Genomic DNA, 72,089 nt, shown 5'->3' on the forward strand with positions numbered 1-72,089 from the left:
CCGTTGCTGGCTACAGAATGGTAGTGGTCAGATGGGAAGGAATGTGGAAGGTCTTGGAAAATGAAAAGTGACCCTCAGCGGACAGCAAGTAAGAAAACAGGGACCACATTGGCACAATAGCACAGGACTGATTTTTGCCAGAAACCTAAATGAGCTTCACAGCCAATCCTTTCCCAAAACTTCCAGATAAAAGCTCATCCAGGCCAATTCCTTGATTTCAGCTCTGTGATAACTTAGCATAGACCCCAGGCAAACTCCCTTGGACTTCTGACCTACAGAACTGTGTGCTAATGAATATGTGTTATTTTAAGCCATTAAGTCCATGGTAATTTGTTAAGCAGTAATTGAAAACCAGTAGAGTATGCTTTGTAAAGTTCTTTTATCATACAGAAAATGATGCAAGATTATTCAAAGATAACATTATTTGTTTTAAGTTAAATGTGCATCTTGTGAGCCCCACAACAATCACACACACATGCGCAAAATAGATATAGTTCAGAATCTAATACTTGGGATAAAATAAAATACTATCTTCTATGAATTCAAAAGAATATTTTGAGCATTCTTGGACGGGAGCAATCACTGTGTATCACTTGTTTTAGGGCAAAGGACAGCGCCTGGCATATAGTGGGCAGTCTTTAAACATCTATGGAATGAATGAATAAATGAATGCATAAATGAATATTCAAGTCCATGAGTTAAGTAACAAAGATCCACCGGTGTGGTTCTAGAACCAAAAATACCTGAATGAAGACATCTTTTTGCCTATGAGCAATATGAAGAATAATCAGAAGGGAAATCACCACTTGAACAGAGAAACCAGTGAAGGCTTAGGCTTTCATTATTTATACCCAACCTGGTTCTAAAATGGATTTAAATTCCTTGACAACAGTTAAAAGACTGCACCAATAATAAAGATAGAAAATCAAGTACATTAAATATAAATGTTGAAGGATCCATTATAAATAAATGGAAACATACAAACACTCCCTGCTTTTAGAGACAGGACATATAGGTTCTGGGCTTAACACTGTTCATACTGGTTTTTTGTCATCATGCTACACACAGTGGGAAAAACGTCTGTATACTTGCAAAAGTTGCAAATCTAATTATAATATGCAAGGTCAAATAGCAACCCAGAAATAGAAACTGAGATTTGAAGAAAGTGCTTATATCTCCAACTAGTGCATAGTGCATGAGGTGAAGCAGCTTTTTAGCAGAATCAGCTAGAGGTTTATAAACTCCACATTGCTCATGTCCTACACGTGTAAGCAAACTTTCCACACAACATAATCTCTAATAAATGGTAAAGTGAAGGGTGAAGGCAAAGGAACAGAGGTATCGTAAGTGCCTGTTTTGGATAGGAGAGGACCTCTCTAAAGACCTTATCAAAGAGTAGCACGTATATTCTGTTCCCTTTGGGAGAATTCCTGGCACAGGGATACAGTTTGCAAGAATGTAGACTAATATACTTGGGGTCTTGGCAGTGCTCTGGTTTATTCTGGATGCTACTGCCTGCGATGTTTCAATTACTCTGTAATCCAAATCCTAGACCTGCACTTTCACATAATTGTGAAAACGGTTGTGGCTGTTCATATGGCCACATATTTCAGATAAGAATCTAAACTGTCTCAAGTTAACGTTATTAAAGCATGCAGTCTTTCCCTTCCCCCCCCCCCCCCCCCCACTTCACATAAGTCTACCTTTCCACAGACCTACTGGAAAATGCAAGGTATGCGTGGCTCTCTGCATTTATGCAAGCTTGGTCTCCCTCTGAACTAATGAATCTAGATCACTAATTAACAGCCAGGTGCAGGGTGTTTTACTAAAAAACAAAGTGACTTGATTAAATGCAAGCTTTTGAACCACATACAATAGAAGTGCATCTTCTTTAAATTAGTGGTTCTAAAGCACCTTTCTCTGAGGATATCCTACTGGGGAAATGAGCACCATCTTTAACTAGACCTTACATAATTCACACTAATTAAACAAGTAGTTCATGGGTTTGAACCCATGACATCGAGTTATAAATTATGTAATTTAAAAGCTGCATTCACTTCTTCTTGTAACTAGAAACAAAGGAGAGGCTACTTAGCAGTCAGTAGACACAAACTGATATTTGTGGTCCCTTTAATATTTAACTAGTGGCTTCACTTTTTAAGAGGTTACTTACCAAATATGAAAAAAGGAAATAAATTTAGAGATACCACCAAACTTCATTTGGCTGGAAACATAAGGCTTCTATAGTACACCTGAAACTAATATAACGCTGTACGTTAACTAAACTCGAATTAAAATAAAAACTTTAAAAAAAGAATCATGGGGTGCCTGGGTGGCTCAGTCGGTTAAGCGTCGGACTTCGGCTCAGGTCACGATCTCACAGTCCGTGAGTTCGAGCCCCGCTTCGGGCTCTGTGCTGACAGCGCAGAGCCTGGAGCCTGCTTCAGATTCTGTGTCTCCCTCTCTCTCTGACCCTCCCCCATTCATGCTCTGTCTCTCTCTGTCTCAAAAATAAGTAAACGTTAAAAAAAAAAATTAAAAATAAATAAATAAATAAAGAATCATATAGTAACTAATATACACAGTAAGTTAATCCTCAGTTATGTGCTAAGTATTGTGTAATATACCAAGGATACAAAGATGAAAAAGACGTGATTCCTTCTCTCCCAAGTTAGTCTAAAGAGACAGAACAATGAACAATCAGTAAGTTCAGGAACTGCGTTAGTTGCTCCAAGACGTGGCAGTGATCAATGATTTCATAAAGTATAAAACACATGAGCTGGAGCCTGAAATATAATTTAAATTACCTACTTTACAGGCAAAGGAAACTCAGTGAGCAAAGGCAGAATGATGTGAAAATGAGTCCGGTCTGGAAAAGCAGAAAGGATTGGGTAAGTACGGAGAGAAAGAGAAAAACTGCCTGTTGAGGAGGTTGACTCAGTGAATATACAGAATATAGAAGACCTTGCTAAGGACTTGAGACATTTTCCTGAGGGCAAATGGGAAATCATGGAAGAGTTTTAGACAGTTAAACTAACATGACCAGAATTAAGTCTTAGAACACCATCACAGGAGTGTGGAGGCAGGACTGAGGAGTGAGAGACTATAGGACCAAAAAATGAAACGAAATTAAAAGGCCAATTAAAAGATTTATTACTATAGGTCGGATAAGAGCTGATAGGGGCCTAAAAATAAATGTATAGCTGTGAAGACAAAAGGGGAAACTTAAATTATGTTCCATAAATAACATTTCTAAGATTTTTATACTTACTGCGATTAAATTGCAAATTCCTAAATGCATGGTTTCTATCACATAATCATTAAAAAGACATTATTAACACAAATGGGCTTCACATTAAATAACAATTATATTTATGTATAATGCTTTGGGATGAGATTATTAAATATTTAAGAGTATTAAATTTGATAACTTCCTCACAAACATTTGTTTTTCCCTTATTAGCGAATTCCAACTCTAGTGGAACATTCAAACTCATACTACCCATCTTTGAGTCACTGAACTGATACAACATTTGCTACCACGCTAGTGAACAAAGGAAATAGTAAAGTAGTATCTACACAGTGGATAGTAAGAGGCTACTCACTACTTCCCTCTTCAGTATTCATGCTGGGGGGCTCACGCTGATATGGTTTACGCTTACCAAGGCGCTTCTCATACATCATTTAATTGAATCATCCTAACAACCCTCAGAAGTAGACAATGTTACAGGTTTGTTTGTTTTTTTTTAATTTTTTTTTAACGTTTATTTATTCTTGAGACAGAGAGCCTGATGCGGGGCTCGAACTCACGGACTGTGAGATCATGACCTGAGCCGAAGTCGGAGGCTTAACCGACCAAGCCACCCAGGCGCCCCAACAATGTTACAGGTTTTTTTTAAAATGTTTCTTTATTTTGAGAAAGACAGAGCAAGAGCACACGTGAGCAGGGGAGGGGCAGAAAGAGAGGGAGAGACAGAATCCCAAGCAGGCTTGGCTCTGTCAGCACAGAGCCTGTCACAGGGCTCCATCTCACCAACCACGAGATCACGACCTGAGTCGAAATCAAGAGTAGGATGCTTCACCAACTGAGCCACCCAGCCACTCCAATATTACGGTTTTGTTTTTTTTTAATGGACGCTCAGAAATTATGTAACTTCCTCAAAGTCACACAGCTAATAAGTACTGGGACTCAACCCCAGATCACGTTATTGCAGTAAAGACAGCCAACTCTCACTGAGTTCTCATTGGATGTTAAACATTGTATTAAGTACCTTAGTGATATTATGTTATTCCCCACGAAACCCCTCTGAGGTAAATGCTAACACACTTATTCCCACTTTATGAATAAAGGGAAAGAAAAGAAAGGAGTTTGTATAAATTGCCTCTGCTCACCAAACCAGCAATCAGCAACACCAGGTTCCAAACCCAGGCCCTTGAACTAAAGGGGCCACACCCTTCACCACTAAGCTGGCCCAACCACAACCACCTGCATTTGCTCCTATCTAAAGAAAAGCGATTACTCAGTAAACTAAACCCAGACATAATGTTGAATTATCCCCCCAGATCTGTAGCTAAACTGTAGGTTCATATATTCCTTTCTCAATACTTATAAACTAACACACTCCAAGCATTATCTGTAAGGCTTTTCTGGAAGGCTACCATAGCTTGACTTTTTTCCAGAAAAGAAAATCTGACAGTCATTAAAATGAGCCACTCTAAGCTTCTCTTGCTCCTGACTAGTTAATACATAAAATAACTTACAGTCTATACTCAGTAGTTTCCACAACAATCGTTTTACACATATCAGGTAATTGTGATCTTATGCTGACTACTTTCTGCAAAGAGGTTGAAACTAAAACATAGGTGCTTATCAGAATCAAACACTTAACACACTGAAGTGGAATGTGACAAGGTTTTCAAAACACAGATATTAATGGTTTTCTCTAAGAAATGTTCAACTTACCAGGGCATCAACACTCATAAAGAATATTACCTCCAAAGCCTAACAGTTTAGTAACTTCTCTCTCTTTAATTGTAAGATTTTGTAAAATGCCTAGAGGCAGGAGGAACACAGAGCGTGTCCTATTTCCCTGCTTTCCTGCATCCTTCTTTTCCTATGGCTAGAGCAATAAGCAAGTTTCTTCTCATTTTGTATATCTCTATTTATACATTTATCTCAAGACAGTTATACAAATGCCAGAAATGTCACAGATAGATGTAGGGACGGAACAAGGGCCTTGTGAATGTGAGAGAATTATAAATAACTCTGCCTGCTTGGACCCTATTGTGGAATGGAAGAAGGTCCTCCAGATGGAGCCCCTCTCAAGTGGGTACTGACTTTGGCTGATACTTCTGCTTTTGTGCAACCTCTGCAAATCATTAATCTTTTGCCAACAGTTCTATGGACAGAGGGAACCGTGGCCATCGCTTCCTAAAAAAAGATGAGCAATCTGGAGAATGAAAGAAAAGAGTGAGGAATAATGAATTCCTTGGAGGATGTTCTGCCACCATGTTCTAAAGGCAAACTCCAACTCTTTCCGGTTTGTTGTGTCTTCTATGAAGAACAGATATTTCTTTGGATCAGAACATCAGATAATGCACATGAAGACCTGGGCACAGGGCAAATCCTCAATACAGGGTAGGAAGAGGAGGAAGAAGAAAAATAAGATAGAATTATTGCTATACTTTTTTTAGATTCTAGTAGGAAGAGGAGAAAAGGATTTTGGATGCTCATTTCTGATTGAGCATGCTATATAAGACTAACATAATGCTTTTCCATGTGAAAACGTAAGAATTCAAGTTTGTCACTTTTCAAGATGCAAAAGATAATGGAAGAACTACACACTGACATCGAGACATCTTATTTTAAGTCAGATAAACTGCTAAGTTTTTCAAATCATAAATATTACAAAGTTAAAATAAAAATTCAAGAGTAGGGCACCTGGGTGGCTCAGTGGGTTAAGTGTCCAACTGGCTCAGACCATGATCTCACAGTTCATGAGTTTGAGCCCTGCGTTGGGCTCTGTGCTGACAGCTCAGAGCCTGGAACCTGCTTCAGATTCTATGTCTGTCTCTCTGTTCCTCCTCCACTCTCTGCCCCTTTCTCCACCAGAAAAACGCAGATTTTTAAAGAATACCAAAAGAGCATAGAAAGAGGAAAATACTTCATTTAAATCTCACTAGTGGCATGACGAAAAGAAAATATATGAAAGTGAAGATTTATTTCTTATAAAATAGGGTGAGAAACCCAAGAGTTGTATGGAAAACTTGGCTGAATTATGAAAGAAATGTTTTAAAAAGAGAAAGTAGGTAGCTCTTGGTGATTTAGTGAAACGTCCTCAAAATCCAAGGTTACAGGAAGGATGGAAGACTAATCAAAAAGGATTATTGTGAAAAACAATGGCAAGTGTGTTAAATGATGAGTTTTCAGAAGATGCTTCACCCTGGAAATTTAACATCCTTTAAAGCTTCTCTTTCTGACTCACTGGTCGTAGTTTTTAATAAAGTCTGGGAGAAAGGGTAGATGAGTAATGTTATGAGTCAGAGGTTATTTTTAAGAAAGGTGATATTAGATTTTAAAATCTTGGCGACCTTTAACATTTTATAATGCCTGCTTTTCTAAATTATTCTGAGAAAGTTACCAAGGTTTACAGAAAAGTTGGCTGCTTCATATCCAGTGTGAACTATTAAGAAGCAAAATTTGGCAAAAGGTTCGGTTGTCTTAAGAGCAGTGGCAAAGCACTAAAACGCTTAATGCTACTTGGGTATTATTTTACTAAGTTTAGTTCATAAAACTAATTTTCTCAGTGAAAGAGTTGCTTCTTAAAAGTGCTGCAGACTTTTGGCACGTGCTATCAACCATATTAAATGGTAACTTCCAGACCTTTTTCTCTAAGATTTAGGTCAGGTGCTTTGCTTTAGATAAATCAAGATTTTGTTTCATAATAGCTTTGACAATTGTGATTACATATATATATATATATATATATATATATATATATATAATATTTATATTTATATATATGCAAATGAGATACCAGTCTAAGCTTAGCAGTAAATTCTTTTTTTGTTAATAATAGATATTGATCATGTCACTTGGGAGAGAGTTCAGTTGTTACGATTTTATATTTTTAATATCTTCCTGTCAAAATCTGACAGATTTTTAAAAGTTTGTAATGATAGCTTAATACAACGGCTAAACCTGGGATGCTCGCGTATAGATTTTAGCTGTTTGAGACTTCAGGTTGCTCCCTTATGGTGGAATCTGGTCAATTAAAGCTCATTTATCTAATGGTAAATTGTTCTCCTTACTATATACCTAATGGAAGTTCTTGACCAAATTGAAATCACTTCCAATCTTCATCCTTCATTTTATATGATTCCCGACAAGATGGAACTTTAAGAAACAGATTTGCAGTTTATATCCTTATAGACATTCATACACAGAGCTGCCCACAAATATAACCACACACAGAACATATCTATTTGCAAAAGAGACACTGTTGATTTGAAAAATGACAGAGGAATGCTGCCCAAGACCAAGAAAAACTGTGTTAGAATTTCATATCAATTCAGGTCTTAAAAATGATAAAGTTAATTCCAAAATAAATTTGGTGAGTTGCAAAGCAAACTGTGTATCACTATATTTTAATTCCATGAAAACTTTAAGAAATAATTTCTTTGTTTTATAACACACCATCTGTTAACTCAATGAAAGCAAAGTTTTAGAAATATTGTAAACTTGCTTTAGAATTTATTTTTTGAAGCAAATGAGAGAAAATTAATTTTGTTACATTTTCCACTCCGAATCTAGCTTTCTTACACCCCAGTGCAAATCCTTCCAAACTTTTCTACATGGGACATATCAAAAGTAATCAGTTTCTTGATTACTGTTGTGCATGGATGCACACCATCCATGCAAAAGCAACAAAGACTGTGAACTGAGAAAGTCTCCTTGTCGTAGAAACCCTGGCACAGTTAGAATCTTGAGTCGGTAAAGAAGTGGCAATCAATGTGACATAACTTGCGGGGGGGGGGGGCACAAGGGCTTCTCAAAATACACATTCCAATGTCAGACATTCATTCATCTTAATATAATTTCTTGAGATTGGGAAGGATCTTCCATTCTCTTTGCAAGAGAATCCATTAAAATTAAAATACATTTGAAAGGAAAAGAACTGATATTTATAGTTGGCATAATATATGCACTATTAGATGTGCTTTACATAAATTGCTTTAGTTGTTATACAGTTAAGCCTATGCCTTAATTACTAGCTAACTTATGCATAAGGTTTAACAGCAAAGCTCCTGATGAACTAGCTCCAGAGAGTATTCACTGGGGCAGCGGCGGGGTGGAGGCGGGGGGGGCAGAAAAATCTAAGAAGGAAAAAAGGGTTCAAACCCCAGCACTTAGACTAAACTTAGGCCTGTAATTCTTACCACAGGCAGAGGAGAATGATGGTGACTTTATGATAAATATACCACTTCTTCATTTATGAGTTCATTCCTTTATCACAAAATACTCTGCTATGACATGTGAAAAATATACAAGCGTATCAAACAACCAGGGAGAGGAATACAGAGGATATTTGGAAGGTACAAAATCTGATACCTTTCCATAAGCAATAAACTTTTCCTCGACAGGATTACTTGGCAGGGAGGGAGAGGGTGGGCAGTGCACAAATGTTATTTTGAAATAATGAATAAGATTTCTCTAAGCTTTCAAATACACGGTATTTGTAATTAACCTAAATGTTTCCTAGTAAATGATCTCCCTTAAAAGGCCTTGAAATTAATGTTCATCAACATAGCAAAGCACTAGCTCAGATAATATGGCAACCATTCTACTTGTACGTGAAAAAGCTATTTCTCCAGTTCTTAAACTGTAGCTTCTCTTCCATCAGGGAGTGTCCTCTGAAGGCCGGTCACATTGTTCATTTGCTTGGCCATGCTTTTGTGAAAATGCTCAGATGAACTTTCATCCTGTCGAAAATATAAAGTCTCTGATTCCGAATCCCAAGTAATATGTAATGTACCAATCCGGATATGAAATTTCATTCTGCATTGTATATAATTTAGCTTTGCATTTAGAAGGTATTATCTATTACGTCATTCATTATCCTGGATATAAAGCCCCACGTGAGAAATTTACTTTAGAATCTTAAACTGAAGGGAAAGTCTCCCCAAAAGAACTGAAATATCTCCTCTTTTCCAATAATGGAGGTCATTTCTCTTTTTGCTCCATTTGCCAGGAACCTCAGAAGCAAATCTGAAGTGCAATCACAAAAAGATCACTCTAACCTGATAGTCACACTTCTCAGTTTCTAGTTTTCTATCAGCTTAATTTTCTGTATCAATCTCTACTTTGTGGGCCAAGGAAGAAGCATAAATGTATTTTATTAATTAAAATAAAGAATAATATACTATACATACCACCAAAGTCATAAAGTTTCAAAATATGTAATAATTGCCCATCACTCTTGAAATAAATGATTATATATTAACTTATTTGTCAAGCCATATTAAGCGGACTTAAACACCCCATTTTTAAATTAAAGTATAATTGACATACAATATCCTATTAGTTTTCAGGTGTATGTAATAGTGATTTAATATTTTTATACATTGTGAAATAATCCCCATGATAGGTCTAGTTACCATAAATCACCTTACAAAGTTACTACAATATTACTGACTATATTTCCTCTGATGTACATAACATTCCTATGACTGATTTATTTTGTAACTGGAACTTTGTACCTCTTAATCACCTTCACTGTGGTGCCTGCCGCCTCAACCCCTCCCTGCTCTGGTAACCAACAGTTTGTTTCTTGTACCTATGAATCTGTTTCCATTTTGTTGGTTTGCTTTGTTTTTTAGATTCCACATGTAAGTGAAATCATATGGTATTTGTCTGACTTATTATACTTAGCATAATACTCTCTGGGTCCATCCATGTTGTTGCAAATGGCAAGATTTCATTCTTTTTCGTGGTGGAGTAATATTACACTGTGTGTATGTACCACGTCTTCTTTATCCATTCATCTGCCAATAGACACGTTGCTTCCATATCTTGATTATTGTCAATAATGCTGCAATAAATATTGGGGTGCATATATCTCTTTGGAATGGTATTTTTGTTTTCTTTGGATAAATAGCCAGAAGTGGAATTGCTGTATTTTATGCTAGTTCTATTTCTAATTTTTTGATGAATGTCCATACTGTTTTCCACAGCGACTGTACCAATTTATTTTCACAGCAGCAGTGCATGAGAGGGTTCCCTTGCCTCCACATCCTTGTCACCACTTGTTATTTTTGTCTTTTTGAGAATAGCTAATCTGACAGGTCGGAGGTAATATCTCATTGTGATTTTGATTTGCATTTCCCTAATAATTATGATGTTGAACCCCTTGTCATGTGTCTATTGGCATCTGTATGCCTTCTTTGGAGAAATATCTATTCAGGTCCTCTGCCCATTTAAACACTTCATTTTATTTATATTTAAGTTTATTTAAGTAGAAACCTGAGGATGTGAAAGAGAGTCTCATTCAATCTTAATTTCACTGTTAATGTTTTACCATCATTTTAGACTTTAGAAAATATCTGATCTGCTCCACTAGTAATGTAGAAAGCCAGTATCATTATTATAAATCACTGTGCTAGGTGATTTTGTATTAGGGGGGAAAAAAGAGCTTAAACAGAGAAAAAGAATAATTCCATTAACAAACAAAAAACTGCACGAGAGTGAAAAAGCTGACCCGTGTACCTTTCTGAAAAAATTGGAAGCACTAGACACAAGTTCGTATTTCTTAGATATAAAAGTTCATTAATTATGCCCAATAAGGGCTTTTTTAAGGAATAAGCAATAAGTGTAGCAGTAAACTGAATAGTATCTCTATTAACGTAAGATATTTATATTTTTGCTTTGTCTTTCCTTCATTATGAATTACAACAATATAATAATAATGCAGGAAATAATAAATGCAAACAGATTGAATCAGCTATTCTAATGATATGATACTTGCTTTTTAGGGAAAATACGTATGGTTGCAATTTTTGCTGCTAGAATAGTGAAAAGAAAATAGATTGGCAGAAACTAAATAACTTACATGTTCACTTTAGTCACCCTGCCCCCCTCTTTAAACCAAGCTTTCTGAAAAGAAGACATAAAAGAGAAGTGAAGGAAGTGATCTGAGGAAATATAGCCTCCTTTACATTTTATCATTGACACTCAGCTGTAACAATCACTTAACAACTTGGCTTTTCCTTGCAGCTACTTACTTAGGAACACGGCCTCCTGTATATTGTTAGTCATCTTAGAGCCACTCCTAAGTGGCTCTCCTAAAAGCTCTTGCATTTATCCACTGTCTATTCAAAAATGTTGAAGATAGGGGCACCTGTGGTTTAGTCGGTTAAACGTCCAACTCCAGCTCAGGTCATGATCTCACACAGTTCGTGAGTTCAAGCCCCACGTTGGGCCCTGTGCTGACAGCTCGGAGACTAGAGCCTGCTTTGGATTCTTTGTCTCCCTCTCTCTCTGCCCCTTCCCCGCACTCAATCTCTCTCTAAAAAATAAAAATAAATAAACATTAATTTTTTTTTAAATATTGAAGACAAGCTCTCCAAGAGATCAAGACGACCCTGACCAGATTATATCTTTGTCTAGCTTCATTGTCAAGTTTAGGCCATTTTTGAGCTTTCCTGATGTCCTTTACTCTGGCCACTTAACTCTGACCTTGCTTGGGTTCATGCTTCATGGGTCTCTTCTGCCTCCTGGTGAATGGGAGTGGCTTATTACTCTATACCTCTTCTCAATAAGCATCAATAACAATAATGACTAATATTTATGGGGCATAAGTACTTTACATGCATATTCAGTCAACAAAATTAATTGTTTACTATGTCCCAAACTATACTCTCTGCTAAACACTGAAAAAAATTGATTTAATCCAGAAAAAAATCTGTTTCCAATAATTAAGGAATATGTGAATACAAACAGATAGAGACACTCTGAAAGAAAGGGTCAATTTTTAAAAAGAATCCATCAAAAGATTTCACCTAACTAGAGAAATAAGAAGATTTAGCCAAGGAAGTGATGCCCAAGCTGAAACATGAAAAATTAGGAGAATTCATTAGGTACTGAGGACAGAAGACACTGCAGATGGGCAAACAGTATAAGCAGAGAGCCTATTATGACAGATTTAGAGGAAATGGTAGAAGCAGAATGGCATGGATCATTTGAAAAACTAAAGAAAATGGGAACAGCAGGAATAGAGAAGGCTGAATCTAAAAAGACAGGTGATTTGAAGGGGCACATGCACCCCAATGTTTGTAGCAGCACTATCAATAATAGCCAAAGTATGGAAAGAGCCCAAATGTCCATCGATGGATGGCTAAAGAAGATGTGGTATATATATATACAATGGAGTATTACTCAGCAATCAAAAAAGAATGAAATCTTGCCATTTGCAACTACATGGATGGAACTACAGGGTATTATGCTAAGCGAAATTAGTCAGGGAAAGACAAATATCATATGACTTCACTCATATGAGGACTTTAAGATACAAAACAGATGAACATAAGGAAAAGGAAGCAAAAATAATATAAAAACAGGGAGGGGGACAAAACATAAGAGACTTAAATATGGAGAACAAACACAGAGGGTTTTTGGAGGGGTTGTGGGAGGGGGCATGGGCTCAGTGGGTAAGGGGCATTAGGAAATCTACTCCTGAGGGGCGCCTGGGTGGCTCAGTCGGTTGAGTGTCCAACTTCAGCTCAGGTCATGATCTCATGGTCTGTGAGTTCAAGCCCCACATTGGGTCTGTACTGACAGCTCAGAGCCTGGAGGCAGCTTTGGATTCTGTGTCACCCTCTCTCTCTGCCCCTTCCCCACTCACTGTCTGTCTCTCTCTGTCTCTCTCTCTTTAAAAATGAATAAATGTTTAAAAAGAAAGGAAATCTACTCCTGAAAATCATTGTTGCACTATATGCTAATTTGGATGTAAATTTAAAAAATTAATTAAATTAAATGGTAAAAAATATTAACTATGCAAACCTATCAATATATCACAAAATATAAATAAATAAGTAAGTAAATAAATACATAAATAAATAAAGACAGATGAGTACTTAATGAAGGAAGGCCTGGTGGGTGATGTTAAGGATTTATCCTTAGAGTAGCAAAACCACTGCAAGTTTCGGGGCACCTGGGTGGCTCAGTTGGTTAAATGTACAACTTTGGCTCAGGTCATGATCTCATAGTTTGTGAGTTCAAGCCCCACGTCAGGCTCTGGGCTGACAGCTCGGAGACTGGAGCCTGTTTCAGAGTCTGTGTCTCCGTCTCTCTCTCTCTCTCTCTCTGCCCCTACCCCGCTCATGCTCTGTCCCTTTCTCTCTCAAAAATAAATAAACATTAAAAAATAAATTAAAAAAATAAAACCACTGCAAGTTTTTAAGTAACAGTGATACAATTATATTTGGACTTTGAAATGATAACCCTCCCAGGATTACAGCTGCAGGCTTGGATTGGAGGTACACAAAGACGGATAAAGAGAGAACAATTAGTATGCTGCAATAATCCAGGCAGGAGATGGTGGTATTTTAACCTAATAATAGCTCATTTTAACAGATTTCATGTGCCAGACATATCTCATTTAATCCTAACATCAACCCTATGTATTAGAGACTATAATGATCTTTACAGACATGAAAAGTGAACTTTAGAGTTGACTTGCCAAAATCACATAGATAGTATGCAAGATGAGTAGGACTTAAGCCCAGGCGGTGAGCAATCTAGCAATAAAACTCATGCTTATATCTGGTGTTCTACATAGATGCCAAGAAATGATAGCAGTACAGTTGAAAAGAAGTGCACAGATTTAAGAGATACCTAGAAATTGAAGCCCCAAGATACCATGATGGACAGTTATGGAGAGTGAGGGGGTGACACTGGGTAAAATAAAAAGGAGATACCAAAGATGAAATCCAGAAATCTGATTTACACAGGTGGATGGATGATGGGGCCATTCACTGAAATAGAGAACACTGAAAGTGGACCAGATTAATTTGCCGGACACTAAAGTGGTAAGAACGGATTTGAATTAGTTCTATTACAATAGGGAAAAGAGTCCAACATAAACTCAGCTCCACTTCAATTTCTACAGAGGTGACTAAGAGTTTCAAGGGGAGAATAAGGGAAAAGGGAGCCAGGTAAGTGATGGCACAGTATAGTTAGGGAAGTGAATAAGTACAAAAGTGGGAGGGGGATGTGAAATAATAAGAAATATAGATATCAGTCTCTGCCCCCAGTTTCTGACAAAGGTCCCCTGAAACTCTTGTAAATTTCTAAGTGATAAGAGCATAGGAGCATCTTTTATTCTAATGAGGTGACTCTGAGTGGGCTCCTGAATGAAGGCTGGTCACCAGCAAGATCAAGCCATAATTAGAAGCTTGGAATTTTCAGCCCTAGCCCCCTCACCCCCCTCCATAGAGAGGGGAAAGGGACTAGAAATAGAATTAATAATTAATCATGTCTACATGAGGAAGCCTCCATTAAAATCCCAATTGTATGGGATTTGCAGAATTTCCAGGTTGCTAAACAGATGCGTGATCCAGGAGAATGATATAACCCAATTCTATGGAACAGAAGCTCCTGTGCTCACATCCCAGACATCTGGCTGTATCTTTTTGTATTTGTCTGTATCTTTTATCATATCGTTTAACAAAACAGTAAACATAAGTGTTTCCCTGAGCTCTGTGAGTGGCTCTAACACATAATTGAATCTGAAGGGAAGGAGGTCATGGGGAACCTCCAATTTATAGCCAAGTCAGACAGAAGCTGTGGATAACCCAGGGACCTACTACTTTTGATTGGAATCTGAAATGAGGAGCAGTCTTGTGGGACTGAGCCCTTAACCTGTGGGATCCGATGCTATCTGTAGGTAGATAGTGTCAGAATTGAGTTAAATTTTAAGATACCCAGCTGATGTTACAGACAATTGCTTGACGTAGGAAAACCCACACATATTTGGTGATCAGAAATGTCAGAAGTGTTGTGAGTGTGATAGTATAGGAGAAACATGGGAGAAAGACAGGTTTTTTCATAAAACAAAGGATCGGTCCATGTGAAACCCATCTGGGTTTGTTAGCTGGCACTAATCAGAGTTAGTCCCACCCCCCAACACTCCCCCCCCCCCCCCCCCCGCCCACCACCAACAAAGTCTGAGAAAAGGGACCCTATCTTCAGGTATTGGCTGGAACAAACAGTAAATTCCTTTCACAGCCTTGACTTTTCTCAAGAATGCACTTTAAGGGGGTATAGGGTCATTCTACGGATAAGACCTTGAACTATTAGAAACCATGTTAGTGTTTTGTTCACTTCTTTTTGGACCAAGGTTGAAGCCTAGTGGAGAAGAAGGCTCAGAGAAGCCTGGCTAGAGATTAATCAAGGAGAGAATCTTTGTCAGGAGTGTTGAGAGGACTATGAGTTGAATACTGAAAATGTTGAATATGAGGACATTGTGAGACACCCAAATAGAAATACCAAATAGGGGGTTTAATAGTCTGGAGAACAGCAGAAGATCTTGTCTGGAGATGTAAATCTGTAAACTATCAGCATATGGAAGACAATGAGTCACATTATACCTGAACTTACTAGGATGCATTATTTTTCCCATGCTTATGAAACTCACTCTATGGGCCCATTCTTTCACATTCCTATGAGAAAGACTCAGGCAGATCCCATAGCTTTTCTGTCAGAAATGAATAATAAAATGTTACATACAAGTTTTAAGAAACAAATCCAATATAATGTTCAAAACGCCAAAATCTCTAACCCAGGCCTGCCAGAGCAAAGGATATGGCTGATTTTTTTTTCCTCAGCCCATTTCCTCTCTGTCTAGTGACTGTTGTTTTGATTTCTCCTAGTGAGAACCCAGAGGATTAGTGAGAAAAGAGCACACAGTTGAAGTAGCTGACATAGTTGGAATGAGACATCTGTACCTGCAATGGAAATCCATATGTCTTATTGATTACTCAATAACTCCACTTAAAAGTCTAGTAGACATTTCACACTTAATGTCTAATATCAAAGTTGATTTACCCCCACCCACAAAACCTGATCTTCCCAGAGTCTTCCCATATAAGCAAATGGTAACTCTTTTCTGTCAGTTGTCTGGACCCAATATCTTAGAGCCCTCCTTTTCTCTCCCAATCCATTTCAAACCATTAGCATATCCTGTCACTGTCTTTAAAATACAACTAAATCTCATTATTTACAGTAGTTATGTTCCATAAAGTCGCTGCAAGCATCAAATTAGCCAACACTAAATCATTGCTCCTAGGGGAATTACAGGATTATGTTCCTGCGTGCATTTTGGTCACGTTTTCATCAACCAATCATCAACCATTTTCATCAATCAATATATAACCTTGCTTTATGTGTGTTTCTGTTTAAATATGTATTTAATATATATCATTGATTCATTAACATAGACCTTAACATTAATATAGTGCCAGCAGCACTATAAGTCATGCCTGAACAAACCTTACCTAACACATGTGTTTTCTCTATAAGGCACATCACAGCCTTCTCCTGCTTAGAAACACTAGGCAGGACTTCAGCACTATGCTTGGGATGATTTTTAAACAGCAAAATCACCAACAAAGGCACAAAATGCAAAAGATGTGGCACTAAATATACCATGAAAAGGACACTTGTTTATGAGAAGGCATAGTGTCATCTTATTGGGACTCAGCTGGTAACATGCACACCAGGCAACTCAAGTCAAATCTGTGCCTATGCATGTCTGTGAATGACCACAAAATAAAGCACTCTGAGTATTGATTTGGGGGGTTACTAATCAATCTTTGTCAGAAGGCAAAATTGCAAACTTAGAATCTGTGAAAAATGAACATTAATTATATACCCAAAATCTGACCGCTTCTCACAACCATCACCACCACCACCCCTGCCCATACCACCATTATCTCTTCATTTGCACTAAACTCCTCACCTGCCTCGCAGGACCTACCCTTTCTCCCAACAGTCTAGCATCCACATGCCTTTTAAAACTCAAATCAAGATCATGTCACCCTGTGCCCCAAACCTTCTCGTACCTTCCAATCTCTTCAGACATGAAATCCAAAGTCCTAGTCATTGCTACCCAAGGTGCTGAATAATCTTAGTCCCTTCAATTTTAGTGGCCTCATCCCTCATTACGTTCTCACCTCCCTGAACTGCATTCTGGATGAGCATGTTCCCACTTGGGAGCCTTTAAATAAAGGCTTGTTTTCTACTTGTGAGGCTTTTTCTATGACTAGCCTTCTAACTTCTTTGAGATTTCTGTTCAACTATCTCCTTATCAGAAATAGGGTTTCCTCAGCTACCCCTATAATAGTACCTCCATTACTTTCTATTTCCCATACCCGCTTTATTTTTCTTGAGTGTACTTACTGCCACCTGACATATATATATTTTTATTCTTGTTCTCTTCTCTTTTTTCGCTGCTGTCTTCCCAGCACCTGGAACATCTTGTACAATATAAGTACACAATAAATATTTATCAAAGGAATGAAGAGTCACTGACTTTCTCACATGGGACACCTTTAGAGATTCTGTTGTAATCTATCTCCTGGTTGGGACTGCCACTCTTCTTCTGTCTTCCGAACCTTGTGCTTAAGCCTCTGATTGGCAGAATCTAGCTGGCACCCTACTGGCGAGGGAGAAAGTAGTTTCCAGGCTTTGTCCTGCTATAGTACAAGCAACATTTAGAATGTCAGAAATGGAACTGAGAATCAGTAACCATACCAGGTAGATTCTACTCTTTGGATATTCAATGTTCACTCCCAGTCTTTGGCCCATTGTTACCTTCCAAACAATAATAATATCACAGATGCACTTCCAACTAACATAAATACAACTATTCCTGTACTAACAAAGGCACACTCAACTTTTCTCCCAAAAAAGGAAGATAAAAAGTCCCATGAATTATTGTATTGATGTCTGAATAATGTTCATTTATTTTTTAGCTCAGGAACAATCCCTGTTTCATAAATGATTTGTAATGTAAGTAATGAATAAAATGTGAATCACAACCACTACAAACAACATGAAACAGTAGGGAAAGGGGGAAGAGAAAAACAATATATTCAAGTATATACACAGCAAAGCAGGGATAAAGATATATGCATAGTTATTATAGCCCTTGATTCTGAAACTGGTCACAAAGGCATAATCAGTCAACTTCACTCTACTACATGCCGTTTGCCTTTGTCCTCATCCAGCACCTAAACCAGTGATTGGAAGACAGTTCTCCATGGATCTCTTAAGTTTCTGCTTATCTTGTAAGCAGAACTGTCATTTCAAGGACAGTTGCATAGCAACTAGTCTTTGAAGGACAACATAATATCTTCTTTCCAAGCGAAGAGTAAGTTTATTTATTCTCCAGGATAATAAAGAAAGTGTCTCCCACTGGGGCCAAGGTCAGGCAGGCTTACCATCCATTATAAAGGACTGAGTTTCCCAAGCTCAGAGTTCTTCTCTATGATGCCACCCATGTATGTATATAACATTTTACAAGTGATCACTAAGGGTAATAGTTGGAGGAACTAATCCTACTTGCACCACTTTGTTCCAGGACCTAGCTTAAAGAAAAATTCACATGCATTTGTTGTAGCTCAGAGTATATATAATATCATGTAGAACATGACCTCAGCTTCATAAAGTGCTTTGATCTAACCAGCACTCTGATTAAGCCTTTAATAGATACATTTCACCATTTTGTCTTCAGTAGATTATTCCACCATTTTATTAGGCCAGCTGTTTCTGGATGATGGAATACATGGAAATAATAATGAATCCATAGGCATGAGCCTCTTCATCACTTCGTTTGCTGTTCTTTAGTCAGCAGCAATATTGTATGGAAAAGCAAGGTGGTGAACAAAACATTAGATGATGATGATGATGATGATGATGGTAAAATTTGTGTATGGGAAAGACAAATCCATATCTAAAGTAAATGTCTATGGCCACCAGGGAGTAGTATCATATGGAAGGCTCAGTATTGCTCTTTGCTGTTGGCAGGCTGATCACTCAATAGTGGTGGCAGTAAGATTAGGTTTGGTGACAGAGAGTCTACATTGCTGAGTACTTGCATAGCCTACATCCCTGACCTGTGGCCATTTTTTACAGACAATTATTGAATAAGCACGGGGTTGGCCAGAGAGAAAAGCTAAATGATGTCTATAAACTGTCTCTTCTTATCCATCTGACTATTGACTGCCCTCTGTACAGTAAATCCCTATGATCACAAGACACAAAATCCATACTCTGTGGCCATTGTGAAGGGGTTCATCCTCACGTACTTCTTCCCTGGCTTCTCTAGTCAATAATTCTTCAATTGTATTCCTTTGAAGACCCTGATCATTTGGCCAAAATTTTAGTTACTAGGAATGACATAATATATATCTATACCTCAGGCCATCTTTTCCTCTGGCTGAAGTGAAAATTCAGATGAATGTTTGAACTTCTGCCTTCTAGGAGAATTTTCTTTACACATTGTCTTTTAAGGTCATCTTGAATGGGGCTAGAATATAGCATTATTCACACCAATAATGTCATAGGTTTGAAGGAAAAGTGGTGATGCCATAAGACACAGTGTCACTTGGGTCTGAGCCACATGTTCAAGCAACTTAACTTATATCTTAGCTTCTGCTGAAGTTCAGTGTCATTGATGATACAATGCAGCTGTGTAGGCCTGAACATATGACTCAATAGATTAGATAATATCCATTTCACAATTAGATAATATCCAGGTGCTCCAAACCTCTGGCAGCCTTCACTAACATTCTCTTACCTGAGGTTCCCTACCTGTACTCCTATCTATCACAGGTATTTCAAGTACTAGTGGATCTGTTATGCCATAAGGCCCAAGTGGTAGATGCATGTATTTCCTTCACTGGCTGCTGAGCCTTCTTTTGCTTTGGGCACAAATCAAAGCTGGAAGCCTTACTGGTTACGAGAAATAGACTGGAGCAGCATTTTCAAATATATTCCAATGTATTATATGTTGACCTATATCCAAAGATTCTAAGTGCTTAATTCTAAGACTTTTTCTAATCTCTTCTATGCCAGAAGTACTGTATATTCTCATCAGAGCAATCTAGATAAATCTTTGGCTGTAGGAGGCACTACTGCTTTACCTCCTGTGAAAGTAAAGAGCTTGAAATCTTATTTTCAATCTTTTGAGAAATTACAGAATACTACTAAAATTTCAAGCAGAATACACACAGGATAAAATGGTATAGTTTACTTCCTGTTTCTCTCTGAGGCATTCTAAGATTAATTTGTATTGAAGATGACAACTGAGTCATCTGTTTGCTGTCCTTAAATTAGAAATGACAAGAAATCTTGGGTACCTTAGAGCATCAGTAAGTTGAGTGTCCAACTTTTTTTTTAAATTAAAAAAAAAAAATTTAACAGTTATTTATTTTGAGAGAGAAAGACAGAGGTGAGAGGGGGAGGGGCAGAGAGAGAGGGAGACACAGAATCTGAAGCAGGCTCCAGGCTCTGAGCTGTCAGCACAGAGTCTGATGTGGGACTTGAACTCATGAACCATGAGATCATGACCTGAGCCAAAGTCGGACATGTAATCGACTGAGCCACCCAGGTTCCCCTTGAGTGTTCAACTTTTTATCTCAGCTCAGGTCTTGATCCCAGGGTTGTGAGTCCAGGATCTGCGATGGGCTCCACCCTACAAGGAGAAGAGAAGAGAAGAGAAGAGAAGAGAAGAGAAGAGAAGAGAAGAGAAGAGAAGAGAAAAAGGGAGAGGGGAGGGGAGGGGAGGGCGAGGGGAGGGGAAAAGGGAGGGGAGGGGAGGGGGGAGGGAAGTGGAAGGGACAAGGGAGAGGAGAGGGGAGGGGAGGGGAGGAGAAGGGAAGTGAAGGGGAGGGAGGGGAGGGGAGGGATGGGAAGGGAAGGGAAGGGAGAAAAGAAAGAAAGGAAAAGAAAAGAAAAGAAAAGAAAAGAAAAGAAAAGAAAAGAAGTCCTAATGCAGAAACCGTTTTGAGATAATCACAACTTGATTTTAAGTACTTAAGTTTTCATATGCCTGTAGGATTCATCAAAGGTTCCAGAGAATACTTCAATGCCTGAAGTTTATTATTCTGGAACTAACATGATTCTGGGATAACTGGTTCAAGATGATTAATGAGCCAATTAATGAGCCAATTAAGTAATACCATGGCACTATAACTTTTATTCCACCAGGAAAATTCATTTGAATTCTCCTATATAACATCCTCATCTTGGAAATTCATACTTAATGTCCTTCCTGAAGAAAGCTGAAGACTATCCATACTACATAGTCTTAGGTTGTTAAATAAATCATTGAATTCATTCCTTAGCTCTTGCCTTTGACTCAAAAAAGACAATAGGTCATCATCACTAGGTAAAATATCCAAAAACAAATCATCCTATAATTACACCAGTGATATGGAATGAGGCATTGGTGATGTCCAGTGGTTTTCAGGAAAATGTCAACAATTAGAAGAAGCTTTCTGAGAAGTGACACTGAAATACGACATCTTCCTCTGTATATCAGAAAATTGAGGTCTTTTTTTTTTTTAAGGATATCTGCAGGCAGTGGTTATTTTCATCCTAACCTATTACCTACTGATTACGTAGTAATGAATACTGATCAGCTTAGTAAGCAGAGAAAGAATTTTCTAAATTAAATCACTCTGACTAGCTGAATCATATTTTGGGTGGGACATCAATCACAATTTGACCTTCTCCAACAGTGCTGTTTATAGACTATAGCCAACTCTCAAATAAGCATGTAAAATAACTCATTCTTAAATTGTCTCATATCAGTGAAGTATGAGCAATGTGTTTCTGCAGAGAGGGTAAATTTTAAAGAACTAATGATGGATTATTGAGTTATAGTATCTATCTTTACAAATGAGAAAGATAACTCACAAATGTCTTTGCCATGAAGATAAATGCTGTGGTAGCTCATTTCATATAGATTATTGAACCTAATATTCCATTCCATTCTTCATTCTTTAAAATTCATTTCCATTGAAAAATATTCCATTTATGCACCAAGACAACAATAACCATTATACACAAGAGGAAAGCACATTAATGAAGCACATCTAAATTGGAAAGAAAAATACACTGAAGCCACTCCAAATGCTTTGCCTTCCTATATATGAAACTGGCATGACTTAAATTAACAAAGAAGTCAGTCATCACGGAGCTAATGTTCTCATCCCTACAACATTGAAAGTAATGAAATTATATTTGTAAGCACTTGTTTTCCTCATGAATTTCCATAGGTTTATTTCAAATAGATTAAGTGGTCTAAAACATAAAGCATAGTTTTTGGCTACTACATTGAAAAGAACATAAGAAAGAAGAAATTTCTGAGTAGCTTCCACAACCAACGTTGTATACAATAAGATTTTGAAGTCAGAATTATTTTGCAATGTGTTTTAAAGTAGTTACTACAAATAAACATTAATTCAAAAGAGGTACTCCTCCAAACAGTGCACTCCGTTCAGCTTTCGATAAGGGTCTCATATTCATTATTATCTGCTTTTTTGTATGAATCTAATGTCTGAGAGAAAGTCATCATCATTTTTAGTGTCTAAGTTGTTAAGATAAAACATTTTAAGATAAAAAGATATATCTTAGAACAATATCCTAAGACTTCATTCCATTATTTATAACATGAAACCACCATATCTTAAGAAAGTCTCATCAAAGTTCCTTAAGATCTTAAGAGTATTTGGTAACTCAGTCCTCCTGGGGAGAGCACCTAAGACGAGCTTCCTCATACTTAAACACATCCTCCAGTCTATAAAATATAATGTTATAGCAATGTTCCAAATGTGTCAGAAACTGAAATAGGCCCCCAAATTTATGTTTAATCAGAAATCATATTACAGTAGGTAGCCAATTGAAGCATTACATAAATGTAATAGCAAGTGAGATATGTTCCCAAAATGCCCTCACTCAAATCCAAGAAATAGTATAACTTGGTCGAATAGAAAGATTCCTGGATTACATTATCCCACTTGTAAGTGCTTTAAAATCTTTCTAAAATGTATTGGTAAACAACTGTCTCACCTCAATAAGTTCACTTTCCTAACAAAATGGATAATTAAGGTCCTGTAACATCTACAGAATATGATTATATATATATATATATATATACATATACATATCAGTTCTTGCTAAAAAATAATTGTAGATGCAGATACAGACAGAGTTAAAGACTGAACCAAATGCCTACTACACAGCAAATGTTGAAAGTCTTTTAAAAATAATTTCACCGATCTGAATGTATTTTTTCTTCTACTTGCCTACCTCCAAAAATAAATGCATTAGATTGAGGAGTTGGGGAAGGGACTCTGTGATTGAACAATTCCTCTATGAAAGCCATAGTACCTGGAGTGTTACATTATTTCACTTTATCTTCATGAGAACCCTTAGTGACAGGAATCATTGTTCCAACTTTACAAAAATGGAAAGGAAGGTTTAGAAAATTTAGTTAACTTGCCCAGGTCCACAGGCAATAAATGGGAGAAGCAGTTCTGTTTCCCAGACTTGTTATTTCTAGTACATCATGTTGCTTCAAAATCTAGCTAGCTGGATGCTAGTTATCAGAAAGTTTTCAGAAATATGAAAATATTATTTGCAACTGAACATCTGTAGGTTGTTTCAATAATTTCATTCATTTTCAAATATCATTTATTGAGTGACTCCTACTAACTAACTTTGGATCAGGTACCATGCTAGGCACAATTAACAGTGGGTAATCTCTGCTCTATGGAATTTATAATTTAGATTGAGTGAAAAATAGAAAAGTAGAAACACAAAATAATCACATACTATAAGAACGGCTGGCAAGCAAACAGAAAAGTAGACAAAATAGAAAATAACAATGGGACACCTATATTTTACAGAGTGGTCAGGAATTAGCCAGGGAGTAAGGGTTCCCCAACAATACTGGATACCAGCAACATAGGCTGATGGGAAAAGTAAGGGACAGTTGAGACTCAAATAGGCAAAATAAAAAACAGATGAGCAACCCACTTGCTATTCAAGACAGTGAGAAGGGAAATCTTTATACCTGGAGTAAGAAAAATCCAGAAAAAAATTTGTCTTAAGGGAAATTGAAAGAGATGAGGATCTAAAACCCCAAAAAGAGACATGCTCGAGATTAAGCAGAGTCATTACATGGGTTGCTGTCAAGGTATAACTTTAATCCTAAAGAGAAACTGAGTTCAAGTGCGGTAACCATGCAAAAACTATAGAGGTTGGATCCAATGTGGGCAGTCAGAAAAAGAAGGGGTACATAGCTCAATATACACAAGATTCTAGGATTGGCTGTTAGTGAAATAGCCTTAGGAGAGGGAGGGCATGTCAGAACTCTGTAATTAAGACCAAGTTGGTCTATGTCTGATTGAAAATATAAAACTTTTTAGGAGGCAGCCGAGGCCACTCATGTAACCAGGCTCCACTCTCAGAGTTAGATTTGGTTAGTCCAGAGTGGGGCCCCAGCAATAGCAGTTTTTCAATAAACTTCTTACTTTGAGATAATAGAAGATCTACAAGCCATTGTAAGAGACAGGATCCTGTGTACATTTTACTCAGGTTCCCTCAATAAGAATATGTTGCAAAACAAAAGCACAATATTATGACCAGGGCGCTAAGGTTGATGCAGTCAACCTTACAGAACATTGCCAACGCCTCAAGATACAAAATTTTCCCATCATGTCGCCCATTTATAGCCACACGCACTTCCCTTTCACTCTCACCTCATCCTTAATCCTCCACAACTCAGGTATTCGTAATTTGGAACTTTTTTCATTTCACAGTGTTACATAAAAAGAATCCTAAGTACGCCACTGGTAGGGGTTTGCAATTGTTCACTCAGCATAATTCTCCAGCAATTCTTTTAAGTTGATGCTTGTATCAGTAATTTGCTCTTTTTTATTGCTGAACCGTATTCCATGGTATAGATATACCACAGTTTATTTAACCATGCATCCATGAAAGGATACCTGGGTTGTTTCCTGATTTGGGGTATCATGAATAGAATTGCTATAACCATTTATGTGCAAGTTGTTATGTGAACTTGGGATAAATGCTCGAGGGTACAACTGCCAGGTCCAGGGCAGTGACATGTTTAATTTTTTAAGGAACTGCCAATCTATTTTCCACAGTGACTGCACCATCTCGCATTCCCTCCAGCAGTGCGTTTCTCCACAACCTGTCCAGCATTTGGGGAGTAGGGAGACAATACCCACTGATACTTACTCGTATGCTACACATACATTCCAGGGGAGGGTTTCTTAACGCTAAGAAATCTATTTTCATTTGTCATCACTGAAATCTGCACATGCAGTCACGTTAATTTTACTGCTTTAGAATAATCTAATAAAATTAGAATAATAAATAAGCCAAATGTGGTTTACAATTTACTATCAGCAATCTGTCATTCCTTAATCATCCTGCCATTTTGTAGAAATGAATAGTTTGAAAAAATACATTAAGCCTGTCACTTTTTTCTACCTTAGGACTTCTTATGAGGCCTAAAGCAACAAACAAACCTCTTAAGTACATGACATATATCAGTGTCATGTCTAAATCTGGCACAAGATTTTAAGGTCGTAAAGGGTAGAAGCCAGAAAAAAAAGATTATTGTTTAAAAGCGGCAAAGTTTCTATCTCATCAGGGAAAATACTTCTGTTTTCCTTTGAGAAACACTTTCTTCATCCTGAGAAAACCACCTAATAGGCTCCCAAGTTTCTCAGAGTAAAAAGCAAGTACCTGCCCATTTGTTCAGAGGAACAAGTAAAACAGCCAATCTGAAAGCAGATGTTTCACACAGGGAATCTGAGTGTTCTGTCTGACCATATAAATTGTATCGAGTGGAAGTTCTAACCCTTGAACCTGCAGCTTTTGTTGCTTTTAGTGGGAAGAGTGAGAACGTTTCTGAATGGATTGAGTGAACAGAAGAATATCTTTCTCTCTGCACCTTGGAATACTGAAGTATTTCCAGGATGGGAGAGGAAAAAGTGGGGGCTGGGAAATGTGGGGATTTCTGTACTGGTCGTTGAGGTCTGACAACAGCAGAAGGCGATCTGTTTAGGAAATGCTTGTAAGTGAACGTAAAGCTAACAGAAAAATTTCAAAAGTTAGCTATGGTCACAGCTTCTTAATGGAGAATTAAGGAAAGCTCCTGTTTCAAGACTGTGCACACGGTGACGTGTCTGAGTGGCTCAGCCAGTTAAGGAGCCAACTCTTGATTTCAGCTCAGGTAACCACCTCAGGCTTCAGGAGTTCCAGTCCTGCTTTGGGCTCTGTGCTGAGCGTGGGATGGAGCCTGCTTAAGATTTTCTCTCTCTCCCTCTGTCCCCCACCCCCACCCCCTCTCTCCAAAAAATGAAAATAAACAAAACAAATAAGATTGTGAGCAAGGTAAAGAAGAGGAACTGCCCCTTCGTGCTTGGTAGCAGTCGTGAGCCAGGAGGCATCACTTATGTGGTCAGGCATAGCAGCTCACTGAAGACGCCGAATTTGCCTCTCAGCACATGGAACGCAGTGTATGGGAAACCTCTCAGAGAGAACTAAGGGACAAAATGAGGAGTGCCAAATTCCCGGCTACTCCTGGAGGTCCACTCTGAGGTTACCTGCACTTGTAACGAGCTCTCAGATGATTTCAGTGCAATCTGCATTGGAGCCCCATTTCACTGGAGGTCAAAAGGCTGTGGTTCTGATGCTTCAGGCTGCTAAGAATCTCCTGCGTGCTTGCTAAAAGGTAAGTCCCAGGGTTCCAGTCCAGAGGGCGTGGAGTCCCGTTTTAATTAGCTCTCAGATAATGCTGATGCAAGCTGTCCAAGACAACACTTTAAGAAACACCACCCAGGGGCGTCTGGGTGGCTCAGTGGGTTAAGCGTCCAACTTCGGCTCAGGTCAAGATCTCATGGTTGGTGGGTTGGAGCCCCGCGTGGAGCTCTGTGCTGACAGCTCAGAGCCTGGAGCCTGCTTCAGATTCTGTGTCTCCTTCTCTCTCTCTGCCCCTCCCCTGCTCACACTGTCTCTGAAAGAAAGAAAGAAAGAAAGAAAGAAAGAAAGAAAGAAAGAAAGAAAGAAAGAAAGAAAGAAAGAAACATCGCCTAAAAAGTTAAAGCACTTTTATCAGGTATGTGACACCTCCGTAAAAAGAAAAAAGCAAAGTAGTTTTTACATAAAGTAAGACAATACATTTTAGCTCTTTAATTTACATCTTTCAAGAGCTATTAGAGCATTGAGGACCCTGGGCCTCATTTTGGAATAATTATCTTTGGTGTGGGCTCTAGAAGCAATGAGCTTAACAAATTCTTCTTAAATATCAATAAATCATATTATTGTTTTATATTTTAAAATCAACAATTTTATTTCATTCATTTAAAAATGTGTGTTGAATGTCTACTATGCATGAGAAATAAGGCATTATATAAAACACAAAGTTAATTTACATGAACGAACTTGTTTCAGGTACTTTACCATCCGTGGGCTTTTAGAATGGGTGAATTACACATATCTATTGGATATTCTAATATAGGAAGAATGTTTATCTGATTCCACAGAGTTCAGAAATAAATATTTTCTTGGAGCCCTTGTCGGGCTCTGTGCTGACAGCTCAGAGCCTGGAACCTGCTTCAGATTCTGTGTCTCTCTCTCTCTCTGCCCCTCCCCCACTCATTCTCTCTCTCTTTCTCTTTCTCTCTCTCCGTCTCTTTCAAAAACAAATAAACATTAAAAAAAATTTTAAAGAAAGATTTTCTTAAGTAATAATTATGCACATAATTTCTTCTCTTGTCTACTGCAATTGAATTTTAAGTTCTTTATACATTTCTATAAATCTTTCCTATTTGTTATTTTATTGACTGCCTAATTACTTTCAGATTTTATAATTTGTAGTTTATATTGGATTTTTTTATTCAATAACATTGCATAATGCTCAAAAGTTATGCAGTTTATTGTCATTTTTATTTACTTAGCCAAAAAATTTTTAAGGAGGAAAAAAAACACACTTGTTAGATGGGGATATTTGATTCTCTGTTATAATATATGAAAGTTCTGAGTAATAAGAGCTAGTTTTCAAAACTTAATTCCAAAATGTCAACACATAGGGAGAATTTTAGAGGCTTTCAGTCCATCTCTTATTACAGCAGTACCAGAATTTCAAGGAACAATTAGCTTTTCATCTTAGAGTTCACAATTACAATCAATATTATAAAAACATTTCTGAAATATGCTTCTTTGTTTTGACTTCAAGTAAGATATTTATTTATGAGCTTTTATAGGATTTGGTAAGTTCTCAACTGTTAATACTGGATTAACATTTAAAAGGAACATTTAAATTTTTTAAATAGTTCACAAAATTGTTTAATATATGCTCTAAGGATTTATTTCTTTTCACTTTAATTTCTCTATAAACTGCAAAATTCCGTCTACATTATGACAGTAATTACTGATCAGATTATAGGAATCATGTTGAATTGCAAGGGAAAGGGGACACAATTAAAGCTAAAATTTAATATATGAACAGTCATGGGGGCGCCTGGGTGGCTCAGTCGGTTAAGCATCCGACTTCAGCTCAGGTCACGATCTCGCCGTCCTTGAGTTCGAGCCCCGCCTCGGGCTCTGGGCTGATGGCCCAGAGCCTGGAGCCTGCTTCCGGTTCTGTGTCTCCCTCTCTCTCTGCCCCTCCCCCGTTCATGCTCTGTCTCTCTCTGTCTCAAAAATAAATAAATGTTAAAAAAAAAAATTAAAAAAAAAATATATGAACAGTCATGGCAGAGCTACAGAAAAAGATAAGGTAAGTCATTCAGTCAAACTGTTGCTGAAGGAGAGAAAAGGTAATAAAAGAGCACAGAGTTTAGGGCATGAGAAGTAACCTGTTAGCAAAATGGTTAAGAGTCATGTTGATACAAACTTCCAGGAAGCTTTTCCAAGAATCATTGATCTTTCCAAGCATCTTCACCTGTTATACCACTAAAAGTGTTATCAGAAATTCTTAGCTTTATTTTTGGAGTTCTCTAAATTTTGTGTTTGCTTTGATTTCATCAGACTCAATGAAATATAAGAAAAAATGGGTACGTGTAATTTATAAGCAACAGTTTATTATGATTTCATCTCTTTATTATATTAAAAGTCTGACAGTGATGCTCTACATTCAATGCCTGGCGCATCATTGTTTCTAAAACTTTAGTAGAAACCCAACAGTTCTACAAAATTCTAAATACAAGTCAAAACATTAACTATGTAAGAGTGTTGTGTTTCATGTTTTGTGTCATTTCTCTCAAATGTTCTTGCTGGATTTTGGTTTCACTCAGGCAGTAAAAACTACGGTGATGAGTCAAAACAGAAATAAAATCACATGGTAAATGATAGATAAAACCCATACCACATGGGTTCAAAATATAAAACTATGAAAATATGGGCTGTCTGAGTAGAGAAAAAATCATGTTCAAAAAACTTAGAAGTTCTTTTTCGAAGTGCTTGAGGTCAAGTATAATTCAATGTAACAAAGATCTTTGTATCTCAATACTCTTAGTAAAATGCATTCTCCTTCTCAAAAGATAAACTACGGGATGAATAACTAAGACACAAGTTATTGTCTTTAGGTCGTAGATCAGTCACACAGGTCTCATCTTCATTTCTGCCTAAAAACAGTAGTGTCATCAGCCCTCTTTTTTACACCTTCCACAACATTTCCCCCCTGACATTTCCATGTCCTAACTCTTCTGGACCCTCCCTCTCTATTTCACTGCCTTCAGCACGACACAGACATTGCTAGTGTTAGGGCTAGTGCCAGCAACAGATTGACCCTCTATTCTCCCCTTCTTTTCTAACATTGTTTTATATGGGAGGTACATGTGCGAGGTTCAAAGTGCCTACTTCTTGTCTCTGTGGCTGGTGGGGAATGTCTGACTCAGTTCTGGCCAATGAGCTATTAAGCTGCAGTCAGTTGAGTGGGTCTTACAAAAACTGTTGTTTAGATCAAGCGCTGAAACCACTTTTTGCCTTTCATTCTCTCCCTTATCTTCTTAACATGGAACTCGAATGTAGGGCCAGTGCCTAGAGGTAGAATGGCCATCTTTCGAACATAAGAACCAAAGCCTCACGCCAAGGATTGCAGAGAAAGAAGTAAATGGGGCCCAGAAAGTTGATGGTTGCTTTAAACAGCTATAAGAGTTCTGGACTGCCTGCCTCTGGACTTCATGCCACATCAGAAAAAACTGCTATTTGCTTTAATCACTATACACAGGTTTCTTTCATGTGGAATCAAATGTAACACTAACCAATACAACCAAATAAATGATTCCTCTTCTCACACTAACGTGTTTGTAAATATTTACACTGATTTTTTTTATCTTATATCAATAAACATTTTTAAAAAGAAGGAAAAAACAAACATACAGCCAAAAAACTTAAATATACACAAATTGTTCAAGGATTTTGTTTTGTTGATTTTGTTGTTTGTTGGTTTTTATTTTGGGTTTTTTTTTTTGTCCTTGGCCAAACAATGTTTAATATTACATGCAATAAAAACAAATCTTGGTTATGATGCTTTTTAAAAAATAGTTGCTAATTCTTTGACACTTTTCCCCCAGGTAGGATCTATGTCCCTTTCCTTTAGAATAGGAGTAGACTTGCTTATAACCAACAAAATTCAGCAAAAATGACTGTGTGTGATTTCCAAAGTTATATCAGCAAGGGCAATGCAGCCTCAACATCATGTGCCTGGACATTTATATTTAGATCCCTGAACCACTCTCTAAGATATCCAACTGCTCTAAGGACACCATAGTATCTCCAAGGATACCAATGGAGAGGTGTTCTTTTAGAGGCCTAATCTTCAAATTCTTCCAGTTTCTAAGCCAAATGTAGGAATTAGTAGGACTTCAGCCCCAACAATGATTGAGTCCTTCTTGGCCTCTGAGTCTTTTCAGTAGAAACCAGACATCATGGAACAGAGACGTGTTCATTTTCGAAACTATTCTCGTACAGACCTGTCCAAACTACTGACCTACAGAATTTGTTAGCAAAATAAAATAGTTGCTTTATGCTTTAAGTTTTGGGGTTATTTGTTCTGTGACAATAGCGGCCACAACACTGGAGAAAGCTGTTCCCCCACATTTAGGCATATGTAAAAAGAGAAGGTTTTCAAAATGGACACAATGATACATGATAATGACAGAAACGATATCCAAGAGGATTGCAGTGATCATGCAAGCAATATTTTACATTTATATTGTGCTTTTGAGACAATGGCATTCAAGACCCATTACAAACTTAACTCCCTAACAACAAGATGCATAGAAACTTGTCTTGGTGTACTGAAATTCACAAGAAAGAGAGTGAATTCAAACAATCAGAAATAAAAATCTAAAATTATCATATAACACTGAACTTTCAAAACTCATTCAAACTTTTAGTTTGGTAAACAGTACTCTTTTCCAGGGTACCTGATGCTTATATTCCTCTTATCTCCTCCCAATATAAAAACAGCAGCAGCATTATAACCATGATCACCTTTATCTCAATCCCTCAACACAAGTGCTGGTCCAGATGATGAAATGCCATAGATTTCTATATACTGTAATCCATTTCTTTCATTTTCCATATTTAATGACATTTTATTTCATTTTTTCCCTTTTCATATTGTAAACTTAGCAAAGGCAAAGCCAACGTTATGAAAACTTGATCTATCACTAATATTCTTACACTTAGCTAGACTATAGTGACCCATATTGAAAATATAATTTTATTGTTTGAACCAGTTTCATTCTTCTTATTGAAAGGTTAAGGCATCCTGTCTAAAAATCTTATTCTCTGAAAGATTTTCCTTTGCATTTTATTTTTATAACAACAGCAGCATGTCTACAAGATGCTTGCAAATGACTTTGTGTATTTTGGTCTATAATTATTTTTCTCTTCTTCATAGTCTGTCCAAAGAGGCATGCAGATATAGATGGGGTGATGAAAACAAAATGTCATGGAAACCAGACTCACTGACAGTCAGCCAAGAGTTTCCCTTTAAATACTTCTCCGGAAACAGTGTTGAAAATTATGAACTTTTTCTTAAGTCCTGACATTGTCTTCCTCAAAAGAATCCACTTAGGTCTTTCCAAGTGTTTTGTTTACTGTCATATAGACAGACAGTCTATATCCTTCCTGAGGCCTAAACTGCTCAGATTACTGTCAGAAATCACTCAATCTAGTACTTTGTTTGGATATACCTGTCCTAGTGACTCTAACCTCCACAAGCTTTGTACTAAAAAATAGAAATGGGATTCTCTGCTTTGTGCTAACCGTTAAAAGGTACGAATTTCTAAAATCTGAATACAGGATTTTAAAGTTATTAGGTAATAGTAACAAAATTAGAAGAAAATCTGGCAAACTTATTTATGTTAGCTACAAGTATGGTAGGGCTTCGTGGGCTTTGTTTTGTTTTCAGGTTTCTACCATAGCAGTTTATAGGTTTGTGAAGCCACACAAATAGGGCCAGGCTCCATGTGTTAGATCATCGTTTGAGGTTTCAGATTTCATATTAATGGTACAGGTTTAACCATATCTGTTTATTTCTTAATACACTTCAATAATTGGTTAGTCCCTACCTACACTGTACTTTCTTATGCATTTTAAAGCTTTCTAACATCTTTGAGTTTGTCTTCTCCATATACCAGGAGGGACTTCTGAAATATTTCTTCAAAGAAAATTTATTTTTCACAAACATAATTTATGTGGAACTGATTCTATTTGAGTTAAATGGGATTTTTATCCCATGGTTTATATCTAAATTGATATCCAAAATATCAAATGTCTTGTGCTTTGCAATGTTATTGTTGGCTTTCCATTAAGTTCATCTGTTGGCATGACTCTTGAATGTAGAAAACATAACAAAGTATATTGTTATATTTCATGAGTTGATATTTTCAGAAAGTAAATGCTAAGTAATTAGGGAGTGGACACACATTTGGAAGATTGTTCAATTTTCTAACAGATTTGTTTTAACAGTTGTGGTAGTCAGGACTCTTGAGATCCGAGTGCTATGTAATGGAAACATGTGTTTATTAAGTTTCTGTTGAGTGTCTTCCAGTGCTTTATAAGGAAAGGTGTGCTGCTTTAATTGAGACAGTGCCTAAAACAACACAATAACATTCTCTTACAATAAATGCCTTGACTGCCAAATATAATTAAAGAATTTACAGATTCTGCCAAGAAAATCTAATCAGAAACCTAACACTAGCAAGTGCATGCATTATTAGAAAAGTAAAATGGTGGTCACTACTAAAGCCTGGATTTGTAAACTTTTTCAGGTATTCTACTCAAGTTCTTAATTCACTCACCCCCATTTACCAGGGGTGGTAAATTCCACATTTTTATTCATGCAACTTGTTCCTATATATTGTAAAGCTAGTTGCATTGAATTATAGTCTATATGTATATAGTATGTGTTTGTTCCAATAAGATCTGAAGTTATGAAGGGCAGGGACAATTCTTTTTTCATCCCTGTATTCATCAACTAACAGAGTGTCTGAAAAGGAGAAGGCACAAATATATGGAAATGGAATGGAATGGGGTGAGGTGGATTAAAATCTGACACTGAGAGGCATGATAAGGTAGCCTGTATGGAAGTTTATTATGTCATGACCATTGGTGTCCCCAAGACACATGCTAGAAAGAGTTTCTTAATACTTCACCTCCACCAAAAATTACAAAAAATAGGTACGTTGAGGGATAATTGAAAACACTATTGTTTCTAGCACCATTTTGTATTGTTTGAACATTTAAATTTTGCAAATATAATCAGCAATGTGAAAAGGACAACATTGACTACTTTCCAGAGTAGCGCTACTTGCTTCCACACTGTTATTCAGAGATGTGTTTTTATTTTTTTTTAATTTTTTTTAATGTTTATTTATTTTTGAGACTGAGAGAGACAGAGCACGAATGGGGGAGGGGCAGAGAGAGAGAGAGACACAGAATCGGAAGCAGGCTCCAGGCTCCGAGCCATCAGCCCAGAGCCCGACGCGGGGCTCGAACTCACGGACCGTGAGATTGTGACCTGAGCTGAAGTCGGACGCTTAACCGACTGAGCCACCCAGGCGCCCCAGAGATTTGTTTTTAAAGATGTATTGTGGATAAGCTTGATTATCATAGTGAAAATAATGTATATGTGGAGTTAATCAGCTTAAAAATTTGCTTTCTGAGTAAACTAAATTAGGTATCTGCAATTGTTACAGTAAAGGCCTGCCAATGAGATTCTGTCAATGGACATTTCAGAACTTGAAAGCATACCCCAAATACAAATGCAGGCCATGACATAAAGTCAATGGGATCCTACCCACGGGTCAGCAGAATTTAGAAAATATAGGTTTCAGGTGAACTCAGACCTACGTGTCCCTCCCAGGCTGCCGAGAGAGGCACAAGTGCTCTGCTGACACATTCAAGGATGTGGCTGAAATTTTACCAGTTATTATGTTATTCAATTCATTCCATTAAAATGAAATCTAGGCAGGGGCGCCTGGGTGGCTCAGTCGGTTGGGCATCTGACTTCAGCTCAGGTCATGATCTTGTGGTCCATGGGTTTGAGCCCCACATCGGGCTCTGTGCTGACAGTTCAGAGCCTGGAGCCTGCTTCAAATTCTGTGTCTCCTTCTCTCTCTGCCCCTCCCCCACTTGTGTTCTATCTCTCTCTCTCAAAAATAAGTAAGCATTAAAAAAATTAACAAATAAAATGAAACATAGGCAATGTGACAACAGTTCATGTTACCTAATATTAATTTTTGACAAGAAAACAGTTAATGGATGAGCGTTTCCAGACTTCTTTTCTTGCTTATTCAACTAGAAGGGAAAAAAAAAAAAAGATTTCTGGACTGACCCATTTGATCACTTTTTTTCTCTACCCCTTTTCTCCTGAGATCCACTCTCTCTGGCTTCGATTGCAAAACTGGATAGAAGCAAGGAGGGGCAGAAGGAGACTAGATTTAAGAGTTCGGGGTGGGGGGGAATTTCTCAGAGAATGTGGGATGTGAGGCATGGCAGCTTTCGTACACAAGGGAAATAAGGAGAAAAGAATGGCTTTTCTTTTTTAGTGTTACTACCATCTGCTTGCTCTTTCTCACCCCGGCCCTTTCACACTTTTTGAAAATCAAGTGCAGAACTCCAAGTTTAGAGGACGGTGGAGCCCACCTTTCAAGGATTACATGGCATAACAATAAAGCCCCGAGGGTTTACATATTCAGGATTCGGCAAGATTCATCAGGATACAGCACAAACTGCCAGACTTCAGAAGAGGCAGCGTTACATAATGAAAAGAAATCCGTGATATAGGGTCAGGAAGACTTAAGTTTGATACCTGGCCCTCCTACATACCACTAAATAATACTGAGCGTGTTGCTCTCCTCCTCTGGTAATTATACTGAGCAGGCAGGCCTGTAGACATGTACCTACTCTGGTGCTTGCTGTAAATACATGTTCATTCTAACTGTGAAGCATCAACTATCAATAAAAATACCCTCCTACTATTTTCTCACTGAATCTTTTGTCAAGTACTGAAAACAACGTGTTCTTCAGGAGTATCATTAATACTACACTGCAAAGCACTTGCAGCTTATAAAGCACTTTTCACAAATCTTTTCCTATAACCCCTACCACAGCTCTGTTAGGTAGGCTACGGTACTAATAACCCTAACATATGGACAAACTGAGGCACAAAGGAGTAAAGGAGTTTGTACAAAGCCAGCCAGCCAGCAAATGATAGAATTAAGGCCTGAATCCAGATCATCTGGACCTAATTTCCATGCTATTTCAGCTGTATCTCCATTGTTGCAAGAAGGCTACATCATGCAAAATGCAATAAAGATGAAGCAAAGTTCCTCGATCTCCAGCATGGGAATCCGCATCTAAGATATTCATATCAATGAAGAACTCCACTTAATTGTTGACACAGTCACTGTCGTATTCCCTAGGCAGAAAGGTAATGTCATTCCATCTGTACAGAGAAAATAAGCAACTTCACAGGACAGGAGTTTTTACTTGAAGGAAGTAAGTATCAGTGACTTCATTACTACCTCTGTGCCTAACCCAAGCCCCTCTACCTCTTCTCTGCCTGGATCAATCATTTCATCCAGGAAGCTTTTCCTCATTCTTAGCCACACTCCAAACTGAGTTAGAGGACCCTTCTCTGTCTCCTCACAGCATTTTTTTTTGGGGACACTTCCCTCATAGGCTTTAGATGTACCAGAATGAAAGCCCAACGATGATATTTTGGGTCTTCTGCACTATTCTGTTCCTATCATTAGAATAGTACCAGGCATTTAAAAAAAAAAAAAAAAAAGGCGTTCAATGAGTATATGTACAATAAATGAATGGTGCCTTTCAGTACTTTCGAATCATTCAGTGTCTAGGTCATGAGCGTACATGTGCCTTGAGAATAGAGGTTCTCCCGTATCTGTACACTCAAGATGTACAGATGCCTGGGATTGATTCTGGCACACACAAACATTTCATATGGATTTGCTACATAATATGTACTCAGCACCAGATACTAAGTCCTTCAAGGCTATTCACTCATATTTCTGGTCATACTCTAGGAAGACGGTGCTATTATCCTGCTCATTTCACAAATGAGGAAACCCAGGCACAGAACACCTTTAAGTAATTGCGTAAAGTCGCACAGCCCGGAAGTGACAGGGCCAGAACTACGATCTCAGAGTTCTGGCTTCGGAGTCCATGATCTTAACCACCACACTCTATTAAATAAATAGAATGAACTAACCAACAAAATAAAGATACTACAATGATACATTCAGTAAGAGAGGACTGTAGTTGTGCCATAAACACAGATGAGGATATAATTAACTTGGCTTGGGGATGGTGGAAGCCTTCATGTGACAGCTAACATTTGAGTTCATCATTGAAGGATGAAGTTCACCAGGAAGCAAAAGTAAGTATTTAGTGCTATGCTACACATCATGTATTACAAACAACATATTATCTATTTGAAATCTAGAGCTTTAACCGTGTTTTTCTTCAGCATCGATACTAACTTCACTCACCATTTTTTAGTTCCTTGGGCATTTCTACCATGAAGCATACCTCACATTTTTTTCTATTTTCTTTGATCAAGACAATCTTTTGGGACATGCAGGCCTATATCTTTATGAAGTAGATGATTTTTGCTGATGCTCATGAAATGAACTGGAACAGAGCTGAAAAATATGAAGCGATTTTTCTTCTCCATTGCATAAGATTTGCTTTGGCTTTCAACTCAGAGGAGCTTGACAGCGAAAACTGATCACTCCAAGAACCACCAATCTATCTTACAAGGTTCACGTCTGGTTTTGCCAAACTTCCGTTTGAGACCGCATCCAGACCTCGACCGAGTCCGGAGAAGGGAATAACAGGGAAGGGGTGATAGGAAATGTGGCCTCACTTGTCCAGAGAGTGTGACAGGAAAATGGGAGTCATAGGGCTGATGTGGAGATGAGCTAATGCCACCATGGCAACATGAGGTATCAAGTTCCCCAAAACGATCCTACCGGAGATTAGATAGGCTAGAGCTGATTCTGCCCCGGCATCCTTTTGGCACGTTACGGCAAACAAGGCCAGCTTGCAAGTGCACAGCTGCCAAGCTTGCAAAAGAGCCAAGAAACGAATGTGAAAAACATCTGCGAGCATGTCACTCAAAAAAGACCCCGAGAGAACTTAACTCTAAATGTGCGGAAGTCGGGACTAAGTGGACAAGTACGTTTTGTGGTTTTACCCAGTTTCCGAATTGTGTGAGGAGGAAATAAAGTGCACGGCTTCAGATCTCGGAAACGCTAGTTCCTTTCCGCTCCAGAGGTCACTGTGCTGAATATTTCTGACAAAGAAATTTCAAACCAAATCTCCATGAAACAAAGCTACTACATCTCAGCTTGATCTCCTAAAAGAGACATTTTATCCCTTATTGTACGACAGAGCATCAGTCTATAATCTCTTAGAGTGGAGTAAGATCACACATTTATCCCCTAACTACCTGCAGAAACAGTAAATAAAACACAGGCGCAGGTCGGGCTGACTCACAATTCTGCAAGCACAGGTGAGGGAAAGGAATTACCCGCAGAGCTGCGGAAGACACCCGGGGCTCTGCGAGACGTCATTAGTACAGTTCATTGGGAAGGACAGGAAACAGCCTTGGAAAACTTACAATGTCCAACTAGTTAAAATGATGCAATGCATTGCTAAAACATGAAGTAAACGTCAGCACTCTGTCTTCCCGCTGTTGGATATTACTCTATTTGGTAAAATATGATAATGCTCAAAAAAAAAAAAAAAAACAGTTCAATTAAATAAGCAAAGCAGACTCTTCTCAGACTCTCAGGACTTTCAAAAGAAGCCCTGATCAGAGCAAGTTATACCTTTTGGATTCATATATATTTAGCGTCAGACATTGTAGTTTTCATTCTTCAAATGCTCCAGGCCCAAACGGAGCTCCTAAGAACTCACAATAAACTTCTTAAAAGATCAGACACATACGAACTTTGAGTTTTGATTCCACAAGAATATAAATGACGATAGACAGATAGATAGATAGACAGATGGATAGATAAACTCATACAAACAAGTGGCAAATATTACTGAGAACCCAATGGAAAATAAAACAAAACTCAATCACCCTGAAGGAGATACAACATTAAGATTTTTTAAACAGACACATGGCAGGACTCTGGATGAATTTCACACTTTTCAAGTTTTTCATTTTATTGTTCTACATAATATAATTTACTGTCTTAGGTACTGTCGTCAACAGCCTATATGGTATAGACACCTAAACAGAAAAAAACTAAACCAAGAACAAAGTATCAACTTGCTCAGTTCAGGAATTTCACTAATATTCCAGTTACTCAACATGAAATTATTATAATAGAAAATAATATCAGTGTCTTCAGTGAGGTCTATATTTGATATTTAAATGCAATTTTTTGTTCTTTAAAGCATTTTTATCAGTTTATCTTTATTTGTATTTCAATAACCCAAGAATGAAATGTGAATGTCAGGTAAAAAGTTTCCTCGCTATGAACTAAAACTGTTCTAAAAAAATAAAATTTATTTTAGAAATTAAATAACACATATAGCATTACCAATGAAATAAAATATTTAATGGTTCAAAAAAATCTTAATGTGATTTAAGGGAGTTTCAGATTCTATAGTCTAAATTTTTTTAATTTTTTTTATGTTTATTGATTTTTGAGACAGAAACAGAGCATGAGTCGGGGAGGGGCAGAGAAAGAGGGAGACACAGAATCCAAAGCCCGTCCCAGGCTCTGAGCTGTCAGCACAGAGCCCAACGCAGAGCTCGAACCCACCAACCATGAGATCATGACCTGAGCCGAAGTCAGATGCCCAACCACCTGAGCCACCCAGGCACCCCTTGAATTCCATAGTCTAAAAGCTTCACCCAATTGCTAAAATTAAAGGGCTTACCAAACACGTATAGAAGAAATCCGAAATGATTATTATTTTCATTCTTTTTACTTTCCTATAATTTCATAAATATTTAAACTAAAGAAGAATATATAATTTTAGTAAAAGTAATCTGGTACTTCATTCTCCACTCTGAATTCTTTGGGTTCAGATCAGAACTTGCCCTCAAGGAGAAAATAAAATCCAACACATATGATTATATACAAAATCAAAAGTATCACAAGCATATAGAAGGAATGCCAAAATCAGCTCTGGCAGAACACTACTTAGAAGAAGACAGCACTGTGTAATAGGTAGAGGTTGAGGCTGAGAATAAGTAAATTTGGCTTCTCTTTAGATTTTGTGAGTAGCCAGATATGACAACTCAGAAAATGAATTAACATCCCTAAATCTTGGGTTTTTTCTCTGCAGATGGGTATAAAAATATTTGTTCTGTCTACCTAATAGGATTGTTGTCATGTGAACCAAATGAAATAAGTCAAAAGATTTCCAAAATACAGTATTACCCAATTTAAATAAAGAAAAGAACACAGGTGCCAGGGTGGCTCAGCTGGTAAAACGTCTGACTTTGACCTAGGTCATGATCTTGCCCTTCCCGAGTTCAAGTTCCACGTTAGGCTCTGTGCTGACAGCTCAGAGCCTGGAGCCTGTTTCAGATTTGGTCTCTCTCTCTCTCTCTCTCTCTCTCTCTCTCTCAATCTCTCTCTTTCTCTCTCTCAAAAATAAACATTAAAGAAAATTTTTTTAAAAAAAGAAAAGAACAATAACCTCCCCAACCCACACATACATCCTCCTCCTGAAAACATTACCTGAAGTCTTCAGTGCCAGGCTCATCACCAGTTGACAAGGAAAATATATTGATTTTTTTTTCACATTCACCTACAGAAATCAGGAGCTACACACTCACTTATAAAGTTTATGCATTTATATTCGTGATACATGTTGAAAGCTCTTCACTAATTAGACCAGAATAATTAGAGAATTCAATTCATTCGCAATTCTAGACTGCTGGTTTTTAAAAACTTTGAGATTTTCAGCTCTCTGTACTCAACATTTTTAGTAAAAGAATTTTGCTGATTTACTGTATGCAATCATGACTAAGAGTGAACCTGCTTGTTTTATTATTTTGTTCTCTTCCTCATTCTATGTGCTTATCAGTCACTCTCACACCTCATTACCTGGAAAGATGTGTCTGAGAATACACAACAAAGCATCTCTCAGAGGTGCCTGACTTCAGCAAGCCGCAAGTCACTGTTTTCTCTGTTTCAAATGGAAATCAGTGTCACATTAAGAAGGCTGGACAACACTGTCAGTTGTCATCAGTCTTTCACCGGCAACATTCAAAACCAAATTAGAATTTGTCCTTGCCCGGCTAGCCTTCCTTGTATTTTAGAAAAATTGTTTAAGGGAATGATGCTGAAGTTTGGGACTTGTTTTTCACAGAAATTTTTATTTTAAAACACTGGGTCACAGTAGGCTATGCTTTTGCAGAAGTGGCTGCTAGTAAACTAGGCTAATTGTCACAGTTTTAACCATGCCAAAGACTTTTATTTCTTGAATCCTTAGAACCTTTGATCCCAAATATCATTTGGATAGACTAGAGATCCTTAAAGGCACAAACCATACTTTATTCAACCTTGTATCCCCAATATCTAGCACAGTGCTTGTCACATAAGCAGGCATTCTTGTATAATCAGAAAAGAGGTCCTTGATATTAATTACTAAGGTGACCTACTTCTAAATCATCAAAGCTTCTGGAATATTCTGCCTACTCAGATTTGAACTAACATATTTCAAGAACTGGGTTCCCCACTGTTAATCAACTCTCACTAAAACTAAATAGCTACTGTGTATTTAATTCCATTTTTTTTAAGTTGGTCTGAATAAGGCTGAAATTTCTAGATAATGTGCATACTGGGGATGAATATATAAATTGGCTGTATTGTATCATTAGTCTTTGAGAAATTTTGAGAAAATATGGACCTATCTTTAACAGATGGAAATTTCCTGAAGAGGATATCTACATATTTTTCAAGTACCAATGCTCTTTCCTTGGGGGAAAGCCTTCTATTCACATTTAGCTGGTGATTCATTACTTAACTGACATCAGTAACTGCTGGGGTTTTTTTTTTCTTTACTTATTTACAAGAATCTTTTGGCCTCCATCTTGATTTTTTAAATGGTTATTAACTTTAAAAGTGGTTCTTTCATTAATAGAAAATAATGCAGAAGTGGAAAGTGGAAGTGGCCTCTGTTGGCTGGGTAACATGAAATAAAGGGAGTCTGAGGTCATGGCCAGTGTGCGAGATTTTCTGCGGTGTAGGAGATACTCAGCATTACCACCACCTCCCCAAATCCGTTTCCTCACACAGTTCCAGGACAGTGTTGTAATAACACGCCCAGTTCCAGTTTTGATGTTTGCCTGGTGACAGCTTTTGAGCCACACCTCTCCCCTTTCCTCTTCCTCCCTACATCTGGGCAAGCTGATTAAATAAAGCACAATCACACCTTCCTTTGATGCTGGCAGGAAGTGCAAACCATGCAAGCTCCAGCCTGTCTATGTGCAGTAATCATACTAACCCCACTTCCTAACTACAATACGAACCTTCTGGCCTCCTTTCCCTGCTCTCTCCAGCCATTTTTGAACCCCCTTGGTAGCCTCCCCAGAGAGTCTCATGTTGTGAGTAATAACCCTTTTCACACTTTCTTACATGCATGGCTATTATCAGTCTTGATATCTGAACCAAATTTGGGGTGGAGAATCCATCCCATTTTTTCAAGGTGAACCAGAAAGTAGAAAGGGAATGAGATGTCACATGGAGATGGGTGAAAGGAGGGTGTATTTTTTCATACATTGTGCATATTTTACAACTTTGTTGAATAATTTGCTGTTGGTTATGCCAACTTTACCAGCCTACCTCAGGTTTTGCAGGTCTTTTTCCTCTTCCAAGGAATCACATGGCTCCCAATTTGTCTCAGCTATCATGCTTTGCATGAGACCTGGCAGGAATGGAGCCCACAGACTTATCTAGAAGAAAAGCCAGCTATGGGTTTATGGAATTTAGCAACAGCGAGCCGCTCCAAAACCTAAAGGTGAAATGTGTTCACTGAAGAATCTCTAGAGATGATTGTCAGAAAGTAAAACCAAGATGAGAACCAACCAACGTATATATTTCTGGCATGCAGTCCCCTTGCGCGTGTTTGCCTGAGTTGTTTGAGCACTGGGTTGCTACTCAAATTGGTTTTAATAGCCATGAAACTCACAAGGAGAGCCTGTCTCTACAAGTCTTTAAAGCTGCTAAACAACTCTTGATGTTTTTAAGTTGTATACCATTTCGCCTAACAGGACTACAGAAATCAACGACTCCCCTCTTACGGTGAATGTTGTACTACTAATTACACTAGTATCACAAACCAATGACTCAAATTTTCATTTGATGTCTTCGCGTAAATATTTCCAGAAAGTATCTGCTTATTAGCTTTTCCTGAGACCTCTTCTGACCCTTCTTAACTACATCTCCATCTTCTAATCCAAGGTCAGTGGTTCCTTTTCTCTGAGTGAACGGTGTGTCCAACTCACTCTCGTTTTCTTCCCATTCACTTCCAAGATAAGGAGAAGACACTAGAAATGGCAAGGTATTTTTTGTAAGTTTCGAATCTACTGAAAGAGAAGTTATGGGAGAACAGGGCAGGGAAGAAATATTTTGCTTGCTTCAGGCTGAAATCAACTTGTAAGGTACTAGACAAAAATATAAAGTGGACAGCAGTGACCTCATAACTACAAGTTTCCCGCTGAGGTATTAGGTACATCTCTAGCTTTGTCCTTCGCTCTTGAAGATAATGTTGCCATTAGTATTGCCTTCTGATTCCTAGTTGAGCACTATGACCCTCAGTCTGGGACATAGAAACTTCTGAACCAGCAAAGACATGAGTGGTATCATTTAAGCTCCGTCTTGGTGAGGGGAGTAGACAAGATGACAGAAAATAAGCAGAACACTGACAATCAATATTGGTACTCAAATGTTTTAGAAACAATAATATAACACAAATAAATAAGAACGTGCCCCAATCCACACGCAGATTCCTCGCCTGTATGTTCTTTGTTATAGACGCACAAACACAAAGTCATATTCAGTCATATTCGTCCTTTTACTCATGTGCATTTACATGCCACATGTGATAGGCCAAGCAAGATTCAGAAACAGAGCTCCCACAGCTGCTTCGACTGAGGTTTACGAACACACGTGTACATTCAGGCCCACGGCACCCCCACGGACACTCACACAAACATGCCACGACTGTGCCACTGCTGGTATTCAGAATCCCTCAGCCGTATACAAGGTCCACTCTGTCATAGGCGCTGATCTGCCATGTAAGTGTGTAATGTGACCAATTTTTCCCTGAAGTGTTTTGGCTCTTTTTCACTGATGAACAGTTAAGTTCCCATAGAAAGTTATTTTGACAATCCTATCGATGAAAGATTCACAAGAAAAATTAAAATAAAAACTGAAGCGCACTTCAAATTGCTGAGTGCAAAATATTGAATCATCTTTTACTACCATGAAATTTCCAAGTTACTGTTTAGTCCTCTTGTAGTACTCTTCTAAAAGTTGAATTTTCTGGAGTACTTTTTAGAACAGAGGAGTCATTTGAATGGTAGTATTTTCCCCTCTGCAGAGGATTATGGTCTGCATAAAAGTGCTTTGAAAGCTAGAAATATTTCTACGCTAATTAAAGTATATAAACACTTCAGGCTAAGTGTAGGCATGTGAAGTTGCTATTCAATTTTAGGAACCAAGTACCTTAAAGAAGAAATAAACACTGTGGTATTAAATAGTGTATCATTGAAAAAGCAGGAGAAAAAGGTCAACATGTAATAGAATATATGTTGGGAATTCAGGAAAAGCCCACACTTGCAGAAGTAAAGATCTTCAAGTATAATAACTAAGACTATTGACGCTGTTAGCTATGACATAACAGAGTGTTTATCCAAAGGTCCTTTGTAAGGTTCATTCTAGGTTTTGCTTTGTGTTTAGAAATGGAATTTCATATATGTTAATTATACTATTCCCCTGCTGTTTTTAGCACTAATGCAAATTCATAAGGCTTGATGTCCCTTCAAAGCAATTGAGATTTCAACCTTCAGTTCACCTACTGATGTGTCTGTGTCTCTTGAAGGAGGACGAAATTAACCTCAAAATCCAAGGCACAAATATTAATTTCATATGCTATTCAACACCTACATGAGAGTTCATCTGATTATAAATTATATTCAGAAGGCTCCCTCTTGCATATTTTCAGATTAAGTCCCTGTTATAAACATGTCAAAGTTCATGGTTGGTAAAGTGCTACATCTCAGTACAGTGAGTGGACCATAAAACTGCCATTAGACACAAATTGCTTTGCACCAAAAAGTGCAAGAGCTGGGTCTAAAGCAGAGGTCCTACTCAGTCAGCAGCATCTTATAGACATCAAGGGCAAAGAGACCAAGACGTCAGGTAACCGTTACAAAGTCAGGTAGTTTTCCGTTTTGTGATCTACCAAGACAGAACATCCAGTTGGTAATAATTATTTTGTTTTTAACAAATAATAATATTACCTCTTCCAGAATGGCTTACTTATCATCCATTCTCTTCTTTCAGTTAAGAAGATAGAAAGCCAAAGTTTATGTTTCCCAGACTCCCTTGCAAACCTCTGTTTCTCCTGTTTTTACTCAATTGCTTGCAATTGTTTTCACATTTACCACAGCCATCATGTATTATATTTTGTTATCTCAGATTTAAGCTTCCCAAACATATTCTGGGACTCCAGCCTCCTGCACATCAGTACAGACTCTACTTACTTTGAAACTGATGGTTTTGTGTTTATCAGGACAAATGTTACTTAAAGGAAATTATACGGGTGTCAACATGGAATGATCTGGGAGTTACCAGGATCACTCCAAGTGCACAAAGATATGTTTCCCATCCAGATGTTATAGCATCTGACATTTCACTACTAGAGATTCATTCCTTTGAATTGTGTTCCTTACCATCTGTTTTCAGTGTTAGTAACATCACACTAATTCAGACTGAAGAGTCAAAGGGTTTTGTTCCAGCAAGGACTTCATTGCTATAGACGCTTTAGCGAAGATTTTTCTTCATTATTTGTAGCAATACCATCAACCATTTATTGATTGCCTAATGCATACTAAAGTACTAAACATTTCATAGTTCTATTATGTAATCTATACAACAACCCTATAAAACAGGTGTTGTTATGGTCATATTTTATAGATGACAGGAATTTTAGAAGAGTAAAGAGCACTAGCTTTGAGGAGAGAGAGACACGGTAAAAATCTCAAATTCATCCCTTACTAGCAATGTGTCCCTGGAAAATTTACAGCCCCTTCCCCTGTAAAAACAATGGCAATGGTATTTTTCTCCCGAGCTTGCTATAAAGAGTAAATAAATGCCTAGCACTGAGTGGGTCTGAAATACAGAGGCTATATAAAGATACATGAGAAAACAATGATCAGAGGTCAAGAAAGCTGCCCTAGTTACCACTTAACAAGATCACCACAGCCTGGATGACCTCCATTACAATATGGCAGTCTTTGCGGAGAGTATGCATGTCTGTACCTCCAGGTCCTTCTTCCAAAACAATGTGCATAAATATAAAACTGGAAGGCAATAGTCACTTCAGTGATCGCAGCAACAAACGCACTGCAAAATGAACTGGCCTCCCTCAGAATGGGCTGTCCTTTCCTCACCTGGATTGTTAAGGTCAGCTGTGGATTCAACAATGGCAGCCTTCATGTCTCTTCCCTGGTTTCATGTGGTTGGGTCAGCCAGTCAGTCTAGAATAGGCACTGACTCCAGTCTATTAGGAGCTGTGTGAGTCAGTGCCAATGCCAAGGCTGAGTCACGTCAGATAAGTGCTGATGCAGCCTTCAGACACTGGAGATAGCAATTAAAAATGACCTTTGTTGGTGAGTTAAGTACCTCCACACTGCCAGCTCCATACCTTCAAATTAGTAGCAGGAGAGGAGGTACTGTGTGGTTCATGAGGAGAAAATGTAACTGTTGAGAAACATACGGTTATACAGGTGAGGAGAAGAAACGGAGAGAAAAGATTCTTACTCATGCTGTAATTGGTACTAGACACATACCTTCCATTTTGCTTTTCAGTATGTTCAGCTTAGCACTACAGACAGCTGTTTATTTCAAATATGAACTTCTTAAGGGCTCATAAAAAGAGCTCCTTTCTCTCTTATTGACATACTTTTTTCTCATTTAGCCATTTATATTGCCCTTTGTTCTAGTCTATTGTGTCCGGTATTTTGTTAGAATTACTAAAATAACCAAACGTAAATTCTAAGAAAAATATTGTTGTTGTTTTTTTTTCCTACTCGCTCCTATTACCTCCTTTAGGGACACAAGAGAAAGTCTGCCTCTTCATTACCAATTGCAGATTATTTTAGCAAGATCTTTTTCCTTATAACAGTAAGAATATAACTCCCTAATGTTATTCCTTGGGCCTGAACAAGTCTGATAACTCAGCTTCCAAAGTAAAAAAAAGGAAGTAGAAATCATCAACCAGCTTTCTCTTTACTGAACGTTCTGTTTTTTTGAAGAAGAAAACCTTTTCCTTTGGTAGAAAATGCCAGTTGGTTCTGACAAACACTTGTGAAACTTCTGTCTTCTTGAAAATAGCAAATATCTAAAAATTCACAAAAATGTTCACAGATTATAAGAAATTAGTTGGAATAGGTGTGCTCTTAAAGGCCAAGCTTCCTGAGCCCCAGTTCTGCTTTTGCAGCTGTCTTTCCCGCCTCATCGTGTGGAAGTCCTGCCAAAACCTTGCGTTCAACTTGCTTAAAACTGAAATCTCCACCCCACCCTCCAAACTTCCTCTCACAGAAAAGGGCATCCCCAGCTCGCCTTACAGATGTCTGCAGATCCTCCCCCCCACCCCCCAACCACTCACACCCAATTCATCACCAAGTGCCAGCAGCTCTTCCTGTCAATAATGGCTCGTACCTCTGCCTCCTCCCTTCCATCCACACTGCTTGGCCCTCACCGTCCTCAAATGACCTAACACAGGTACCTCGTCAGTGGCCTTCTTGCCTCCTCTAATATCCTTCACACCAATCACAGCAGAGTTTTCCCAGATACAGAATCGTCTGCAGCTGCCTACAGAATGTAGTTGGGGCATAGCCTGGCACCCACTTGCTTCCCAGGTCTCACTCATTCTGACATCCTCACACAGCGGGGCAACACCGGAAAACTCACTGTTGCCCAAACACGCGTCACACTTCCTAAACTCTCCTCCTGTGCTGACAGTGCTCCCATTTTCTGGAAAGCCTAACCCATCCACCTCCACTGCTTAGAGTACCCCCTCCTTCTCCATGTACTTCCTGACTTTTTCAAAGAAATATCACTCTTTCTCTTCTTAGTGCCCAGGTAAACACTGTATTTCTTCACAGCAGCCAGAAGCATCTTTTTTACAAAACAAATCAAATAATATCACCTTCCTGCTTAAATCTTTTGGAGTTTCCACCAAACTCGAAAGAATATATTAGACACTCCTAACCAAATGCACAAGGCCCTGCATTTTCTGGCTCCTGTCTGTATCTCCTGATCACATGCTACTCTGTCATCCTCCTGGCTCTCTGGGTTCTTGCCACCCAGTTTCATTTTTATTCTTCAAGATTCCAAGCTCACCTCCACCTCATCATCTTTGCACTTGCCATGCCTCTGCCTGGATGATTCTTCCCACACATCTTCCCATGACTGACCTCTTCAGGCCCTCAGAAGCACTGTTCATCGACAGTAGCCCATGTCGACTCAGTAGCACAAACCTCTGCATTTTTTTTCCAGCACATTGCTGTCAATAGCTAGACTTATCTTACCTGTATATATTTACTTTGTGTTCATGCCTGTCTCCTTCCAACGAAACGTAAGCCCCTTGAGGACAGATTGCTTATTCTTTTGTTTACCACTGAATCCTCAGCACCTAATACAGAGCCAGACCCATTCAATAATGTTTATTAAAAGAACTAAACGAGGGGCTCCTGGATGGCTCAGTCAGTTGAGTGTCCCACTTTGGCTCAGGTCATGATTTCATTGTTCATGATTTCAAGCCCCGCGTCAAGATCTGTGCTGACAGCTCAGAGCCTGGAGCCTGCTTCGGATTCTGTGTCTCCCTCTCTCTCTGTCCCCTCCTCAGTCACATTCTGTCTTTCTCTCTCTCTCAAAAACAAATAAACATTAAAAAAAATTTTTTTAAGAACTAAATGAAAAACATGGCACTTTATCATGTATTATCTTGTATTTGTCATTATTCATCTTTTTCCCAAGATTCTAACCTTCTTGAGACAAGAAACTACATATTGATTATATTTACATTCCTTCACAGCATCTAGAGAATCTGATTGTTATAATAGGTATTCAATACCATTTTCTTATTGGAATTGAGTTGAGGAACTTTATCCTTCACTGAACTATCCTATTTCCCCAATTGTAAAGAGCTGTGGATCCAAGAAAACTTGGCTCAGCCTCAGCTCTGCCATGTAAAGGCTGTGTGATTATTGTCAAGTTGCTTAACTTCTCTGGATCTCTGATTGCTCATATAGAATCTAGAGATTATAAAAATGCCTCTGCCCAATTCACCAGGTGCTTGTGAGGATGGAATTAAATTACATGTGTGCTTTTGTCTCTGATTAAACTACAAACTGTTCAAGGACAGAAGCCAAAATTGCTACTTCTTTGCCTCTTCTATATAGAATAGCCTTCTACTGCATGCACATAGATCAACCAATAATAGTTCTTTATGGAGCACCTACTGTGACAGACACTGTGTTAGGTACCTTTCATATAACACTTCATTTAATCTAATCCTTAAAACTACCATGTGACATTAAATATTGGTATCTCTATACAGAGAGAAGAAAAATTGATACCTACAGAGATTAAGCAGTTTGCATAAGGCCATACTTAGTCAATGTCAATGCTGGGATTTGATAGTAAGCCTGTGTGAACAACTAATTACAGGTGCTAATAGTTAGTTAGCATTTTTTTAAACTATCCGAGATCTATTCTTTTCCTGAGAATTCCCCAACTACCTTCATAAATTCATATCTGCTAGAAGCCCAGCAAATCCCTGGAGGCTTTTTTCATTCATTCTGCCCACTCATCATTCTGAAACAGCAGAGGAGCAAGTACATGGCCTGAACTTGGCCATGTTCTCAGGGGCACTGAGCCTTGGTCATGGTGAGAGTGGACGGAGGAACGAAGGGGAGTTCATTCCAAGCATCGACAGTTTCTGTGCAACTGTCCTCCGGTCCCCTACCGTGAACAACTTCTGGGGCTGCTTCTCTTCTGCTTCAAGTCTGGTTCTCCGGTCCTGCCCTTAATATAGAGAGTTCCCTAATAATCCTTTCAACACATTGTCTTGTCCTTAAATTTGCCAGATTCGGCTGCTAGCATACACAGAACCCCAACTGATATGCGCAAAACAAGAATAATGGGAATCATAACGAATTCTCAAAAAAAGTTATAATGAATAAATAACAAGTATGCTAATGAATAAATATCCCTAATCATATGGCAGCATGTGAAGTGTTAGATAATACACTAAGTAGCACATTTAAAAAATCACCAAAAACAAATGCCACAAGATACTGTATGATTAATTGCCAAATTAATAACCCAGTCTATAAATTCTGAAAGAGATCAGAGAAAGAACACAGCAAGCTTGCATGATCCAGGAAGCCTTCATAGTTAAATAAATACTTGATGAATGAAATCTGGATATTATTTCCTAAGGCAAACCTGAGAAAACTAATGAATGCAATTCTCTTCTCAGAGACACAAAGAGTGGGTTGTTGAAATGACTCAGCACATAGTCATTTGAACTACCTACCATTCTTCAGAGCTACGAAATTCAACAAAGGCCTGTTACAGGAAAAAGAGTCCTCTGCCATACTGCTCTTAAGGGCTTTCAGGAAACAAACTTTATCAAGCTCCAAACCTACAAGAAGCGACCAGTGTCCCAGCCAGTGAAGTGCTAGAAATACAGAGAAGATTAAAATTCAGACATCCAGATGTGCACCATCTAAGTGAGGAATAGAAACACAGAATATTATGAAAATAATGTGCCGTTGCACATAGAGAACTGCCCAACGATTGAGGAAGTTCTCAAAAGGGCCATTTTCTCCAATGGGGGAGGCAAACAGGAAAGACTTTTAGAAAGAGCTGTCTTGCTGGGTCTTAAAGAGTGGGTAGAACTGACAAAAGAAGAGGCAGGAAAAGAAACAAATTCTAGGAAGAGAAACAAAAATAAGCAAAAACACAGAAATAAGAAGACCAAGTTTCTCACACCAAGTGTGAGGCAGGCATCATCGAGTGGGGAACACGGGCTAGGTCATAGAGGTTCTGGCATGTGATGACACTATACATACAAGAATAGAAAACCCTAATTGACCAGACCTGAGACTCAGGCCTGCACCTTTGGAAGCTGGAGAGGAGTCAATGTCACGCAAGTTACATGCACTGGAGGTGAAATGGAGTGACATCCTGGAGGATTATGGGAAGTTATTTCCAGAAGAGAAAAGAGATGCTTGGTGGGAAATAGCTGATAATACCTATTACTCTATTCTGCTGAAGAAAAGACTAAAAGGGCTTCACTGTAATATACTAGACCAAAGAATTCAAAAATAATTACACTTATTACTTATGAGTCATAATTTAAACTTCACAATGTGTAGGAATCTAAATAAATCTACTAGACTGTAACACCATCAGGGCAAAGACACTGTCTGCTAACCACCATGCTTAGTGCTCAACTAAGTCTGTTTAACAAATAAATGAAAAAAGAGATATAATGCCATATTTCCTGTTCACTATCAATTGTATAAGGTTGATATTTTAATTTCCATTTCATATAGATACATTACTTAAGTAATTAATAACATTTTTGATGAGAAAATACATACTCAGAGGATTACAAATATGTAATCAGTTATTCTTCTTAATATTGAATAAGAATAAATGATTCAAAATCTAGAAGACAGAATGTAGATTGTATTTACAAAAGAACTTCTTGGCTTTTAGCTTTATAATAATTAGAACTACTTGTCCAGAAAGTCCACAAATCTCCTACCACAAAGATGTTTTAGGCAGAGTAAGATACAGATTTAAATGAAAACCGCTTTCCTCAAAGCAAGGAGATGGACACGTTGAGCGTCAACAAATGAGTCTATAATTTCTCTTGTAATGATGCAGTTTCCTAGGGGAGAAAAAGTAGCCAGCTGAATGGGCTGGTTTCTTTTGCTATAGTGACACCTACTGTTATAGACAATACTTTGTTTTTAAGAAAAAAACATTTGGAAAATATATTTAAGCTCTAATAAAAAAAGGCTGTTAATATGAATACTATATTTTAGTGATTTAAATTGTGAGTTATAATATTTATTAAAGCTAAAAGAAAATGTATACAATTTATGTACTTTTGAAATATATATGAAATATTTATCTAATACTGTTAACTTACTGGTTTAATAAAATGGTCATTACCAGCTCTATATACATATATACACATACACATATTCATATTACGTATGTATATGTAAAGGCACTTTAAAGAATAATTCCAGGGGCACCTGGGTGGCTCAGTCGTTGGAGCATCTGACTTCGGCTCAGGTCATGATCTCACTGTCCGTGAGTTCGAGCCCCGCGTCGGGCTCTGTGCTGACAGCTCAGAGCCTGGAGCCTGTTTCAGATTCTATGTCTCCCGCTCTCTGACCCTCCCCCGTTCATTCTCTGTCTCTCTCTCTCTGTCAATAATAAATAAACATTAAAAAAATTTAAAAAAAGAATAATTCCAATAATTTTAATACTAAGCCTAAAAATCTTTAGACATTTTTGTCAACTTAGTTATAAGCCTATGCCTTTCAAATGGAGTATCAAAATAACAGTGTGTTTAAGGTGTTCAAAATAATCCTACAATGCCCATTTGAATAGTATTAAAGGCAATCTATGTGATCATTTATGTTCACTTCATTTAATAAACACCTAATTCTAAATGTTTTTTTTTTTTTTTTTCCTCTCTCTTTTAAGGACTAGAAAGGCCCCAATTGGATACTGGACCCATTTTACAGGATCTAAGAAATTTGCTTTTAAAATCACTTAAGATGTAAGTTGCTTCTCTATTTCCATAGCTTTCTGGAAATGGAATGTTGAAATGTTCCTCACATTGAAAACATCAATATCTTTAAGAACTCCTTGTGTTTTCATTTTGGCGGAATGAATATAATAATCAACTAAAGTTGTCTAGGTTTGGAGTGAGCTAACATTATTAGCTAGACTTTATTGAGTACTTACTCTGTGACCAGGTCATGCTAACAGCTTTATAAGTTTGTAAGTTATTATCTTGCTTAATGCTCACAATAACCTGGAGAGTTCTACATTCTCCATATTGTAAACAAGGAAACTGAAGCAGAGATATCAAGTAATTTGCCCACGGTAGATCATCTAGTAAGTGGCTGTTGAAACTATTAAACACAGGGCAGTCAGAGTCCAGAGTACAGAGCCCAACCTAGGATCCCCTATATATATTTTGACACATGAAAAATAGCATGCAATTTAAAGGGAAGAAGGGGAAAATTCAGGAAAACTAAAGCCATGTGTAAGGGAAAAGTCCTCAGCACAGCTAGGCTCCCCCTCTGCAAATCTATCTATGCTCTCCTTCTGCAATCTTTGCTCAAATACTCCCAGCAAGATAAAATCAAGTGGGGAAAATACTCAGCATAAAATAATCAATGCCATATGCCTGATCAACTCCATAGCACAATTTTTACTTGCATAAAGACATGCTTTTTGGAAAGCATACACAGTTACAATAGTCAAATAATTCAGAAACAAATAATTCAGAAACAAAGGGTAGGAAGCAAAAAACCAATTTGTCATGATGATCATTGGAGCAATACCACCAAGTGTAAATATCTTCGCATCAGTTAAGAGTGGGACGTAAAGATCAAAAAACTCAAATATTGTTAGAACTAAAATGAAAAAGAGCTTCAGAGTTAGCAATCTTTCCCAGCACCTCAGGAACGAAATATCATAAAAAGAGGCAAGGACACTTCCTGAGATGCCAGGCTTCACAACTATCAAAATTCTTATTCATTTGAAGGAATTTCCCTAATATGCATTTATAGAGATATCAGTGAATACATATGATGATGAGACCTATACAGATATGGATATCTATATCTGAGCTTAGCCTTCCTGCCTGGTCTTCCATAGTATCACAAAACTATAATAACAAGTAGAAAAATCTGTCAATATGCATATTTTGAAGAGAAACTAGGCAGGCATTGAGAAGGACAGAAAGAAATGCAAGAATGCGGGAGCAAATGCAAGCAAGTTGGCAGATACAGTCTACGTGTAAAAAGTAATTAACAGTATCAGACGGAAGAATTTCACAATTTAAAAATGGAATTTGGGGAAGGAAGGACAACTCCTAACTTGGATTGTTACAGAGTATGTTACAGAGTTACAAAATAGATAAGGAATATGAACTAGATTTTTTTTTATTGGTAGTATTTAGAAAGATGAAGAACAGAAAACATTCTGGACAAGGGGGAAGAGTCAAGTGTAGAACACAAGGTGAAGTCAAGACTGCTTAATATACGTTCAGCGACAGTGCTTGGATTCATTTGCCTGCATAGTGGGGATCCTAGAAAGGCTGCAAGATTAGTGTCAGAAATGGGAGATTCATAAGTACCATGAAGTGTGCTGAATGGCAAGCTAAAGGATTGGTACTTTACTCTGTTTGGTGATTAGATTTTGAAAGATTTTGATCATAAAGACAGCACTATGCAAACAATATTTTAGGAATAACATCCATAGAAATGTAAAAAGTAGGCTAGGAATAATAGAGAAAGATGGGACCAGCTGAAGTTTGCTGCATTAGGTTCAGGTATGAGATTGTAAGAGTGTGAATTAGACTGGTCGTACCAAAGGCAGTAAGAAAAAACATACATGTGAGTTGCCAAGATTCAATTTAAAGGACCTGGCAAATAGCAAGGATCCTGGTGTTTGACTTTCATGTGGATGCAGGCTACAGAGAGCAAGAAGAAAACAAAATAGAATAATGACTCTGATAGATCAGCTATCCTGCAGCCTCAAGCTTTCAGAACGGCACCCAATCAGGTAGGGGGTAAGTACCTCTAGAAGAGGAAAAGAGAATAACAGCAAAATTGTTAAGAATAGACGAGCTGAAAATTACACAGAATGTGCAGCGATTGGTCAATTTGTTATATAGAATGAAAGGATACTCTCTAAATAGTTCGTAATGACTACAAGAGCCAAGCCATTTTGTGCAAAATCCAAGCCGTCTGGACCAACCAACAGAAAAAGATATAGGAGAGAAAAGAAATAAGAAAAATAAGCAAGTGGCAAGCAGCCAAGGAGACAAGCAAAAGAAGTGGCAATGGAGAATAGAGGCATTGGAAGTGACAAACAGCTGTCACCTTGACGAAAGAGAAAAATAGGGTTAACAGTGGAGATAGAGGTGTTAGTACAGCTCTGGAGTCTAGCATGAGTACAAAATTAAATGTTCATCATTTACTAACCACTACAAGTGACTGTTTCCAGGAATAAAAATTAAGAACCCTGTAGTCACCACTCCAGGTTCACTTTATGAAGGCAACAGATAGAATGCTAGATATTTGATATCTGGGAAGGAAGGGTAGAGAGAAATTAAGGGAAAATAGAACACAAGCCATATGAATAATCTCCCAAGACCCTTGCTGTCTGTTTTATGGAAATGTTCTTCCCTGGGATCTCCCCATAGCTCACAACTTCCCTTCATTCAGTCAGTGCACAAATGTCCCCTCCCTGTGCTCACTAGCTAAATTAACCACTCAGTGATTAACCAATTAATTACTCTTTAACTCCCCAATATGCTTGGCTTCTTATAGAACCCACTGCTCTCTGATATTGTGCTCTTACTTTTGACTATTTTATTTTCTGCCCAACCTAAGATGTAAGCTCCATAAGGGCAGGTATATCATCTTTGTTGCTCATCACTGTGTTCTACAGCTTTGAAAAGCACTTAAATATTTGTTGAATAAATGGATAACCATATCTTCACAGTGAGGTCCTAATTCACACAAATGTCAGTTGAAATTCTGACTCTGCCATCTACAGGTTTGCAGTGGGCATGTGCTTTCTTTCATCTCAGCATATTTTGGAGAGCCTCTCCTTGTAGTTTCAGTCCAACTGGCTCAGGAGTCTAGCCCCACCTTCTAGCTCCAACGGGGCACCTAATATAGGATGAGTTACTTGCAGGACTCAGTCATCCTGGCAACAATGATTAGTTCATGGATTGGCATGGAATCCAAATTAGGTCAATTCAGACTCATCCCCAGGGCATTTTCTGGAGCTATCCAATCCACATATTCTCCAGGATCTCTTATAGGTAGAACATAAGCTTGGAACAACCAGCAATCATTTTTGTTACTGCCTGGGAAGTAGCTGCCAAAAAATAAAAATCCATAAAGAAGGGAAAGCTGAGAGAGTTGAAAAAAAAAAGAGACAAATGTCTGATGACATAGCTTGAACCGTTGAATCCAAAGATGCTTAACATTTAACCTTTTCAACTTTCCAGGAACATAAGACAGTCAAAACTCTTCTTAAAGCTAATTTGAATTCCATTTCTCTCACTCGCAATGCAAAGAGTCCTGACTAGCGAAACTGTGAGAATTTGGGTGAGTCTCATATCAGTTATTTGCCAAGCAGTGATATTAACACCTACTGGATGTTCAGAAAATCAGTAATAGTTTAAATTATAAAAAACAAATAGTAATAACAACAAAGTAGATGCTCGATCAATGGGACAAGAGGCTCATGAATTGTTTATAGAAGACATAGCAGGAGTAACAGCAGCAGAGCTCAGTTAGTAAGACATAATTGCTAGTATTCAAAACAAGCAATGGAAAAACATTTTCATGTCAGATCTGCGCATAAGAAAGAGGACCGATGTGAGCTAAATTTAGCCATCAGCACTAGACAGGTATCTAAAACAAGCATCACACCAGAAGGAAGAAGACAGGTCATAGACAGATATGGACAAGAGGAAAAAAGCAAGAAGGTTAAGACTATCCATCAGGTCAGCAAATTAGAGTCACTGGGTTGATGGGAAGTAACAGAGAAGTCAGGTTATAAACGCTAGAGACAAAAAGAAAAAGGTGTTGAGACACAGGTGACTGAGGGACAATTGAGATAATTTTGCAACTATTTGCACTGATCCTCTCACAGGGGGGATTCACTGGGCTGATTTACTGGACCAATGACATGTCTTTGAAACATCAGAAACTTTGATATATTTTACCGAGTTAATTTACCCAATTAATCAGTCAAAGCTAGGTATAGACAACCTCTTGAAATATGAATTCCTTTCTTTCTCAAGCTACAGACCAAGGTTTAAGAAGTTAACAAGTTCTCTGAAAGAGAAAACAACTATTTGTAAATAACTTGAGAAGAGCTAGCCCTGGAACCAGCTAACAAATCCTCACACTGTACAGTCCTCCCCATTATCCGACATCAAAAGGGCAGCTGGTCACACTATTTGTCACCTTTTAATCAACTAAATATTGTTGAGCATTACTGTACCATGCAATGATGTGAGCAACTCTCAGTGAGAAGATGAATGTATTTCCCTATCATGTGTTCAAAGTTAATTAAAAAATAAATATAGATGTATACATGAGCAAATGCAATTAATTTATGGACAAGTCTTTTCTGACGAGTAATTTGGCACTTTGAAGTAAGACACATCAGAGAGAAAGACTCAGACAACGTTAAAGCCAAAGAATTATGGTTCCCCAGTGTATCCAGATTGAAATCAAAACCTCACTCATCTTTTATAATACAGCCCAATGTCCCTTCCTCTAGGAGACCTTTCTGACACCTTCCCTTGGAAGAGCTGATCTCCTTCTCAACCTTATATTGTCCATATGCCTAGTCTGGCATTCTCCACAATGAAGTACTTCCTTGCTTACTTTTGTTTTCCTATCGACCTGCATTACCCCAATCCCACAATTGTGACCTTCTTGAAAACACATTCTTGCAATCCTAGAATCTAATACAAAGCCTGGCACCAGGCAGGTGAGCAATGAGAGAATGGTCACTGAATGAATGAGCACAACCTAATTTGAAGTGTTCCACACTGCTATTCAGATGAATCTATTTTGGCAAACCTTACCATTATTTGGACAGCTGCCAGTGAATCGAGTTTACCTAGATTTGGAAAAGAATGAAAGTGATTTGATTGTTCTAGCATTTGCTCATCTTGAAATTTCTCATAACTTAGAAAATACTATCATCCAGGAGCTTCCAAAGATATTTTCTTCTTGTTACTTACACAGTGAGAGCTAATTCATGGATGAATGAAAAACATTTTTTGTGTTATCATCTTTTCATATGTTTAGTGAAAGTTAATTTCAGAACGAAATGCTTAGCTGAAGATAGCAAAGCTGTTCTACTGCCATAATATTGACGAACTCACCCCGAGGAAGTAGGGTTATTGTCTGTTCATATTTTTAGCATTTTCCTGTTCCCCATTGTTACTTCATTGATTCAACTAATGGACCAGAGTGTTTTTCAAAAGATGAAATGCTATTAAGCAGAATTCTGAGGAAAGTTGATTCATTTGAAGGAATAACAAGAATTCTAAGCTCATTACAATATTAAAGATATTGCAGTTTCTGTCATATTGCTTATACTGGAATTCTAGTCAGAGTCAAATGTTATGGAAAACTTAGGGGGAAGTATGACCTAAGGTCAGTAATGCAGAACTGTTAATAAAGACTAATGAGGGGTTCAGAGCACAGACTAGTGGAGCTGGCGTGCCTGAGCTCGAATCCACCACTTAGAGGTGTGCGACTTGAACAGGTTACTTTATCTCTCTAAATAGATTCATTATTTGTAAAATGAGAAGAACAACAATAACAGCGATGTCCAGATCAAATTCGATAATCCATGTGAAATAGAGCATTCGGTACATTTGTAGCTAATACTGTTATTGTTATTACTCTATGAGCATGAAGCCATTTTAGGCTTGCAGGTTAATCAAGTCATTCTAAAGCATCCTGATGTTCATGTTGAAATGATAAGAGCTATCCCTCCTTCACGTCCGTCAATCCACTCCCGGCTAATAAAGTAGATGTGTGGTTCCCAATTCAGTAAATACTACATAATATAGAATTGAATAATATTAACAGATGAAAGAACACAGGCATATACGTGGAGGAGGAAAAGAAAAAGAACTTTGGGCAGAATGTGAGAGAATCATTTGACAGAAGGGTCTTCAGCTCGGATCAGACATGCTGTGTTGAGTGAGTACTACCTCTGAACCTTTCCCGGGCCCTTAGCTTCTTCCAAGAGTCACGTGTGTGTGTGAGTGTGTGTGAGTGTGGGTGTGAGTGTGTGTGTGTGCATGCACGTGTGCACACACATTTGCATTTGCATTTAATACCTTTATCTTTTTTCATAAAGGAGCCATGAAATGCACTGATATAGGACCCCTAGATAACAGTCGTCAGATTTAGCAAATAAAAACTGGACAGCAAACATAACACTAGATAATTTTGTCGTGGAAGGATACCCAGGTTGGTATACTGGGTGGGAGTGGTACTCACTAAGTATTATGGGTGGCCCTGCCCCAGAACCAGTGGTGAAAGGGAGAGTGAACTTTGTGAAAATACCCGATTAAATGAGGCTTTCCAAGAAGAGGTCAGCAAAAGCGAGGGACAGAAACACTATAACAGCCTCGGTTGAAAACGTGTTGTACAGAGGTTCTCCAACGTTATTTCTTGCTTTGTGGGCCATGGCATATCACAGAACTTTAAGATTTAAGTTCTTGGCACATAATAGGCCTCAAAAAATACATTTTTATTCAATAAGTAGAAGCAAAAATGTCATCAGGTTTTACAATGAATTCTTTTCTCAAAGTAAATGGCAATATACCTTTGTGTTCAATTGGTACTGAAAATTCAGCAGTTCTTAAGGAAAGGACCCTAAAATTCACTTCCTGCTTCCATATGTTCATATGAAGCTTTTAAAAACAATTCCCCTATCTATATCGAAGCTTCTTTGTGCCCCTGCTATTATATGACTAGAATCTTTCAAAACCATTTTCCCCAGCCCTTCAATATTCTAAGTGTCTGTGCAGAAGTCGAACTTATGCATTTGGAGTCGAGATTAAATTCCCCGAATGCTTTTGGCATTGCTCAGTGCTGTCATCCCCCTCACTGCTCACCACCAATGCCACTGGATAAAAGGGGGGCAGGGAGGTAAAAAAAAATATATTGCAGCAACTGAATGATATGTGGGACGTAGAGCTGTAATAGTGACAGAGCTTGACACACAGTCTCACTCGATATGACAGAGCATGTGATGCACCTGGAATTGGGCCCCATGTAGTGACTCACAGTTTCCATTTTCTGAGGTTTATAGAATTCTGTATTATGTTTGACAGCTCTGTTTCACACCAATGGCCCATTCCATAATGCTAACGAGGTACAAAGATGAGAAAATGTCTCTCTCTCTCTCTCTCTCTCTCTCTCTCTCTCTCTCTCTCACACACACACACACACACACACACACACACACACACAAAGAAGCAAAAAGTGTATGCAAGATACAAGCTCATAAAACCTAATTTCCTATGGGAAATTACCATTTTCATATTGTTATGACATTTTCAGGGTCCTGAGACTGCAAAATCCGGCTCTTGCCCACATATATACTAAGAAGCTCATTCAGGGTATATAGATTATGGTGGGGGGCAGGGGGGGGAGTGAGGCAGGGTGCTGCTGAACCTGTCCATCCCCCCCCACCCAGTACATTTTCCTACTCCTTGCCATATTCATTGTCACAACCCACACCTGCTCTTAAAAACCCAGGAAGGTCACATTCATGGAAGAGATTTTTTTCCCCAGTCTGGTTAAAACACAAGGTGAGGTTCTAGCAACAGTGAGACAGGTAACATTCCACCTGGCCCTGGGCAATATCCATAATGTTGAGGACTTCAATACTCATGCTATTCTGCATATAAAAATGAGAATCTAGCTCACTTTCCAATGGCTTGTCTCTCCCCACTGTGGTTCTTACTTCCTCTCTGGTCCCCCCACCTACCCGAGTTACATTATTTCGGGGATGGTCTCCTGTCATCTCCTAGGGCCTAGAGTGCAGAACGTACCAGCCTCCTAGTACCACGTTGTCTTCCCAGACGGAACATTCCCAAGGACACGTAACAAGGTAACCGGATCAAAATCTCTTAGCCTACTCCACTCTGCCTCTGCCTTCTCTTCCTTTTCCAACTTTCTTCCTGCTGCAGCCAAATCTACGTTGTCTTCCTGGGTCCCCCTGCTTCCCTGGCTTCCCAATTCACAGCTGGTCTCCTTTTTCATGTGCAGCCATTTGTCAGACTGATTAATTATCTGGTAGCTGCTCCTCTGACTGGGCCTCTGGGTCTTGTCTTGTGAGCTGCTCCCAGAGGTAGCCCTGGGGACAGTTTTCTGTCATTTCCTGGGTCTCACCCTCTTGATTCCGGTCCCAGAGCATTGGAGGTAGACACCTGTTCTCAATTCCCTAACAATAACAACTAGTAATTAGAAAGCACTTCATAAGGAGGCAATGTATCATGTTGGACATGGTGCAGGCTTTGAAGTCAATCAAGGGCTTGAGATCCTGACTCGTGCCCTGATTAGCTACATAATCTCGGCAAATTTACTGAACATTTCCAACCCTCAGTTTCTGCACGTGAAAATTGGATTACCAGTGCTGTGCCTATAAGGAGAGCAGTAAAGTGAAGACTCGTAGAGTATGTCGTGGAATTATGCCCTGCAAACTGGATTTTCTGATAAGCAAATACATTTCATTTTATACCTTAACTATCTTTCATCTTCCTTCCTGAACAAATGAAGGGTTTCCAAGTTATGACTGTCCATCCACTCATCCTCCATGCTTTATTTTGCACTCCGATGAACTTCTTTTTTGCAAGGTTGTTGAAGTACACGGGGTTCAACTCCGTGGGAAAATGTACTTTTTGACGTATCATTGCCCAATGGGAATATTTGTGCTCATGAAATGCATTGGCCTCCTGGGTTTCTGTCTCATGCTATTGTTTAAAAATCTACATACAAATGAAAGGTTATTCATTATTAACAGGCAAAGATATTTTATTTAAAAGAGGCAGACTTGGGGTGCCTGGGTGGGTCAGTCGGTTGGGCGTCTGACTTCAGCTCAGGTCACGATCTCAGGGACCATGAGTTCGAGCCCCGCGTCGGGCTCTGGGCTGACGGCTCAGAGCCTGGAGCCTGCTTCTGGTTCTGTGTCTCCCTCTCTCTCTGCCCCTCCCCCGTTCATGCTCTGTCTCTCTGTCTCAAAAATAAATAAACGTTAAAAAAAAATTTTTTAAAGAGGCAGACTGGGTTGTTGCCTATGTGTTTATGTGATCTTCTGAGGTCACTAAATTCTAATACGTTATGGCCACTTGCTCTCTCATACTCTACCCGCATCCCCATCGGTGCCACTAAAGGGGCACAGAGGTAAAGTCATTTGGTACGTCATGCTTCCACAGAAATCCAGGCCAAAAAGTGCATCAACCATAGTATGTAATAATGATACAGTGATTGGTCACAGTGTTCAGCTGCCAAAAAATCACCTGCCTTTAGTCCTTTCAAATGCTTAAGAGAATCCCATGTGTCTGGGCCCGGGCCACTTGTCAACCAGTAACAAATGATACATCAAGAATAGAGAGCGTGTGGCCAGCAACCACATACCACAGTCCCTGGTGAGAAGTCATTCCCAGAAACACTTCTTAGAAAGTAAGATTCGGAAAATGGAAGTAATCCAAAATATATTGCCGTCGTTACTTATTGATGTTAATACCTGTAACAACCATATTTGTTGTGCTATAAATGTTTATTTTTCATAAAGGAAATTCCATTAGCATTCTGTCTCAACCATGGGTATTTGAAAGCTTCCTTGATAAAGCTATAAAAATTAGGGCAACAGTAATGACAATGTCTACTACTGAGCACATAACATGTACCAGATACCCTTTAATTTAATCCTACAGCAACTCTGCTAGGTAAGAATTCTTATAACGTCCATTTCTTACCACTAAAAAAACTGTTTCTAATGCATTTTTACTTAGTTTATTTAGTTGCTCTTCTTATAACCTTTTTTCTTATAAATAAGGAATTTGAGACAGAAGATATGTACTTGGTCTTCACAGGTACTGCTAAAACCAAACTCAATTGCAGGTTTTAATTATAGAATACAACTACTGATCAAAACACGAATACCATTTTGGTCATTTAGTTAGCCAATCTATGCTCCATACCCAAACCAAGGGTCAAATCTGAAATACATTCAGCCGTCACATAGATAAAGAAACGAGGTTCTACTGTTAAAATGAGAGGTAGTGGAGGGTCTGTGGCAGAACTGGAGAGTACGGATTCCCTGTGAAGACATTCGCGTTCAACGTTTGTGTAATGTTGCTACATAACTACTTGGAGGGGCAGCCTCAGTACATAGACAATGTGCTTAAGACACTCAATTTCCTGACTGATTTTGAGAAAACATCAGCCATTGGGGGTTGCCTAGGTGGCTCAGTCAGTTAAGTTTCCTACTTCGGCTCAGGTCATGATCTTACCGTTCGTAGGTCCGAGCCCTGCATCCAGCTCTGTGCCGACAGCTCAGAGCCTGGAGCCTGTTTCAGATTCTGTGTCTCCTTCTCTCTCTTCCCCTCCCCTGCTCACACTCTGTCTTCTCTCTCTCTCTCTCTCTCTCTCTCTCTGTCTCTTTCTCAAAAATAAATAAACATTAAAAGAAAAAAAGAAAACATCAGCCATGGAGTATTTTCAGAACATCCTGTGCTGTGTATAAATACTGGCTGTATGACCACTGGAAATAAAGCAGATAATGAAAACAAAAGAGAGTGAAATGTTAGCTTTCAAGGCAGAGAAAGTGAGAAAAGAATATCAGTATGATTAGAAATGACTGCGATAGTTTAATTAATAGAAAAGTCACTAGTAAGCAACAAAAATGAAGAATAACTTAATGAGGGATAAAGGTTGGTATAATAATAATAATAAACATCCCCTCATTTGAGAACAATTACAATAATATAAGTCGTTCAGCACATTTACCAACTACCAGAAAAGAGCTTCTTGGTGGCAGGGGGTGGAGAGGCCAGGTTGTGAGGAAGGAACTAACATATATGAAGTGCTTGCTATGTGCCATGCTTTTGCTAGGGGTTTCATCCATTCTAAGAATATCATTAAAAAGACAAAAGAGGGGGCGCCTGGGTGGCTCGGTCGGTTGAGCGTCCGACTTCGGCTCAGGTCACCATCTCACGGTCCGTGAGTTCGAGCCCCGCGTCGGGCTCTGGGCTGATGGCTCAGAGCCTGGAGCCTGCTTCCGATTCTGTGTCTCCCTCTCTCTCTGCCCCTCCCCCGTTCATGCTCTGTCTCTCTCTGTCTCAAAAATAAATAAATGTTAAAAAAAAAAAAAAGACAAAAGAATCCTAACAAGCATGTATAAAATCCCGCAGCCAAAATCATTTTTAAAAATTTGTGATAGATACAATTATAATAACAAAAATATCATTAATCCATTTGTTACCTCCTATAATATCAGAGCACATCATTAAAGGAAAATTCAGGAAAACTTGCTACAGAATTTTGGATACAAAAATGTTGTTAATATGTTGTTACAAAAATACTCCATAAACCGGCAGTAGCATGTAATTTATGAAATTAAGAAATAGTTGCCTATTTCACAGCTGCCTTTCAATGTGAAAATATTAAGGCTTCAACTTTTTTCAGGTGTTACCTAATAGCAGACCTGACCAATATCTACATCTTACATATCTATACATAAATGACACATTTTCTTTTTATAACAATAGAAGTCAACAGAGGTCCTGGCATGAGTCCTAAATTCAATGGCTATTGGTATCAGGATCATAAAAAACAAACTAAGTTTGGGGATTTGCCAAACTAAAGAAAATTGTAGGAGGTTTCTTGGATGTTCACCACAACAAAGAGTGAGGGGTATCCAAAACAGATTGCTGGGGAAGGAACCCAGTGTCAGCTGGTAAAAATTTAGATTGTTCATTGTCAAAAGAGAAAGATGGACAAAGTATAAAGAAGAATGTTATTACAGGAAAATAGATCATGAGAAATAATCTTCAAAGAGACGCTCTCTTTTTAATTATTAAATTTTACTAGGCAAAAGAGACTTTACAACAAACCCTAATCTAACAGGTGCAAGGAACTGAACCAGATTTTTTAAAAATTGTCAATACTGTTCTATAATTGTGTATTTCAAAACAATGCTATAAACTTGACTGGCAATTTAATTAGCAACTTGAGGTTAGATGCCAATAGCAAAGTTGTAAATTTTAAAAAAGCATCCTTACAGAAAGCAAAGCCCTCCTTCCTTCTTTTTCCCACACAGAAATAATATATTTTCATTTAAACTAAATAAATCAAAGCAAGTCAAACATAGTCTTGAATCTCAGCTTTAGCACTTTCAAGCTACATGACTGTAGACCTAAACCCTGTGCATCCCAGATTCCTCTTTAATAAAATGGAGACAGTGACAGTTCTCTTAAGAAGTCCCACAACCTAATAGAAAAAACAAAACTGCCTATCACAATGCCTGTCTGAGAGGCATCAGTCTACAAATCTATGTGTGCATTCATTCATGTAATAGATATTTCTTGAGACCCACTGTGGGTCAGACCATATTCCTGATGCTGGGAATGTAGAGGTGAACAATTCATGCATAATATAATTTCAGGTAATGGTAAGTGCTTGAAAAAATAAAGCAAGGTAATGGAATAAAGAATGGAGTGAAGAGAATGGCAGAGAGCAGAATTAGATGGAATGGTGAGGGAAGGTTTTTCTGAGGAGGTGATATTTGAGATGAGATCTGAATTAGGTAAAGGAGAGAGTCCTGCAAAGTCCAAGGGGAGAAAATTTGGCAGAGGGAAGACCAAAAGTTTAATCTTTTAATTCTGGAATGAATTTGGCAAAAATGAAAGGAAAGTTTGTGTGACAGAAACAGTGAATGAGAGGAGAGCAAATGGAAATGAGACTGTTGGGATAGCCACTGGCCAGGTTACAAAAGATCTGCTAAGGGGTCATATTCTAAGAATGATGTGAAGCCCATTAGATGGCTGTAAGCAGCAAAGTTACAAAGTTTGGGGAGCAGTGCTCCCTGAATCACAATTTTATCAATCGCTAACCCTAACTACCTGGTGCATGTGTTTGAAATCTGTGAACGACGGCCCGAGTTTAGAAACGGCACCATTTACTGACATCGTTGTTCAGTAAATCAGTCATTTGTAAGTGTGTTATACTTACATATACTGCATAAGCTAGATGATTCATTAAATCAGACATTCATACTAAAGAATACCGCCTTTAATGTATGTAAATAATAATCGCCATAAAGTGGAAACAGTACAAACAAAACATCTAAAGAAAGAAAATTTCTGAAATTCATAAGCAGGTAACCATGGTCCTTCATCCCTTCTTTCAACTACTACTATTTCTCTCCTACCTGCTGAGAATCCATTAAATGACTGATGTGAAAAAATTCAAAGGAGATCTGAGACAACACTAACAAAACACATGTACAATAGACTTCCTTAGTTTAAAAAAAATGGCTGTTTGTCCCTTCAAAAATATATCTTTACTACCTGAGGAGAAGCAAAATGAAAGAAAGATGTCATGCTGTATAATGTGGAATTCTTAAATGTTTAAAATAAATGAATTAATCTTGATACACTTGATTTATTTAACTAAAGAAAGAGAACCTTAAGACCTTAATAACATGCATCAATGGGTAGGAAACTAACCACAAATTACCTAATTTGGTGGATTTGAAAGTATGGAAATAAGGGCAGTTTTCAAATCAAAGCTATTATATTAACACATCATCATACAATAAAAACGTGAAAAAGTTGATCTCCTTCCCACCCCAGAATGTACCAGAAACACTTGTCCAAAGCAACACACACTTAGAAGTATTGCCAAAATGTGCTTCCATCGCTGCTCATTAGCAAGGAGCTCTTGAATGTCTGAATGGGAATCACAACTCCCGTTGGAAACCAACAACCTCTGCGGAAGCTGGGTAACAGGCAAGGGATGTAAAAGGTGAAGCTGATAGGGTTTCAGGAAACATTGGTCACTTGGCACTTGGACGGCACCACTTTGCAGCAGCATCACATGCAGATCAGAGTAGAAAACACTTGCCCATTCAGATGTGAGTAAATTCTTCGTGGCTTCATGTGACCCCATTCTCCAACCTACAGGACGGGGCTCTGAATTCATTTAACTAGTCCTGGGATTTACCTAGCTGCAGATATAACTTTTTGAAAACTATATTCTAGGAAAGTGATGGCAAACTATGCCAATATCTGTATTTCAACAATGTGGGGAAATTAAGGATAAAGACCTTTCAGACCGGGAACTAAAGATCTGGGTCTATAAGGAGGTCAACTTTCTTCATGGCTACCTAATAGCCATGAAGAAACTTGAGGCTGCCGGTTATGTAAGACTGATGGCAGCAGCAGCAGCAGCAGCATAATGGGTAACATTTATTGAACATTCAATTAGCCGTATGCACTGTCCTCAACCCTTCACATGTACTGTCTCACTTAATGATCACAATGCCTCTCTGGAATGGTGTTAAACAAAAGCTTATGGTGGATGGATATGTATTGGTGAAAATGCATCATCCATGCATTGTATGTAATATCCTAGGAAAGTACTAAAATCTATTTGCAACATATCTCATCATTCATTGGAATTAATTATAATGCTGGCTTAATATCACCTATAAGATATATTTTATTATTTATCCATCCCTAGTAGGAGTTTCGCTTTTTAAAAAATCACATGTACATCATTAGAAATGAAGGACTTCATGCACGGTCCATTAATACCCAGTCACACACATGGTGATTAGTTCATTAATCTCAATAAGCTCAGAGTAGAAAAGGCCAAAGATGCCAGCCCCAATCATGTTCTTTTATTCATACATTCACTCATTCATTCAGCAAGTATCATCAGAACGGTACTGTTAAAAACAGGAAGAGCATATCCGACTTTGCTGTTATTATAAGCTTAGTGGGGAAACATAATTACCCACTGATCAAGCATAGCACTTTGAATTACCTTGAAGGTGCTTGGGGGAAAAGTAATCCCTCTGTTAGACAATCAGGCAGTAACATAAATTGCAAAACATAACTGTTATTGGTTAGTAGGTGTTTGGCAAAATAGCATTTTCCTTGGCCAGCTCTGAGCATGTAGTATACAGAGGACAAATAATTAAATTGTTTTTTTTTTTTTTAATTTTGTACTTAAACATGTGTGAAACACCCGGAGACATTTAAGAACACTTTTTTGAGGGTGGCTTTCCACTCATTTAAAGATAGCGACTCTGAGAATGAATGATACTTTATTAGACCTAACTAAAAATATTCATTCTTTACCACATCCTGGCAGTAGCAGTAGGAACAAGGGATGTTTTATGGGTGAGCGTGGTAGTTGCCCTACATGATACCAGCCTCGAAATGCCCATTTATCGTCTCAGCCCAAATGATTCCTTTAACTATCGTAAAAGTAGCACCTGCTATTATTTGTCCTAAAGTGACCTCCTCCAAGCGTTAAGATTTGCAAAAATCAGTATTCTAAAATGCGGTGTGCTTGCTTGTATGCAAAGCACGGATATTTCGTGTGTCAGTTTGTATCCAATTTGGAGTCTATCCCGTGAGTGTATAGACAGCAGTCATATTTCCCCCAAGTCATCACTTTTTTATCAGTCCACATGTGGAAACAACCCTAACCTTGATTGATTTGGCTCTTCCCTGAGAGTTTCTTGTACAGTATTTCTTTTTAAAGTGGCAGCTACTCTACACAAGACTTTCCAAATGCACACAGTTCTGGTTTTTACTTAAGCTAGAGTAATGTTTGAAGAACTTTAGAAAAGCTACAGACAGGGCCTAAATAAATAATTAAGGTTATTTACTACCACGGTAGTAAGTGTTCCCATCCTGTAATTCTAAAATATTCAAAACACAGCGGATCTTTATAAGAAGATAACTCTTCACTATATTGTAAACCCCTGCAGGGGGAGGGGGGGGGAAGCCATCCTTTTTTTTTCACTTTCAGAAAAAAAAAACAGATTCTCAATACATTTTTATCAAGTTAAATTTGTATTAATTACGTTATTTTGAAATATTTCAAAATAAAGAATCCAAAAGGTTCATTTTAACCTAAAATGCCAACTGTATCAGCAGCAAAGTTCCGTATCTGACATTTTACTTGATCTCTAAGACCCCCTCATTTTTCAAAAACAAATGGTGGATGAATAAAATTTCTAATAGTTAAGGAACAAGAAAGAAAGGAGGTCAACAGACTGGATATTATACCACAGCATAATCACTGCTGTGACCTCTCCCAATAGTCACCTCTCCCCTTTCATCCTTAGCTGGCTATGAAATTGTCTACTTGTGGTCCATAAAAAGAGCAAGGTAACTGAAAATAAGTCAATGGAACTGACCTTTTATAAAGGAAAGACTTCTCACAAAATGGAAAACACAACTCATTTGATGAAATAATTAAGGAAAAACTAATGGAATTTTGGATACAAATGAAAGCTAAGAGATTCTAAAAGTAACACTGGATTAATGAAAACTACTGTGACCTTCTCTCAAAATACATCCATACTACAGAGAAGCAATTAAAAGAGCTCACAAAATGTAGGCTGCATAGCTACTGCCACAGAATGCAAGTCTGAGGAATTTACAGGGTAATAATAAAAATCTCTAATAAGTTGCTGCACTTGAAAAGGCAAAAAGACGGTCAATGGGGTTAATCACTAGACTGCAAAGTTTAAAATATTTGCTAAAATGAAAACTAATTAAACACATAAAGCTTTGGTAAAGGCAATCCTGAAAGTACAGGAGCTCGTGTAGAATATAAATTCTGTCTGCCTCACTTCTCCTCCTTTGGAAACTAGGGTACCCACCACAAGGTATGCCAGGGCAGTAAGAAGAACAAGAATGATCTCAGGAAAGACGTGGCAACTCTTCTGTCAGTGATATTATATCGTGATATAGTGTCATGATACCTACGTGATGCTCATAGACTGTTCCCTTTTCAATTTGTGATGTGGGGAACAGAAAAACCGCACATTGGTTTATTCAGTCAGTGATGAGAGAAATGATCTTCAACCCCACAAGCTTTACTAACGCATACAAGGGTTATGAGAATATGTTGCTACTCTATATGTCTCATGCAAATAAGAGAATTTGGCGCAGGAGCTCAATGTTTGGACTATTGTGCCTGAATAAATCTGCAGAGAAGAGCTTTCTACCAACTTTTTCTGTGGGTAAGAAAGGATATTTGTCCTCCTTTGTGGATTCAAGTGAAGTGTCTTAATGGGACTCCTGGCAATTCCCATCTCCTTTGGGGGCTATGGTCTAAATGGGATAAAGTTAGGGCAAAAAGTACTAGGCTTGGAGGCTCTAATTCCCACTAGGAATCCTCCTTAGGGTAGAGCAAAGGCCCTCACATAAAATTCCCAATACTCTGCTAAAAACGGGGATAAGTAGAGAGATCTATTGGAGATGGTGCCCAGAGGCTACAAGAATAGCAGGGACTAGGAAAGCAACTCCTGATTTCCAGGAACTCAACTGTCTAAGTGTTGAGCAAAATGTGGAGGGAAGATGATCATTTAGCTAAAACCTAAAAATGAAATGGAAGCAAAGCTATTGCAGCTAAGCAACCTATTCTTTTGAAAATGTAATATTATTTCATTACATTCAGATAATATGCATTCACTATTACAAAATACAGCTTAGCAACAGAAAGAAACATAAAATATGACTAATGTTCTTGTCATCTAGAAATAAGTACTAGTAACAAGTTAAAATATTATACTCTAGGTGTTTTTATACATCTAAAACCCCTTTTGTTTTTGTAAAATGGGATCAGACCATAGATACTATTTTATAACTTCTTTTCCTCCACATGGAACACTTTTCATACCAAGAAATATTCCTTTAAAAGGCTGCATAATATGTCAATTTATGTGTATAGATGAATTTGTTAATTTCAACATTTCCCAAAGTATCTTATGTGAAACCACTAGTTCCACAAGATATAGTTTAAGTGTATTAAGGGGACTATAGCATACTGCATCTCCTAAACATGCAATCATGAAACACTTTTTTTAGAGATCTCTCCGGATTAATGTTCCTGAGAACACATTTTAGGAAACACTCTCTAGAGTGAATTCAAGCACTGATCTGAGTCAATACAAAGAACATCAAGCCCTGTTGCTAGGGAAGAGAACCGTCAAGAGAAGGAAAGATGAGGTTCAGAAGCTCTTGCCTCAGTGTGGAGTAGTAGAGGCCATGATCTATCTCTAACCTGGCCAAAGAAGTCCCTAAAACTCATGGTTCTCCGGAGGAGATAACAGATAAGAACTTGAGGCCAAAGAACTTGCAAGTAAGGAAAAGTAATTTTGTCTAATTTTTCCTCTATTCAAATAATCCTCAGAAGCCCAATGGCAATGTCTTCGGCCACAGTCGGTTGTCAAGTCAGGAGAATAAAGCCCTAACTACCTGTCTTTGGAGAAAGAACCAACAGCTAACTTCTTTCTCAGGTCTCAGAAGGTGGCAGGAAAGAATATGTGACTCAGATTTAGGATCCCAACACTTCTCTCCTTTTTTTTGGAGATGACTATAATGTAGTGTCAACCAACAGAAGACAGCAACAATGTGTATAGGAAAATGGTAGGCCCACAATGGGATCTCAACCCAAAATAACCCTTCTTGTAAGCAAAATCCCACACAGAAGGCAAAGCCCTTGAATTGGAGAGGATTTTGATCTCTGCCTGTAGTTGTGATCTGAAATGAAAAGGAAATGGAATCCATTCTGAAAGCCAGAGCTTCAGAACCATGAAGCTAAGAAGAAAGCTGCAGATCTTGTTGGCAACATTTCATGTGGAGCAAGCAGAAATTGGCCTGGGTAATAATTCAGTTCTGGGACCAGGGAAGGCTGGCCTTGTAGTAGGGAGAGTTTGAGTGTAAAGGCTTTTGGTTTGGTTCACATCAGGCATTTTTCAGATATAGAGATTTCTTACCTTAGCCTTCCCACCCACCCTCCTATGTGTTCTCTGCTGCAGCCAAAGACAAGAGACTAGCATATAGATTTTAGAGAAAACAAATCTTAGACAAAGGTGCGGAAAAAGATATTGATATTCAAGTAGCATAGATTATCCAAGATCCATGAGAAGCAGAAGCTTTGAAAAGGTAAGATTTCAGAGAAGAGTCCATGACAGAAAGGATTTCTGTGGACCCTTGACTAACTTCCACAGTAAAACAATATGAACGTTTGAATCCTAAGAGAACCTTAAAAATATAGATGAAATTCATGGTCATCACAACCATGAGGTGTTATTCTCATCCA

Source organism: Panthera pardus, unplaced genomic scaffold (genome assembly GCF_024362965.1).
Source record: "Panthera pardus isolate Hobbes unplaced genomic scaffold, ASM2436296v1 HiC_scaffold_7, whole genome shotgun sequence".
Lineage (NCBI taxonomy): Eukaryota > Metazoa > Chordata > Mammalia > Carnivora > Felidae > Panthera > Panthera pardus.